Genomic DNA, 72,089 nt, shown 5'->3' on the forward strand with positions numbered 1-72,089 from the left:
GTACAAAGATAGCATTTGAAGCAGATGTGGATATTAGAGGGAAGACTTAGAATTGATGATAGTATCTTAACACTGCTTAATGAAACCCCTAATAGGAGCAAGCACTAACACAGTGTTGTGGTAATTAAATACTCATTTATTTTAAAATACAGATTTTAAATCCCAGGAAGGTGTTTTTTTTAAACTCCATTAGGGCAGATGAATCTCTTCCGGACATTGTCTTGGAGACATTGCTGGAGCTAGTGGTACTTGGCACTTTGATTTCATGCAACAAAGGAAATACATCTTGTTGTTTAGAGCTCTTAAAATGTACATTTAAATCTTTAATGCCAACTTTTATCGACTTACAGATAATTTCAATAGAAAGTGTTTCTGGTAGATAATAGCGCCACTGAAAACTGTTGTCAGGTTGTTAGGTCGTGTGAGTTATCCAGAGAACCGGTACTTCAAGTTGATGCCACAATCTGAAAAGAGACCGAGCTTATTCTTCTGTTGTACCTTAAGTACCAAATGTTCTGCAGATACGGGTTGTTGATACTGGAGATACTGGAAATAACAACAACATGGAGAATGGTGATGGTGCAACAAAAAGTCCGCTGTCACATGCAAAAGTATACATTTATTTTATTATATATTCATATATATATAATAAATATATAATATATATTTATTATAAATTATTTTAATTTATGTATTTTATTAATACATCAATTTATTTATTTATATATACATATATTTTGTGTTTGATTTGGGTTCAGAGAGGAGTTCTAGACAACAAAAAGCATTTGAAACAAAAGGAAGAGCTTGTTTAAGCTATCATGGCGATAGCATGTAACTGATCCTGAAGCCGCTCATCACATCAGCGGCCACCGTCATTAACTGTTCAGTCTGTCAAAGTAGTGTGTGTGTGTGTGTGTGTGTGTGTGTGTGTGTGTGTGTGTGTGTGTGTGTGTGTGTGTGTGTGTCTTAGCATATAATGTTGCAATATATTCATTTGATAGATTTCTGTCTCTTTTTTGTGGAACTGAATTTGGTATTTAGAATTGGGAAAATTCGGTGGTATTAGTAGGCCTACTACCAAAACTTTGTTAATTAGGCTGGCACATTTTTTGGAAAATGTATCTGCTTGGCCAGCTAGCACAAGGGTTTAAGCGAGAAAACATATATTTTCCATAAGAGAAGTAATCTTTTAAAAACTCTCAGCCTGTCACCTTCATAAATCCACCACTTTGCCCTGAAATAATGCACTTTCTCTGCATTGTCAGACGGGTAATTAGGCTAGCTGTGGTGTAATTACACATCACTGTAAACTTATAAAACTTTTTGCAGATTGGAAACACTGGGCTGTCTACACGATAAGCCTGTATTTTCCCTCTGGCACTTTACCATCCTCCTTCCCTCTCTTTTCCATGTCTGGTTTGCTGGGGCTGTCTGTGTGTCTGCTGCACTCCAGTCAGATCCCATGAGACAGCCTATATTACTCTGACCATGTGTGTGTGTGTGTGTGTGTGTCTGTCTGTGTGTGTTACTGGAACTGTGTGTTTTGCCATTTAACAGTCCAGCGATACTTAGAGGAGCACAAACAAGACACTTGGATGGCAAACTACACACACGGAGTGATTCACTGAGTTGTCTACCAAGTCTGGGAAGTATTTTCTGAAAGGATGATCCGCGTGAGTGCACATGCGCCGAGTGGATCCGTCATCTAAATGATACGTGTGGTGAAATGAATCAAACATAATGATTTAAGGACTGTTTTGTGCAATAAGATCCAGTATCCGGTCTGCAGTTAATGTGCAGTGGATCACCAGGACTCTGCTACTGCCCCCCTGATATTCCATCTGTAAAAGCGCAGAAGATGACAGCCATCAGTCACGCAGACTTTCTCATACGTCGTCCCGCTGCGAAGTGCACTGATGTCATTTCTGGCGTGAGCAGCCTCTATGTGGACATATCAAATTAGCCACGATGTCTGCATGAAAGCACTTATCTTCATGACTCATACCACACAGAGGTCAAATACCTCGCGTCACGCCTTCACAAAGCATCTATATCTTATCTAATTCAGATAATGGAAGCATACGTTTGCATTCAAACAATGTGACGTGTCAGACGGGGCAGCGGGCGAGTGACCTGTGTTTTCTCAGTTCTATCAGGGATACGAGTCTGATCTGATGTGTCAGTCCTGTTGTGCTTTGGAGCAAAAACATCAAATGGTTGATCACCTTGGACTGTGGCTTCAGCAAATTGCTCGATGTTTAAAATGAGAGGGATCCAGTGACCTTGGGAAGGTCACTGGATCCTTCAGAAGATATCAGGCTGGCGACGGCTCAATGAAGAGCTGATTCATTTAATTTACCAATTAGTACAAAGAGTGAATGACTACATCAGTACTTCATTGGTTCCACTCCCACCAATTATTGCATCACTTTCAAACAAGCAGTTTAAACCAGATTAGAGGAAATCTTAGCAAAGCAAAGAGGAGAGGCTGATGAGGTCTTCAGCCAGATGGCTCACTATTTTACAGTCCTTGGCTAAATATCTGAGATCCGCTGAAACAAGCAATTAACTACAAGGATTGTAATGGATACAAACTGTTTCCTCCGTGCACGGCAGTCTTTTTGTTCCCTAAAGCCACGCTTGAAGGTCCTTCCATTGACAGAGAGTTGGATGGTGGAAGTTCTTTCAGTAAATCCAGACAACTGTTCAACAGATATTGGTGATGTAGATATTATTTAATTCCATTTTTCATTATTATTAATGTTGAACATCATTGACATTTTTCAGTGATACAAAACACTGTAATCCTGACGTTAAAGGAGTTTAGACTTGTTTTCAGGTCAAACTTGTGACATCAGCTGGACATTTCATCCATTTAACTGTGGTTTCCACACTGCAATGTGTTGACTCAGTTATGCCATCTGAAGTCAATCTATTGTAGCCTGTGGTTATTATATAACTATGACAACAGTTACAACTGAAAAATGTTTTTTTGTGTAAATCTGGAAATAATCTGTTGGTTTGAGGGATTCTGACTTGTAAAATGAAGATAAAATGTTTAAAATTATGGACTATTTCTCAATTAAACTGTAGCAAATTAGTGATTTTGACCATGTTAACTCCTTTGCTCAAAAGTTTGTATTTTCTTGAGTTTAATCCTTCCATTGAAGCAGCGTTCAACGTTCAGGTGGATTGGATTGACTCATATTCATGTTCAAGTAAATCAACCTGCAGCAATGGTTTGCTTGTTATAAATATAGCCGTGTGTCAAGTTTCCAGCGGACATTGTTTATTAAGTAGAACTGTTACAATGGGAAACATGACAACAAAACTAAGTGAAAGTGTCTGACATCACTGTTATTGTTGTTAGTCTGAACAATGAGGAACTTTCTGGCTGGACGGAAAGTTTCTAAGGGAATGGAGCTCTAAACCTCCTTGTGGAAACTGGATCAGTCGTGTCCAAAGTACAATCACGTCGACCAAAAGTGAGCACTCCATAAAAAGATTAATACATCAAGCTTCGTTCACTGTGAGATACAGAAGCAACTTCATTGCAGATACAGAGTTTACTAAATAAAGAATGCAAGACTCCAATCTGCAAAAGTTCTGTCAAAAGAAGTCTGTCTAGCCGTGGTCTCCGAGGACCGGTAGTGTCTCTAAACAACTCCTCAAGAGGGAAACAAGGCCAAATGCCTGCGGTGGCTAAAATATAACAGCATTCCCACCATTTATTGATGAATCCCTGTTAGAGATTAGTGTCAGCGGAGACGTGTGGATGTAAAGAGACGACTAGGAGAGAGAATGATACCGCAGTGGATCCAAGCAGTGAAAGCAGCGGCAGTATTCGTGTCTGGGGGTTTGCTACTCTGGAGTTGGACTCCTGCACCCGAGTGACTCCACTTTGACCAAACAGAGGCTAACACAGAAAGACTTGCAACCATCACAGTCATACCTACGGGCAATTCAGAATCACAAATCAACTGCATCAAACGCATGTCTTTGGACTGTGGGAGGAAACCGGAACACCCACAACCTCCTTGCTGTGAGGCCACCGTGCTCACCACCGCACCACTCTGACACCCATTTTTCTGAAATTGTTAAACTGATTTGTAATGAAAACTCGCATTACATTACGAACAGTTATTAAATAGAAGTATCCTCACTAGTGGTCTCAGATCCTATTTGGAACCGACTGCTTATGAGATGATACTCACTTGTATTGAATATGCCGGCTGACAAGTGACATGGAGATGCTCTGCAGAAACGCAATGCAAAAATGTATTTTAGTAGCCGTGAAACATATGTATAACTCTGTCAGAAACTAATTTCTTTAAGAAAAACTGGTTTATATGGTAGTTAGTATGAGATTGAGATGTTTTTGATGTCATTAGAAGAGTAGTTGTACAATGGTGACTTTTGCATCTGTAAATTGTGATGTGGTATTGTCAGCATGACGTCGTGTACATGCCATGGACACTTCTTTTGTGTTTCACTGTGTAAATCTAAAGTGGCATCCTCCGGGGCTGAAAAATGAAGCCAACACTAGAAACTGCAGCTCCTCAAATAGCCACTTGATGCTGCCATCCCCGTTGACCCGCACGTTAAAACGCAGCAGAAATAAACATGTTTACATGTTTTGGATCAGTCGAGAGTGAGGCTGAGTCAGGTGCTGTCATGGTGGTGATGGCCAGAGCCACCCTGAACTGAGCTTCAAAGCCTCTCATTAGGGAAACCTATGGGTGACATTAATGAAGGCTAAGGTCTATTTTATATACAGTCTATGGTTAATCTTTAAGGGCACTATAAAGTGCTCTATCCATCACATTTCATTTGCTTATAACCAAGTTGAGGAGCACAGGCTGCTCAGTAGGGACCCACAGCTCACTTGTTGCCTCATGGCCTGTCAGCAGGTTGATCCGGCCCTGGTGGGAGAGTACTTCATTTAGACAGGTGGGTGATAAAAGCAGGTAGATGAAAAGCATGGAGTTTCCAAAAGCAACTCTCCTACACGATATAGATCCAGTTGTGTGCTTGAATGCGCATCAAGGTGGATCAAAGTGAATCCCTACATCAACACGAGGCAGCTGTTCACACCACTGGTTCAGAGGTGAGGGGGCTTTACATGATCCTCATGTGTAGAGAGTGGCCTGCGTGCCCTCTTCTCCAGAGATCGCTTACCTTACAACAATATCCACAATCCGCAGCTGGACCAAAACACCAAAAAAATCCCCGGCCGGTTCCTCAGATCTCCTGAGCAGAAGGCTCTGGGTGGTGTGATACCGCCGGAGGGGCTCGGACCTCATACAGTCAGGCTCTCTCCACATCTGTCCTGAGTTACGGTAAGCACTTTACTCCGTTAAAACCCATCTGTTTAGGGATTTGCTTTGTTGGTGCAGAAGCGGTTTGATCACGGCTATGTTACGTGGGAAGAAGACTTCAGATCATATTTGAGAGGATTCTGTGCTGCTGTGTCTTTAATTCCTGGAACATCATCGCTTTCTCCTAAATTTCTCTCCATTTCAGCTCGTCGCGCTGACCAGTTGCCGAGTTGACTGCCTAGAAAAATAAAGGCTTTCCGGAGGAAGAAAGTGAGTGGATTAGATAAGCAGAGTTGGGAAATGCTGTAATGAGCTCACTCGCAGGAGGTTATTCAAAATAGAATCACGTCTCAGCATGTGACACGTTTTGATTTCTAATGAGTTTTGAGACATTTTGCTACGGACAAAAGACAACAGTGTTATCGAGCAGTAAACATGGAACACATGTTCATGATCACTGTGCAACAATACTCGAAATGTTGACAATGTTTTCCTGCTGCTGAGTCACAATTTGATTGGAGGCGGCGGCGACGGATAGAGGAATGTAACACAGAATCAAGTCGATGTTTATGTTACACTGTGGTGCAATTGTTTGGGTTCAGGGCAGCTCCTGTGGTTCTGCCAGATACATTGAGAGGATGCAGTGACCACTGGATACTCTGGCGTTCCTAAAAATAATCCTAATTATAGGTCTGCAGATGGATTCTGATGGGAAATGGTCAATTTTGGTCCAGGAGGCCCACAAATGCGCAGTTATTACAGCTGAGCCAAGTTTAGCACATTCTTTCTGTATGAAAAATCATCCACCTTAAAATCAACTCCATGGACTCAAAGTAGCAGACGTTCATCCTTTGGCATTCTTTTGTTTGAGTGAGCCATCAAGCTGATGTTCAATCAAATCTGTCTGGCAGTGGTTTCATAACCCTCGCAGCTGGCAAGTTTTCTTTTTTGTTGTCAAGAAGAAAGGCTAAATCATTATCCGTTATTCGTTAGAAGAGAATTCAGAACAAATGCTGAGACAAGAGGCAAGAGCCAGCGCCTGGATGACCAGTGGCCGTAAATTAGACCAATCACAGAAAGAATGGTGTTTGCCAGGTGGCACCGAAGCCCCCCCGATGGTAATCTGTCTGGCCCATGCCAAGCTTTAAAAGGTGGCTGCACTCGCTATATTGGGATTGCAACAATTACAGCCTCCCAAAGCCCCATTACCTGCTGATCTATTTAAAGCCACTGTAGCGAGCCTCTTTCCACAGCTGCCTTTGATGTGAGCTTTACCCCACAGAGGTAACTTAAACAGTACCCCATATACACTGATTGGTCATAATGACGGGGACATACAGACTTCGAAGCCAGAGGTGTATTTACAATTGAGGACACTCACTTTAGATTCTAGAATGATCTTATTAAGTATTTTATTAACTCACCATCTTTAAATTGGACTGCTCATTACTGGTCCTAAAGACTGAAGTAAAATGTGTTTTTATTCCATTCCTGGCAGTAAAAAGAAGAATATTTACTGAGATTGTTGAGAAGAGAAATGTTCAACGTGGTATCACGAGAATCCTTGTAACCAGGCCACTAGAGGATAGTGGGTCAGTATCATGGTGTTCCCTGCCTAAGCCTCAACAACCACAAAGTAAATCAATCAATCGATCTAATTGGAAACCCAACATACTACATCCCGCCCACCAATAGCTGTAACCTGACTGCACCACTATCCTGTCAATCAAATGAACACGCCCCCAAAAACACAGCTTTTCGAGGCCTATTTTCTAAGTAATGCCGGGATTATTTTTAGATGGATCACCAGAAAACAAATAAGAAGGAGCGACTGTAGATCGCAAAACAGAGATGGAAAAAATGTATTGACTTGAGAAGTTGAATGTGAGTCTATGGAGCCGGAGGCTTTTTAGAGCCAACCTCTTGAGGCACTCGATGGTATTTCAGCTTAAGACACTTCCGCATTGGCTTCATTTCTCAGACCCGGAAGCTACGTCCACTTTTTAAATAGTCTATGGCTGAAAAATCATCTAAATTAACTCAATTACGTCAGTCTTCGTACTAATACTGACATAATCAGCCCCATAAGAATATGAAATGTTTATTTTACTTATTAAAGAGCTAAACCAACCTTTTGCTTTCTTTTATCGTGAGTGATTTAGGAACGATTATATTCTCGTGTTTTCATATCAAGCGGGAGCTAGGCTAGCAGCTGGTTAGCTTAGCTGGCACAGAAATGACTGGAAACAGAGGGAAATCTGTTAGCCTAGTTCTGTGAGACAGTAATAAAATCTACCTACAAGAACCTTTCAGTGTCATTAGTTGACATGTTATCACTTGTTTTTGGAGAGGTATATGCCACACTAGTTCATGACGAGCTGGAGACCTTTGGACCAAGCCAGACTAGTCATTTCCCCCGTTTGCAGTTTTTATGCTTCAATAGAAACAAATAGGTGTATTTCTCAGAACTATTATTTAAAATCTGAAAACAAGCTATGAAGATATCCTTAATATTTCACTTCATTTATGCTCAACGTTCAACACTCAACGTTTCAGCTACACACAAAACTGCTCTGTAAGAAATGTCTTCGTCGCCTTGTACTTCGTGCCACTATGAAGATTCATGAATTCATGTTTCTCTGCGTTGTCTCCCCAGCTGGTGCCACTGGATGACTGGAAGAGCAGTGAGATATCCACATAAGGCCCCCCCCCCCCCCCCCCCCCACACACACACACACCTCCAGAGTCAAGATGTTACACCAGGGTTCTGGGGAGCGGCAACTGCAGCAGCCCACAGCGGGCAACGCTGCTCACCGAGCTCAGAGACGCTCAACCTCAAAACCACAGCTGGCAAAGGGGGCGATGACATCAGCGTCTCTGCACCACATTTTCAGAGCTCTGCATATGAGCTGCATATGTACGGCACAATGGAAAACAGACACATATTGTGGGGTGTCGGGTGCAGTGCGGCCCGGGCGGAGTGCACACCACGAACACAGGGAGCAGCACAAGTGTTGACCTTCAGCGAGACTGAGCAGATGCCAGTGAGTCACAGGCCAGATTAAATGATATGCCTTTTCCAAACTACTGTAACATGGCAGTTACAACATCTTATATCACTTCTGTTGTTCTTGTCAGCTCCAACTCACTTTTCTCAGTTTCTCCTTGTTTTAACATGTCATGCAGTCAGAAGCCACGACTTCTGCTTTCTAAATACTTCACTGTGTTGGACAAATATGCACAAGGGAATTGGAATACTGTTGTCTCTTTGACTCTATCAAGTCATTATGGATTTTTTTCCTTATATGCAGGCTACAGGACATGCAGGGGCAACAACTGGAACAATGGCTGTGCTTTACAGGAAAGGAGATAATCATCGAGTAGGTAATCGAAAATGAAGCTGACCTCATGTAAAAATGAACGTTATTGTTGGGAACATACAGTATTAACAGCTGTAATCAGGCAACGTGGACATTCACGGGAACCATTTCAATGATCAAATGCTGAACCAGGCTGTCAGAAGACAACCAGCCTCCCTTATTTTCAGGGGAATTCAGTTATATGCAACATCTGTGTCAATATTATGCAGGTTTTAGGGTCCCCTGTTCTTTTAAGAAGTTTAGAAGGAGTTTCAGCTGAAGGCTTGGAGCCAGATGGGTGTAAAGTAGACTTTGGCAAAACTTTCAGAACCAAAAACAAAAAAGTTAGATTAACTGCTGTAAATAACATTTTTATAACAACTGTGGTGTCCATAAACACATAAAATTATTCTGGAAAAAAGAATCCTCTAGCAATTTTATTTAGATAAAGTTCACTTTGACAAAATACTTGTTTTTATTTATTTTATTTATTTATTTGGGGGGGGGGGGGGTAAAAACTGCCAAATCAATAATTATGTATCTTCTGATTAATGGATTCATTATTAGAGCTCTGCATAGATATAAAGTTTGGGAAGGTAATATTATTCGTATCTATCAAATATTTTCATATATATAAGCTGTGCATGCTATTTAGGCTTCCGTTGGGATGTGTGGTCGTGATCATCAGCTTACATTTTGTTTTGCAAGTAACCTTCATGGACTGACATTAATCACTGTGATGTTCACATGACAAAGTAATCGCTGTGCGCGCATTGTAGCCTATACGACTGATTTCAGAAGTATGCATGGATAGATGGATGGCTGTTTTGAAATGCTGCGTGTGAAGTGACCTTATTGCTGAGCAGAACCCAGCTGCCTCCCGGCTGGAGAAGGGGGATGTTTCCTCAGTGCTGTGCTGTGGTGTAGAGGGGCTGTTCCCTCAGCAGATCCCAGCTCAGTCCGTCCGGAGCAGCGGCAGGGATGAGCGCTGGGGACTGAAAGGCGGCAACGCAACGACGCATTTCACAGGTAAAAGTGGCTCCAGGTCAAAGCGTCTTTGTTGCCTTTCATTCGGGCATTTGTTGGGCATGTGTGTGTTTTTTTTTTTTTTTTAATTTCACGACACATGCAGCAGCTGTGGAGGCGAGCTGCTGCTGCTGCCGCCGCCGCCGCTGCTGCTGCTGCTGTGAGGGAGTAGACAAGCTGGGAGCCGCATCTGCTCAACATTTCCAGCGGTCCCTCAACTTGCAGCAAAGCCGAGCCAGCTACCTCCTGCCCCGTCTGTCTGTGCCTCGTCTGTCAGTACTGGAGCTTTTGAGTAAATACCTTGGCACTTCCAGGACGCGGCATCAGAAGGTGAATAAGTGGGAGGATGGCGGTCTTTATTTCTTTAACTTGAAGCGTGTGCGGCGGCGGCGGCTGCCACTGTTTGCGGACGCGCTCCTATCAGCTGAAGGTTAAAGATTGCTGATGGAGCTAGCCAGGCTAACGTTAGCCCCGCTATGTGCCGCTCTCTGTGCTGCTGAAGAGAGGCCAAACTCCGTCCAAATTACGCAGTTTTATATCTCCTCGCTGACGCGCACAGATTTATATCAAGAGGAACTCCAATTAAGGACGGAGTCGAAACACTGCAGCCATGACTTGTATTCTGGAGGCATTTTTTGTGACTCCAAACAACTATTACAAATACCCAATTTTAACTTGTAGAATTGCTTTTCATTAAATCTCCTCACTGGTATTCCATCCACTGTGCGCTGTGATGGGCGACAGTGAGCAGTTGGAGTTATAAAACACAGCTATCATTGAAACACAGTGTGTATAGTGGATTATCATACGCCGAATTCCAGCAAGGACTTCCACTGATCCGTGGAAGGTCTCCGGTCCTGTTGAAACAGGTACGCGTGTATTGCTTGCGTGACGAAACCTTAAATAGTCAGATGTTTGAACGGAATTTCGCGTGGATTCTCCCCGCATCTGTGAACGGTGCGCGTCGGGGCTAGGCTAGTATGCTACGACAGCAACCTGCAACGGAACCAGCGGGGCTAACATTATGCCAAGCCCGTCAATCATTGTCAGAACGACGTGGTGACAAAACTCCGGTCCGGTATTTGTGCAGCTCTCGGCTCCGGTCGGATGCTAAAGAGCACCAAATGGCGATGGAAATGAGCCGCAAATAGCCCCCTGGCAAACGGTCTGGCCAAGTTTAGGTTGCTTTGATGTGTGCATGTTGTCACTTTGTCACACCTGCAGCATGTTTGCATGATGATGGCTGCTGCTTGACCTCTCCTCTCCTTCCTGCATGCAGCCTCCTGCACGTACTGCCTTATAACCTTGCACAATACAGCCTGCTGTCCAATCAGCCATCCTGCTGGCAGTTTTCAGAAATTGGTAAATACTATGATTTATGTTACTGTACTGAAGGTTGGACTTAAATGTTTTTTACTGAGTAGTTACATTTAACAGCCTACAGGGCTGGACGGTGTAAAACAGTGGCCTCTCCTCTGCTCCTCTCTCATACCTTAAATTATGTCAGTGTTTGCAATGGCTCAGTGGCTTTAATTTTAGAAGGTCTTCCACATAAATTGTTACTGTGCCTTAGGGACCTCTAGAGGACAGATTGCCAAGATTGTACCTGACTAGTTTGAGTTCAAGATTTTGTTGTTGTTTAACTGTCAGTGGTGAGTGTGTTTGTCTAGTGATCACATTGATCCCTGCAGATCACTCATATTTGGGTTAGTCTGTTCTGCCCTCAGGTCTGATTATTTTAGGGAGTTTTGTTGACAGTATTTATGGAAGTACTGTTGCCCAGGAGTGATCTGTTCCTTCTTGCCAAGACCTTTCATAGCTCAGTGAGCTTACATCAAAAGCTGTTAGTAAATGTCAGCAAAGAGACATTTTCTAGACCCCGGTGTGCGCAGGATTTGTAGACAGCAGGAGCCGAGCAGTTTAAAAGCCAAAATACCGCAAAAATGTAGCCCACATCAGCACCAGCGAATGTGCATTTTCACAGAAAAGGGTAAGTGTGTGTGCGTGGGCGCATGTGTGTTATGTTGTAGGTCTTTCACACATCCTTGAGACTGGGATGGTGTGGGAACACAAGGCCGTGCTAGATGCCCTGAGGTGGGGGGTGGGGGGTGTGCTGGGACGGGGAGCGTATTAAGATGGGAAGCAGCTCATTAATTCCTACCAGCAGCGAGAGGAAAGGGTTGGTCAGCAAAACTGAAGGGGCCCTCAAACGGCTACAAAATGAGTCATACCAGTTCAACTTTCAGGAGTGGTCCATGCAGCCGTAGCGATAAGGTAACTTCCTTTCCAGTAATGGTGACTGCTTGCAGTGATTATTGCAGCTCCGTCGTCTCTGCCAGTCTTCAGCATCATTTCTAGGTCAAACACGTCAAGAAAAGGAGGTTTTCTCCTATTGGGTAGCTGAAGCTTTTGAAAGTCATCTGATGTTTGCCTGGCTACAGGGATCCCCTCTGAGGTCTTGCTTGATGTCACATGGTGATGTCAGAGCAGAGGTGACGCAGGCAGGAGGAAGGAGGCTGGTGGATGAAGTCAGCCAGAAACGTGTGAAAGCTACTGACATCTGCCAGTGTGCCTCTCAGAGCGACAATCTGAAGCATGAAATGAAATGGACTGCTCGCTCGGCGCATATATTGTTAAACCGCGGCTGGTGGACGTCCACATGTTTGGCTGGATCCGCATGCTCTGTGATTTCTCCGTGTCACTTCTATGCCAATGCGGCGTTAAAGCCCTTGAGATAACCCTGACCATTCATTTCCATTTGTTTACATAGCAGATTCCCACGCTCATCAGGCTGTCCATCATCACGACACTGGAGCTGCGTTGTGTGGGAGAGCCTTTTCATCCCACCTGTAATGTGCATCGCAGTCATCTGTCAACATAATTCTATCGGCCGTCTTTAAATCGGCTGCTGATGAGGCACGTGTTGGGTTCTGTGTCGGTAAAATATGTTCATGCTGGATTGTTTATACATTCCCCTCTACACTGTGTGCACAATTATTAGGCAAGTTGTATTTTTGAGGATTCATTTTATTATTTAACAACTACAGCGCTCTCGGTCAATCCAAAATGTTAATAAACCTCAAACCATTAATATTTAAGAAAGTAAAAGTGAGGTTTTGACTTTCTTAGGAGAATATCTACGTGTGCACAATTATTGGGCAACTATTAGTGTGCAGAATTATTATGCAACTAAATGAAAAATGAAAATGTTCCCATCTCACTTGTTTATTTTCATCTGTTAAAGTGAGAATAGTAAACAAACAACTCAAAATTTACAAATAAACATTTCTGACATTTCAAATAAGAAAAATCAGTGACCAATACAGCTACCCTTCTTTTCAATAACAGTAATAAGCCTTCCATTCATGGATTCTGTGTCAGTTTCTTGATCTGTTGACAATCAACTTTTTGTGCAGCAGCAACCACAGCCTCCCAGACACTGTTCAGAGAGGTGGATTGTTTTCCTTCAGCGTAAATCTCCCGTTTAAGAAGGGCCCACAAGTTCTCAATCGGGTTTAGGTCAGGTGAGGAAGGGGCCGTGTCATTATTCTGTCATCTTTAAGGCCTTTACTGGCTGGCCACGCAGTGGAGTACTTCGATGCATGCGATGGAGCGTTGTCCTGCATAAATATCACGGTCTTCTTGAAAGATGCAGACTTTTTCCTGGACCACTGCTCAAAGAAAGTGTCTTCTAAAAACTGGCAGCAGGTTTGGGAGTTGATTTTGAGTCCACCTTCAACCCGAAAAGGTCCAACTAGCTCATCTTTAATAATACCAGCCCATACCAGTACCCCACTTCCACCTTGCCGGCGTCTGAGTGGAAGTGGAGCTCTGTGCCCGTTACTGATCCGGCCACGGGCCCATCCAATCCAGCCACGGGCCCGTCCATCTGGTCCAAGAGTCACTCTCATCTCATCAGTCCATAAAACCTTTGAAAAAAATCTGTCTTCAGATATTTCTTGGCCCAGTCTTGACGTTTCAACTTATGTGTCTTGTTCAGTGGTTGGTCGGGTTTCAGCCTTCCTTACCTCAGCCATGTCTCTGAGCACTGAACACCTCGTACTTCCAGGTAGGTTGCAGTTCTGGAATACGACAGCACTGGAGGATAACGGCTTCCTGGTAGCTTCACGTTTGATTCTTCTCAAATCTTTGGCAGTTAATTTGCATCTTTTTTTTTCTCAACATGTTTCTTGCGACCCTGTTGACTATTTGCAACAAAATGTTTGATGGTTCTGTGATCACGCCCCAATATCTTCGCAATTTCAAGAGTGCTGCATCCCTCTGAAAGACTTTTTACAATTTTTGACTTTTCAGAGTCTGTTAAATCTCTTTTTTGGCCCATTTTTCCTGAGGAAAAGAAGCTGCCTAATAATTCGGCACAGCTTGATATAGGGTGTTGATCTCCTTAGGCCACACCCTGCCTCATTACACAAATACGCATCACCTGATATGCTTAAATCCAATAGGCATTCAAGTTTATACAGCTTGGAGTTGGAAAATATGCATACAAATTATGATATGGTCAAAATACTCACTTGCCTAATAATTGTGCACACAGTGTATAATACTGAGCAAGAGGCATGCAGAGTCCACATCTGATTAGCAGAAAGCCAGAGCGTGCTCACCCTTTGATCACTGTGTTCCTGGCTGATAAACCATGCCACTGTCATCTCCAGCAAGCCCCGGACCTTGACAGACACTAATTACCATGAAGCCAGTTTGGCAGGCTCAGAAACAGCATGCGTTGGGAATAGTTCAGTGCAGGTGAAGCCTACTGTGTAGGATTAGCATGTTTAATAACTTCCCCTTGTAGTTTTTATTTCTCCTATCACATGAAATGATCATTCTGAAATGCTGGCACGAGCCCCGGCCTGAATCTCCCTCCACATTATTGGATGCATTCACTCGAAGAAAAATCTCATGACGTCACAATCGCTACGTTGCAGCTGAACTGAGCTAAGCTTAGCTACACAATAGGGAATGAGTCCATTGACATAATTATCGTCACAGCGTCAGTGTCTTACTGGTTTGCCTTGTGCATTAATGAGCTTTTAGCTTTGCTGTCTTTGTGCACATGCCAGCTGTTATTTCAAATTGTCTTTGGATTGCTGCTTCAAACTCAGAGGACAGATGATAGGCAGGACTACTTATTGACAGTCTGAAATGAATCAGAACCAGACTGTGATTTGTTGGAATATGGTGGGATAAACGCCCCCACCCCCCCCCCCCCCCCACCACCACCACCACCGCCACCACCTACCTCCCCCCCCCCCCTCTCCATCCTATCCTGCCTTTGATTTTCCTGCCAGCGGAGTCTGACTGTAATAAGTTCTGGAGTGAAGCAATGCAGCAAGAATATCTGAGCAGCCCACATGCTATTGTCCGGGAGCTGCCATTCACAAAAGCAAAAACAACTGTTGCCATGGGATATGCTCAACAAAATAATATAAGTGGGTGTTTTTTTGGCTAAACCTTTCTGCATGAGCTAATTGACTGACAATGCGCCGGTCCTGCCTGTTGCTATTCTCTCTCTGCTACAGAGAGCACGCGGGTTGCAACGTGGTGATGAGCTCTGTGTTTTCAGACAGTCAAATCTGCTTTTTCCTTTTTTTTTAAACCAGGTGTTTGTTTACAACCTTAATCTTTCATCGTAGGTCATAATCGCCCTAAACTGTAGTGTCTGCTGAGCCCAGTGGGATTCTCCTGATGGATGGCGAGTGTCCAGAGGGCACAGAGCTCCCCAGATAATATGCCCACACTTCACGTTGCTGAGTTACAGCGCTACCTGAAGTGGAGAACATAGAGGGTCACTGTGGGTCAAATATGGCTCCGGGTGGTTCAGGCTGTTTGTTCCTCGGCGTGAGCCAAAAACAGGCCAGCAGCGTCTGTCCCCAGGGCTAACAGGAGCCCGCAGAGAGCCTGATTGGAAATATGTGCGACAACCGTCGGCTCTCCTCCGTCCCCACGACGATGCACTTCCTCAGGAAGAGAGACGGCCCCTCCGCTGGACACGGTGATGTCACATAGATAAACAATCTGCGGAGCAGTGCTGTTTGCTGAATGTGATGGGCTGTCATCCCGGAGAAACCCGTGTGCGTGCACAGTCCGAACAGATGCAGGCCAGAGACTTGCCAAGAACACACCCACTCGGGTCAGTTGTTCCCGATCCAAGGAGACGGGGAACAATGTGCTGGAGAGGTGCGGCTCTTGTGGAATATTTTAGGAAGCGGGCTTATCATCTTTTTGGTTCCAGGCTCTGGTGTTTGAGATTTCTTTTGTTGTGGTGCCTTTATGCTGGAGCCTGTTAAATCCAGATTTGTTTTTGTCTGTAGTGCTTCACTTTAAGGAGGGCTGTACTATTTTAACACATCTGTGTCTTCTTCGGGACAACTTTAATCACACAGAGCAGAAAGTCTTTCTGTTTTCCTAATTCATACTTGTTATAGAGAGTATTTTCACAGACTCTCCTGACAGCTCATCATCTATAAAGTTTATTTATATGGACTCAATTATTCAGCTAACCTTTACCATGTCCGGCCTGTAATCCAAGCACTGGGCTGCAGTTCTGTCCTCTGCGAGGCCTGATTTTGGTTTCTGCCCTGTATTGTCTGCCTCCCATGCTGTCCCTCTGCTCCTCTACCTCATCGCCATGCCCTCGTCTCAGCTGGGCCATGAATAAGGAGCTGACACCAAACTGTCAACCTGCAGGCCGTCATGCCCCTGCAGCCTGCCGCTGGTGTAGCCACCAGCGAGGCCACAGCTAAAACAAATGCTGTAATCTGTTTTTAATAAACAAACAGTGGCTTTGGCAGAAGTTCACCTGACCTCAAAAGCGCCATTCTTACATCTTTCACAGAGGATGTTACAGTAGTGGTGTACAGTGGCTGATGGAGAGAGTGTGGGGGCTGGTAGGAGGGTGGCAGACCTCATGTGGATCTGTTTATTTTTAGCTTACTTAGCAGCATATGCTATCCATAAACTATATCATTAATTTCTCCCTGAGTGAACCGTGTCATTAAAAATAAAACAGATCAGCCCTTTTTTTTTTTTTTTTTTTTTTCTTTCGGTTTGCCAAATCCAAGAGGCTGCAATGCCAATGTCTGTTTTCACACAAGAAGGCATTGTAGCGAAACACAATGTTGTTGTGTTTTGGGGGATGAAAGCCGCCCATTGTTGCATACCGCTGCTCGAATCCAAGGTTTTATTTGATATAAAATGGGTAATTCCATTGCGTAACAGCATTAGCTGTATTTAAACAGAGCTCGTCATGGGAAGGAAGGAGCGGGGGCGGGGGCGGGAGGTGTGAGGGTTAAGGGGGCTGAATGAGGGCAGGTCACTTTACAGGAGGAAATCCTCACTTTTACTGATGATGGAGATAATCCTTGTTTAGTGATGACACCAAGAGCAATTGCCTTAGATGAAAGATTTAGCAAGATTAGTGAGCATATGGATGTTGAGAAAAGACAGGTTAATATTCAAATATCACAACAAAAATGTATTATCATATTAATGAACGTAGTCCTTGATTTAAGGCTCACTTGACTAAGCCTTTGCCTGGTTGGAGGGATCGTGCAGGAAGGAAGTGGTAGTGATACCAATCTGACTCTGATCTCAGAGGCTGATATGAGCTGCTCTGAGGCTGCAGGCAGACCTAGTGGTGGATCTTAACTTAAAGTACAGAAGAAAAAGGTTTGGAGAAGATTTTGCGTTAATCAGGAGAGAATAATCTCTGGTGACAGACGGGACACAAATTTTACCATGTTCCATTGCATTTTGCTGGCATTTACAGTATTTCAGAGACTCTGTGACTTATTGAATGTCGCCACTGGCCTGTTGCCCAGCACAAGTTCAAGTGAAGTTCAGGGAATAACGCTCAATGAAAAATTGTCCATGTTCAAGGTCTGCATGCTCATCTGGAAACAAATGAAGCAAAGAAACGACTCTTTTTTCTTTTTTTTTTCACTGACATTGCTCACAAGAAGTTCCCCAGCAAACTGCTTCTTCTTCAGCAGATTACTCAACACACAAATGGAAAGAGTTAAACTCAACAAAAGTATTAACTGGGTAAGTGCCAAGAGTCGATCCTCCAAAACTAACAGGTTTAAGGTTTTAAATGAAAAAGATAATCGTATTAGAGAGCCAGACATACAAAGAGAGCAGCATTTCACGGTCTTGGATCCTGTTAATCACCGAGTAGGCTATCCTAGGGTTCAGGTACAAGGAGGAGGGGAGGGAGGAGGGAGGAGGCTTGTGATGCTGCCCTCTGAGTCAGGGCTCCCTTTATAGATGGAAATGTTTTTTCATCTCTATGGGACTATCATGGCTAAACAAATGCTAAGAAGCAAAACAAATGCTAATCTGTTCGCAGCTGAATACATTTCGGCGAGGCTGCGTCGGCCTTCTGTTTTTCAGAAGCGAAAACAAGCAATTTGGCTCTGCCATTTAACAATCATCGCGTGATTGGCTTCTAAACCGTCTGAACAGCGTTCGATTCTGGCACCGAGGCTCGCAGTGCTGTTCCTGTATGCCATTTCTTATTAAGGACAGCCAGGTTGTTGGCAGTCTGTTCCAGTAGAGAGTATTGAATGAGTGGGCTGCAGCAGCATCTGTCCTGTTGACAAGGCAGCAAGCATGACTTCATCAAGGGCATTACATCACGATGCACACTGGGTGTCATCAATTCAATTCCTCATCAGTCCTTCATACTAATACTCGAAATGCTTTTTGGGCAGAAAGCAATTCTTCAAATATGTATACATACATATGTAATATATGAAGATGTAATAACTGTCTCCAGCCTGGATGTCCCTGTAATGATTCTGTTACTAAAACAACTCACTGCCATTTTTTGAAGGTTGCAGAGCGTGGCATGTTCAATGAAGAGATCATGCAGGCTATAATGAACGTTCCATTGTTGTGTTTCATTCTGTTGAATCAAATTTGGTAAAGTTGTTAGATCTGGTTCAACAGCAATGGTGATAAGAGGCTGTTATTTACTCACTAATTCAGTAAAAATGTCAGGTTTTGCTGTCATTTTTCAAATTGGACTACAGTGCCCGTATGACGGCTATTTGCGCTCCGGTGAAAATCTGGTTTAAGTGCAGGTCCAAGCCTATTTGAAATTTAGTACAACGCAAGGGGCTTTTCTCTGTTTGCATCAGTTAGCTCTTTTTGTGGTTGAAAAAGAACCTGACTGCGTTGAAATGGGTGACACAACAAGGAGCGTGTTGGTAAAGAGGCGCTCGAGCAATTTTGATGTCGTATTTGCGGTGAACTTGCGCCTCCGCCAGCTCAAACCAGGTCGAAGTGCTGCGCAGTTAGTGTGGGCTATTTCCGTGACTTCAGTGGGCAAAGCGCATGTGAGCAGACCAAAGTCCAACAGACAGGTGTGGTGGATGTCCTACATATTTAATCCCACGTTTTTGAATGCAACCTTTGGATTCAGTTAATATTATAAGAAATATAGCTGACTCCAAAGCTATTGAACTGAATGTGAATCAGGCAGTTGACGTGCATCATGACAGAAGCCAATCTCAGCCATGTAATCTATAGCCATGATTGATTTGCTGCTGTCTCTTTGAAATGTTCAGATTCAAATCTTTTGTTATAATTTTTGGAGTATACTCTCTTATTCCATAGGTTGGTTTCCTTTTGTCCAGAGCGGCGGTTCTTATGTTCTTTTGACTCACAAACGACAGCAAACATGTTGATATTTTTAAAATTGAACACGAATTCCAGTTCATTGCTCAAAACTCCTTGTCGCAACGATTGGAGCTGGCCGTGACATATTTTCTAATTATCTCTTCCCACTACTTAATCACTGCGCCGCAGATGCGTTTGTGTTCACCAAATTACCAAAAAAGGTGGCCTCACCTACACGTGCTCCGGACGCATAGAATTTAGGTCTGCGTTTGTGCTGCAGCTAGATTAACAAAAATACAGCCAAGAGTCATTGTATTAAAAACTTCAACCAAATGTCTCTGATACAAGTCCCACATAGTTCAGTTCGTTCCTCACAGTTGTGGTGCTGTTGCTGATTGCATTTGGGGATGTTTTTGTGTGTTTGTGGTATTCAAGCTTGTTTTAAACAATTCAAAATAAGATAATAAAGACAGATAGGCCCAGAACTATTATTTTTGTTATTGACTAGTTATTAGTCAATTACTTATTGAGCCAATCATCTTCTCTTTTAAGGGAAGTTGACTTAAAGCAGGCGAGGTGTCATTTTCAGATCTATTACTAAGATTATTAAGCAAAAAAACCCCGCTGGTTTCATGAATTTTAGAAAAAAATACATCTCCACAGTGATTGCGACTTTTGTGTTTCAACATGTTAAGTCTACTAATATGGATCAATTTCCATTTTCATTGATTGTTTATTGTATAAAATGTTGAAAACAAATACACATCACTGTTCTGTGGAGATGACCTCTTCGTATTGCTTGTTGTTTTTGACTCAGTCTAAAATCCTAATATATTTAATTTATTATGATACAAGGTCAAGAAAATGACCCCAAAAAAAGAAAACACTGAAATAGATGAATGATTTTCTTATATCGACTTTACATTCTCCGACTTTTGCAAGGAGTTTTGAAATATCCAAACCCTAATCCAACTCAGAAATGTATTTAGGGCACACGTCTGAGAAAATGTCCTCATCTTCTCTGACTATAAGCAGAAAATACATCTGAGATGTGGAGGTGAGCAGAGAGGAATTCAATCCCCCCGCTGCCTCACTGATGCAAAACATGAGCGGTGGAGGGCTGCTAACAGCTACCTTACAGCCACTGTATACAGGTCTACGGGGAGCCCACTGTAAACAGTGACATTTTGTGTTTTCACTGCAGCTCCAGCAGCTCTCTGAAACTCCCGTCGCCGCTGATGATAATGCTGTTGTGGGTTGTTTTTGAGGGTGCTTGTTTACCTTCGAGTCGCCCTCAGTGCTGGAACGTGGACTGGTGTGGTGCCAGTGATGTCTGAGGGAAATGGAAAGAGGGTTGTTGCTAGGAGGACTGGAGAAGAGAGGAGGGAGGGAAAGGCTGCTGGGAAAGCGGGTGATCTCGGTTTTGTCGTGGCGGCTCAGAATGTGGGTTCTTTTTTTGTTTGTTTTGTGCTCTCAAATGTCCACAAAGGTTGGGACTCCTGTCAAAAACTGGACACGGGCAGCAGGGATAATGTTTTTACCGTCACCTTATTTTCTCCGTCTCTCTTCTTGTATCTTCATGTCATCCCCGTCTCTCTCTTCTTTCCCAGTGATGGCCTCAGCTGCGCAGCTGTGCCGGTGATCCTGCCGCTGCACGTAGAGACGAAGCAGAGACGCCTTGACAACCGACCTACCTTCCTCTCTCTCTCTCTCGTAAAAGAAAAAAGCAGGGAGAGGAAAAAAAGAAAACACACCAGCATAAACAAATGCGACCATGTACAGCGTTGAGGACCTCCTCATCTCTCATGGATACAAGCTTCCCAAGCATACCAACTCCTCCACCCCTACCCCAGCCCCCGCATCCTCGTCCCGCCAGCCTCCCTCATCCTCACCGCCGTCCTACAGCAAACACCATGAAATCCTGGAGAACAGGCCGGGCCCCAGGGCAGTGAATGGCTATGAAAGAGGGCCCGTGATGGCCTACGGGAACGGCGGTGGGAGCCGACAGCCCCAAGCATATGGTGGCGGCTGTCCCAACAACAACAACGAACCCAGGGACCGGAGCCAGCCGAGACGAGAGGGCGAGAACCGCAGTCAAATCGACACCCACTCCTTGGGAGAGTCGCTGACCTCAGACAGTGGGTAAGACATGTACCTCGACACCAGTGATGGGCTCCTGTCTGACCGGCCCTTTTGCGTTATTCTGTCCTGATAATGTTTGCCCTTTATTGATTCATGACAGCAGTCCACGTCGTGGCGCTCGAATGGACTACGCTAATGAAATGAAAAAGTGATTCATCAGGAAGTTTTGCGTGGGGATTTTGCATCACATCTTAAATGTAACTGCCTTACACTGCCGCTGAGTCCCTCCCGCCATCTCTCTCTCTCTCTCTCTCTCTCTCTCTCTCTCTCTCTCTCTCTCTCTCTCTCTCGCCTCTGTTATTCCCCTTGTGTGCAACTTCCTCTCATTTCTTCTCTATCCCCCTCTCCTCTGCTTCCCAATCAAGTCCGGGGCAGGGGAGGAGGGATAATGTGTACTGGAGTTTTAATCTGCCACACGGGACCTTGAAGTTGTAATTAAAACAGCTTTTGGGCGAACCTGTGTGCCCCATTTGAGCATGCCCAGTCTGAAACACACAGGTTGCCAGGTTTGTCAGGATACCCCTTTTCCCCATTCCACCCTCATTCATAACCAATACGCCTAACTGGCTTCCACCGTGTCACAATAATTATATCTGCTTACATAATGCATTCCCCATCAATAATACAGTATTCATATAGGGTTTATTTAAATATGTATATGAGGGTAGGCTATATTTAGCTTCGTCTCGAGTTATGCAATTGAAACCCTCTCGGGTAAGGACGGTTAGAACGTGTGATATTTCCAGAGATATCGCCTGGCTGCAGCCAGTCTGTTGTTTCCTGAAAACAGGATTGTTTAGTTTGCCTATTTGCACCAGTTCTGGGGGTTAGTGTGCTGTAACTGAGACAAAGTCAATACAGCTGTTCCCTTGTCCACACAATTAGGCAGGCTTGTCAGATTTTTTTCCTCTTTTTCCTTACATTTTGTTTTGATGACTTCCCCCCCACCCCACCCTCACCAATCCCTTTTAGCCACCATCCAGTGACAGAGCATCTCAAAATAGTCATATGACCTTGAATAATGTCAGTGAATGTGTTAGTGTTTTTTTTATTTTTTTATTCTTTGATACGAGTAATCCGCATTTTCATGTCGCTGCTCCGCCAGTGCTATCAGAGCATTCTATTGGGAATGTGGGAATTGCTAAGACATATGTTCTGCGATTTCAGTCTGTTGTTTGTTCATCCCTCTTTTTTCCCCTCATCCAAATCCGTTTTGCCTGGCAGCTTTAGTTTAGATAAGGAACAGGCCTATCTTGGCACTCCCACTAGGCAGTGCTACTTAGACCCAATTAGACTAATGATGGTAACTCATCTTACATGAGATGCCCTCAAATTTAGCAGACTGCCATGGCTTTCCCCATCCCCCCCTCCTCCAGCAAACATCCCTGGCCAGTGATGATCATGGATGGAAATGTCAAGGACACTCAGTGGCCTCGGCCTCGAGCGGGAGTACACATGTGCTTGCGTCTTGTTTACGTTGTCAGTCAGTCTGTCATTCCACAAATAGCCTGAAATGATCAGACTGTGTGTAGAGGCCCACTGTGTCTTGTTGTAGTCCATCAGGCCATCAAACATCTTCCCAGAGATGTAGCCAAAGCTTTTCTTCCACTGACATGAGACTCATTCTCTCAGATTAAGAGCCAAAGAACAGAGAAAAAGAAAGATTGTCAGTGAAACGTCCCCTAAATTTTGATCTGTTTTGGAGGACATCCGGGAGTAACAGCCACTCTCTGTCATTGTGTAATGTGTTCATTATGCCCCATAGAAAATCACAATTACAGAACACTGCACTGCTACTTATGGTCATCTGTCTCCATCTAGTGGAAGACACTTTCTTGTTTTAATTTCATCTATCCATATTGCCGACTGTTCGTGATCAGTTGGCCTCTCATCCTTTTCATGGTACCCATTTAATGGCCCTTGAATAACAGTATTTGAATGTTCTGGTTCTTGGTTGCTTTAATATTTCAGAGTGTCTATAACTCTGTTCAGATTTAGTCACAGTGTGTATTTTACCCCATTGCATTGGCTCATCGTTAAATCAACTCTAACCTTCGATCAAATATGGGGATAGTGGGAGACACTGTAGGGCAGTCTTTCCTGATTGGTATTCACATTGGGGAAATAAAAAAACACAAGTATCTGAAAAAATGAAAAAGACAACATTAAGAGAGTTGCTGACCTCAGACAGTGGGTGAGACCTCGCTTACCTCTTTGTCAGATTGTCTGGGTTAGAGAGTTAAACAAATGGTAAATGGTCTGCACTTATATCGCATTTTATCACCGTGGCGGTCTCAAAGTGATTTACAGATGGCCTCCCTTTCACCCACTCACACACACATTCACACACCAATGAGGGCAGAGCCGCCATGCAAGGTGCTCACCTTCCATCGGGACCAACTTAGGGTTTAGTGTCTTCCCCAAGGACACGGTGACATGTGGACAGGAGGACCCGGGGGTCGAACTGCCATCCTTATAATTAGTAGGCAATCCGCTCTATGCTTGTTGCTCAGATGGCAGAGCGTTTGAAAGGTGGTGTTGTAAAGGTGTATGGAGAGGAGGTTTCAGACACTATTCAATAGCTCAACAAGCATTTCAGAAGAAGCATGCTGACGCCTTCGTTTGTATGTTTTCCCACAGGTTTTGTGATGGCACCAGAGGTCCTCAGTCTCAGTCCAAGGATGTTGCCTACTGGAGGAGGAGAGGCCAGGATTTCAGTGTGCTACTGGACTATGCTGATTTCAGAGAGCCCCATGGAGGGGAACCGGGGGGTTACTGCAGGCCAGAAGGGCCTCAACAAGCAAGAGGACAAGAGCTGTCTGCAGAGGAGCGTCAGAGGGCAGCTAAGGAGAGGCAGCGCTGGGCAGCTCAGGCCCAAGCTCAGGCCCAAGCTCAGGCCCAGGTCCAGGCTCATGCTCGCTCTAGGGAGAGGGAGGCTGCTCTCCATCAGTGGAGAATGGTGACCGAGAGGAAGTGCCAGAGCCTGGGGACAGATGAGTGGCGTCCAGCTGTGAGCTTTGGTCGCCAGATGTCACAGAGCGAGGGTGAGCGTTGGGCTCAGGAGCAGCAGCGGCTCCATGCCAGGACACCAGAAGGCATGGTAGTCCACCCGAGGACTAAAGCCAAATCCCAGTCACTGCCCAGGATGCTGCAGCCCGAGAGCCTGCCATATGTGGACATAGCTTCGTCCGGTCAGGAACTGTACAGACGGGTCAATGGCCACCCACTGTCACACCACGACCTTTACAGGGTGCCCCGCTGGCCAGAGAATGGCAGGCCGGCTAGTGCCAACCAACTATCCATGACACCAAAGCCCCGCTTCACCCGACCCCCCAGACCTCCCTCTTATGAGATGCACCAGCAGATCAGGGGAAGCTGTGAGGTGTTGTCTGGCAGAGACTCAGTCATTCCCCAGGCCAGGGACAGAACACCACTGCCCATATCAAGAGCAGGTGACCCACAACTGGACTATTTTGCACAGGACTCTGGACCTCCAGGGTACATCCCTCCCCCATCATATAAAAGAGCTCCTATAATGGGAGGGATGCGCCGAGGATACGGTGAAATTGCTGTTGACTACAGGTAGATTAGTTGTTTTTTACTCAAATTGAATAATTCAGGAATTTTTTTTCACCAACAGATTCTTTTGCCAATCTTTAAAATATATGACTGAGTTTCTAATGTTTTTTTTTATAATGATCTTTTTCGCTCAGAAAGTTGGAAAAGTTTCTGATACATGCAAAACATATATAAGAAATTACTCATAAAGTATTTCTAAGAAAGTATGTGAACCTTCTGAAATATTTGAAACCACCTACTATAGTTTTTTTTAAACTTTGTATTATTGTAACGCCCAAGCCAGACTGTGATAGAGCTCCTCTAATGGGTTACACGTTATGCAGTAACAATGAAATGGCTCCAGTTTTCTCAAGACCATCTGCTGTTTTTTATTCTCTGGTAATATTTGCTAATATTTAAAAATACATCTATCCAGTGCAATGAGTGTCTCCGAGTTGAGCTATATAATTAGTTTGGCTTACATGTTTTTAAGCTTACAGTCTTTTCTATGTTTAAATCAGTGATGTTTAAGTGTACTTTTGTGGTTTTAGGTACAGAGGGGATGTGTACCAGCAGATACAAGTGGCTCCAGATGGATCTCATTGGTTCACCAGACATCCAGCAGGTTCCTGGCCTGATTCACAGAGAGAGAGGAGCATGTCCAGCCAGAAGCAGCTTTACCCTGTGTATACCACCCAGGAGCGCCCTGGTGGAGGGGTCCAATACATCCCCTTTGATGATCCCCGTATCCGCCATATATCCTCAGCTCTGGGTGGCAACTCTCTGACGGACGCTGACAAGATCCGCCACATCTGTAACGAGCTTCCCAGCGTCACCGTGTCGGAGCCTTCATCCGACGACAGTGCCTTTTTGCCCCCGCCATTGGGGCCTTTCATCTCTGCTAAATTGGCAGATGATGCTAACCAGACGTCTTCTAGCGACAATGACAATAACAGGTGGCACAGCGATTTGCACAAAGAGACTGTCGATAACTTCCCAGCACCTGACCAAAACTGCAACAACAGATATCCCAAAAATCCACGTCCTCCTCCATCGCCGTCTTCAGCCTTCCAGGCCTCATTAACAAGAACGTCCTCTCGTCAGGGGTCCAGCTCAGACCAGGTCTTTGCAGAAACCATCACCCAAGTGAAGAAAATTGCCCCAGATTCAGGGCCAGAGAACAACAGGAACACCAAGAGAAGAGTGAGTGAGACCATCTTCTGCCTTGTGTCTGTCCCTGTTCACACACCAACTAACATTAACAAAGACTTAGCAGCTGATCAGAACAACAACGAGACAATACCAAGCCTGACCGTCACCAACACTGACACTTTCGCCGTAGGACTCAGAGAGAGCCCGAACATTCGGAGCAGGTCTGTGAATGAAATGCCCATTAAACCCCACTATTCTCACCTTCACACCAGCAGCACATCCTCAATGAGGAATTACAAGAGGGCTCCTTTAAGGAAGGAGATAATAGATGCCTGGGCGCTCCAAGCCAGTGAAGACAAAGAGCTGTGCTATGCTGGATCCTGGCCTGGAAACCAGTACCGTAATCAGGAAACTCAGACGGGCTCACCTTTGACCGTGGTAAAAAGCCCAGAACCCCAGAGCCCCCCTGGAGGACCGAAGCCGGTTCAGTTTGCCTCGGATAACCAAGATAGTGGTCTGGCTACGGACACTAGCTCTTCTTATGGCTACCCCATGGCAGGCCAGAAAAACCTTCATCCCTCCAGCAACAGCGCCTTCTCCCGTCCCAGCCTCAGCCCAACACAACCGCAGTCCCTTCAGTCTTCACAAAATAATCCATCCTCTCCATCTAAGGCGCACGATCAGGGTGACCAGCAGCCATCCTCTCCCAGGAAGAACAACTGCAGTCCCCCAGAGAGCGTCGACCAAGTGGTCTTTGGTCAGTTCCTCTTAAAGCCCGTGAACCGACGACCCTGTGATGCCATTGGTGAACTGGAGAGCATTAATAAGGAGATGGAAGACACGATCAGCAAGAGACCCAATGTGGGTCAGTGCATTGATGATCTTGACGCGGCGAATAGGAGACTCGTTCGGTCTAAATCAGGAGCACATTTCACTGCTGGTCCAGAACCAGGGAGGGAAGCAATCAGTCTTCCGCCATTGCACATACAGACGCCCAACAATATCAAAGTGAGATCAAAGTCTTTGGCTTCTACTGCTGATCTAGATTCAATGGACATAAGTAGCGCTTTCTCCAGGCCACAGGCCAACAACATACCACCAGCTAATGAGCTTTCCATACTCCCCAACCCAGGTCTGCTGTCCTCAGTACACCCACACAATGAGTCAAATCGGCTCTATAGACAGGACATCCCAGTCCCTCAAGAGTCCTTACTAAGGGATGTGGGGCTAACTGTCTACACGGAAACACCGGGTGGTCCCGGGGAGCCAATGCAGCGCTCACTCTCAGTCCCATCTCCGCTCGACCATCTTAGTCAGTCAGTGCAGCTCTGCTGGGAGAACAGGACAGCAATTGTTACAAACAGTGAGCACAATTCAAATAAAGAGCTGGAAGCTGAGGAGAATATGGAGAGAAAGGCTAAATCCGACGCTGTTCCGCCATTCAGGGGGGAGGTGAACTTAAGCATCTGTAGGACTCGGAGTGAAAGTAGCAGATCACCCCAAAAAAACATTTCGCCACATTTCACCAGGCAGACTAAGGAGGTTTCTTTTGTGTTTGAGGATGATTATGCCGTCGAGAGCTACGCCATCTCTGAACCTCTGAGCTATAAGAATGAGTCAACAATGGCAGACAAGCACCTAGAGAACTTACTAATTCAGGAGAAAGCCAACGCTTTACCTTCTGAGGACCTCACTAACCTGTACGAGGTCAAATGTGCAAAAGGAATCCCTGAAAATGAGTCCATCGAGCAGAGGGCCGCACGGATCCTGGGTATAGCCGTTCCAGTGGAGGCCTTGGGTGTGGCTGACAACCAGTCAGAGGACAACCAGGACGATACAGAGACCACTATAGCTGAGAAACAGCAATGTCTGAGTGAGGAGATGCAGCAGGTAATAGAAGAGTGTGAGCAAGTCGAAGAGGAGTCCCTGAGTGTCCAGGGAGCAGATACAGAAGAGGTGAAGGAGACAGGATCAGTTGTAGACCAAGAAGAACAAGATGAAGATGACAGACAAAAGCACAGTAATGACGACAGTGATGGCGAAAGCAACCAGGATACAGACACTCAGTCGGTATTAGACCTACCCGAGTTCCCACCATGTAAGCTTCCCCTGTCTCTGCCCGTCACCCCTGACGAGAAGTTCACACTGAGCATGTGCAGTGGGGAGAAGAAGGGGCGAGGCCGAGCGGGCAAACTAATTGAATCCCTGCAAGATAAGCTAAACTCTCCTACATCGTCGTCCACGACATCTCTGGACAGGTCAACGACAGACAGAATGGCCCGTCTGAAAGAACTGGACTCTGTGTCTCGAATAAGACGCCTCAGCCTCAAAGGTCCCGAGCCTGAAGAAGCTGATTCTCAAGAGAGAGAAGAAGACAGACAAGAATGTGAAGTCCAGGAAGAGACAGTGGAGGACATTGTCGAGCAATGTCAAGAGAAAGAGGAGAAGGAAGTGGATGAAGATGTAAGTAAAGAGGAGGAAAACTCAGATGGACATGAGAATGCACATGAAACACATGACATGTTGGGAGATCTGGAAGATGACTGTAAACCAAATGAGGAGAATGAAGATGTACGCAAGGAGGAGCAAAGACCGGAACAGGAGGAGGTAGAAGAGGTTCGTTATGAGATTGCACTAAAAGCAGACAATGAAGCGAGTCAAGACAAAGATGTTGAATTAAAGACGGAAGAGCCAGAAGGAGAGGTGGAGTTGAAAATTGTGGAGGAAGACACAGAAAAGCACTTGGATGACGAGAAGACAACAGTGGTCCGCAGAGCTGAGACGAGTCAAGATGCTGCGGGAGGAAAGTTGCCCAAACCAAAGCAGCGCACCCGGCTCCAGAAGCCTCCTCTGCTCCCGAAACCTCGCAGTGTCCCTAAGAGAGAAATAACGCTGCCACTCAGCTTCAGCTCCGGGACCTGTGGTCCCTCAAATGTAGAGGATGAGGAAATGCTCTCTGTCTCAGGTGGGTGCAAAGAAATTTGGAGATCTATCATCATACAAGATATGTGTTTTAACTATTTACATTTAGGCATGCTGTTGATAAAAATGTTTAGTCAGTTAGGCCTATTGGCTTTCTTTCTAAGAGTGAGAGGAGAAGATCCACATCAGCCTCGTGTCCGTGTCATCCTCCGACATGGTTAGCTTAGCTTAGCATCAAGACGGCAGCCAGGAGTGCGTGTCTTTTTTTTTTTTTTTTACATTTTGATGTTTTGATTAAACTAGAAACTTTTGTCTTCGGACAGTCAGGCAGCTGTTTCCAGTCCCCTCCTAAGCTAAGCTAACTACCTGGCTTTACACATGGTAAGTTAAAGTCAAGGCAAAAAAACAGTGAATGTATTTACAAAAATTCTACAGTTTTGAAATGACTGTAACATGTTGTGTCCCATATACTTGTTACACGGACACAAATAGTTGACCAGTGTCTTGAGGACAAAAGCTTCTGTTCCATGCATTCGCCAGTCGCAGTCATTAAGTACAGGTTTTGAGTTTAGTCTCTGTGCAAGGACTCACTTCATCGTGTTGCTCCCCCTCAATCCACACCGTGCTGTGTTTACATTTCTGTATAATACGAACAATATACAGTGTATTAATTAGTGTGTTTATCGGCGGACTGTATTTTAGAGCTTTCTGTTTTAGATTCCAGTCTTTACGGTGAGCGAGGTTAACTACATCCTGACTCCAGCTCCATCATTCAGGAATAAAGCAAACAAGTACATTTCCCAAAAGGTCGAACTGTTCCTTCAAGGTTGTCTTTGGCTAGACCTAATAATATCCTGTTCGAGTTTTTTTTATAATTGAGTTGTCTCATCTTTTCTTTCCTCTCTTTTCTCATCAGACTCTTACGACCCCAGTCGAGTGGAGAGGGTATAACCTCTGACCACCGCCTTCACCACTGTGGAAATCTGTCTTTCTCAAGTTAACAGCTTTTTCCAGCAACAAAGGCTTTCATCTCACCTCATGGCTCAGTCAGCTGTGACCCCTCCAGTATTGTTACACAAGACTTCTCACAGAACTGACTGTCCCGGTGCTGCGAGAGCATTTTTACAGCCAAATAAAGGCACCGCCAGGTGCCGGTTCTCCAGGCCTTTTTCAACCCCGCCATCCTCGCCCTTCCATTCTCTCCACCTCTCAACAAGTTTATTTGCTCAAGCAAGCGGACTTCCTCTTTTTGAAGTTGTCTTACTTTGCTTTTGGAAAAATGCATGTCATTATTCCCGTCTGCACTCGGGCTCCGTGGCGAGCTTCTGTGTTGAAATATGAATGTAAAAGTGCTTCTGCTCAACAAACAAACAAAAGAAATGTAACAGAAAAAACATAAGGCAACAGTATTGCATTACAATCAGTATTAACCTACACCAAATGTAAATAAGAAAGAGTTATAAGATTTTATTAAGAATATAAAAAGTCAGTTTAAGACATTTAATTGCTGAAGAAATGTATATTTTCTTATGTATGTCAAGAAAAGACTAGATTTTTGGAAGTGTATTCTTTGGGTGTATTACTAATAATGAAACCCCCTGCTCTTTATTCTTATACTTGTATGATAGAGAATGTACTCAGAGAGCCTGGATTGCAAAGAGAAACACTGTGGTCCTTGAATAGTTTCACTCAAGCAATATAGTTGTCATATACAGGGTGTTTGTGACATGGTTTCAGTGGTAAGTCTCTATTTCAAGGAGCTGATCTCATTTGCTTTAAAGCGCTACCTTTTGGTACAAGTGTTAGATTTGCACTGCTGAGATTATTGGCTTTATGTCACCAGCGAGCACCTGATAATCTCTTCAAATACTCAGAGATTACACTTGGAGGGATTCACTTTTCACACCCTCCCTGCTCAGTCTCAGCATCAGCAGTCACAACGTGTTCCAGAAATGTCTTTTGTTAATCCTCATACTGTTCCAAAAGAAAATCAACGTGTATTTTGTGGCATTAAGAGAAGTCTGTATTTAACTGTGGAGTTCTTCCTTTGTTCACATCGTAGTTTATGTGTGATTTCAGAAGTGCTTTTTGCAGGAAACGATGTAGCTCTACTGATCGCAGTGTGCCTTGTACACACTGTTTCTGTGGAAAACATTCATTTGTGTGAAACACATCCAGTGTTGTTGGTTTACGACTCCTAATTTAAACTGGACATCAGCAAATCCATTTCACTTCATTGAAATCAGAAAACATATGAAGTTGTTTTGGCAATAAAAATAATATTAAGCTCAAGATGCTTAATATTGATGCTGTACAGAGCGTTGCTGTTGGAGTACTTATCACAGTATCTGAACATGTACAATAATTTAATGCTGACATATCAGTGCTTTATAAGTTGTGGGCATAACTGGCAATTAGTTTACACTCACTTCACTTATGGGGTAGCAATATGAGAAATTTAAAAACATACCAAACCAAACTTTATGCTATGCATTGGACATCAACATTCTCTGGGCTTAGTGGAAAAATTCAAAGCTAAAACTGCAACTTCTGGTTTGCTTGTTTGACCCTCTCACTCTTCAATCCAAGCTGCATTTGGTGTCGAACCTGTTGTATCTGGTTGTAGACTTGCATGGAAGTGGCTCATCAGTGGAACCTCAACGTGAGGTTTTGTCTTTGTCCTGTTACCGACCCAGTACCCGTACCTCTGTGCTCCAGGTAATGTGTTATCTGGTCATTCTTGTAGGTCTTTTTGTACTGCAAGTTCTTTGTAACATAATCTAGACTATTGGTGCACATCTTGCTTTGATATTTTCTATTTTCATACAGAAGTATGTACAGCTTCTTTTGTATGCGAGACATCTTTTTTTCCCCCCTCTTTTTTTGTGCATGGAATGCGTAAGAAGTCACAGAGAAGGTGTATTTGCATATAATGGCATTTGGTACAATATAGTCTATCCAATAAACAACTGTTATATTTCATATAATGTATATTTTATTTTCAAAAGTTAAGCTACATATTTAAAACAGAACAAGGTATTTTTAGATTATTGTGAAAAGGGAACTGTTTTGAAGCACAGTATTTGTCTATATTTGGTGTGATCATTTAGAATGATCAGAAATAGAGACAAGTTTGTGCTATTGTACAGTACTGCAGTCTATTCATAAATAAAAGTCTTTGCATGAAAGACTTTGGCTCCATGTGTTAATATTATACATTATTATATGTAATTGTATTATACATTATGCAAAGACTGAGTCTGTACACAGAAGACCGCACATGGGGACTTAATTGCTGCTGTACTGTATACTGTATGTCCACAGACCTGAGTACTCGTGTTGGAATAACACCGGGCCTCAATTTGATTCTGTTATGGTGATCTGATTAAACACAACTTTATGTGTATATGCACTATGTGAGCACAATATAAACGGAAATAATCAATATTAGCCTGAAAGTTTATTATTGACCTTGGCAACACAATTTTTTTCGAGGCTTTAAAGTGATGTATTCATTATTTATAGAACAATGTATCAAGTGATAATGTCTAAATAATCTGACCATGTGAAAGAGTTTGCTTTTCGGAGCTCTGTAGTGGGTTTCAGCTCATTGTTTAGCAGTCCAGCTGCAACTGTACTGTTGTGATTGACTCTCACAGCTCTCATAGAAAAACACTGTGCACATCCTGGTCAGCACTGAAGAGCAGGCGGACACCTGTAGGTGAATATAGGGGAGCATTTAGAAGCTAAACAGAGAAAATAGGACAGTGAATATTGGTCTACATACATCGGATGGATAGAATTACACCTCAAAACGATTAATAATGTTACTCCGTAACTACTGGATATGTTGGAAGAGCGTGAAAGTTCACTGCATCATCTTAAAAGGTTTTGACTCGGAGGCCCACAACGAAACAATGCCACAAGATCAGGTAATAGTACAGGTTTTAGTGCATGACACTTCGGTGGTGCAAATTCCAGCACAAACGTGTGACATGACATGCAGTGAATCTAAAACCTGACAGTAGACTGGTGCTATGATTCCTTCTCAAACGTTAAACATCGTCTCAATAAATAGTTTAAAGTGGCCACATTATGTTTTAAAATCAATTATTACGTGATCACAGATAATTGAAGTTGAAAGGTGTAAAAGTTTGATGCTGCCTGTCATTAAGCCTACAGTTTTTTGTGGTTTGAATTAAATAGCAGGATGAATGAATCCATATACATGATGAAATTATGAGTCATGAGACCTTCAAAGAAAGATGACAGCGTTTTCTCCTTCTCCTGGCTGCATTGCAGCACGTTAAGAGCATCAACCTGAATCCTGGCTTTAAATACTTTGATTCTGACACTTTACAAGTAGGTGGAGCTTCGATTCAACTCAATTTACATCAAAGCACAGCTATGTCTGCACAACTATATATTATAAAGTAGTCCATGTGGATGTATTTAATAAAGATTTTGTGAATCGGATTAGAATCAGTTTGTGTTGGACTCTGCCATCTGTCAGTCTAAATTTACAGTCTGTCTTTCTGCCGGCGCATTATTTTTGAGGTGTAGTAATGAGTTCTGAGCAGCTCTGAAACATGAATATATTTGAATTGTATAAAAGGTACAAGTTGTCTATCTGGACCTAGTTTAGGTGTTTATTGTTCTAAATGTTCAGACTCCATCATTAGGTATCTGTAATTAAAACTCTCTTATACAGTATGTTTTACACCGGCTAAAGAAAAAGCACTTGAAATGACACATTGAAACTGGCGAAATGCTGGTGGAAACAATACATCCAAACAATACACACGTTGCTGATGAACTGACTTCATCCTCACTGACGTTTTCTTAAAACAAATTTACTTTACTTTAAGTAATCATGTGTGGTCTCCACATTTTGTCCTTCCTCTGAGCCGGGTCCTGACAATTTTAACATTGAACAACACAACCTTCATGAAGGGAGGATGTGGTGCAGGAATTTTAAAGATATGTATTTATTGGACAGAGACAGTGAAGAGAGCAAAAGAATGACATGCAGCGAACAGTCCTTCAGACCCGGACTCTAACCTACAACATGCAGCTCAGAGTACATGACCGAAATGGTATGCAACCTAATCATTTGTTGAGAAGATTGGGATGCCCCAGCAGGTGGTGTTTCTAAGCATATATCCAAACAAGAACTTGGATATGCTTCACTAAAGGATTGTTAGTCCTCAGAGGAGTCAGACAAAGCTTAATTTTGCAAAAAAGTTTCAAAATAATGGTGGCCTTTTCCTCTTTTGACTCTATTAGTTATAAAAAGTAGTTATAAAGTAAATTGTATTTTAACTGTTATTTTAGTGTCAAATTCTATAATATTGTCCTAAATTATGGTCTGTTTGTTTTCTTACCTCAAATCTTGAACCTTTGAAGAATTTGAATCATCATGTTAATTCAGGGGCATATTTAAGGACCATTTCACTGTTTCACTTCCGTTACTGGGATTTGATATGCATTTCAGTAAGTAAGTCAAGTTTATTTGTATTTGCACTTAATGTGCTTTTAAAACTGACTTATACAAATTACGTTTACTTAAGAAGTAAGTAAGTAAGTAAGAAGTGAAATTATTACAAAAGATAATTATTAATGAGAAAAAGATATATCCAGATGGTTCATATTTAGGGCTCAGCAGATAAAATACAACAGTTGGCTGTAGATACAGCACACAGTAGGAATTAGTTAAAATAAGAGTGAAACTGACAACTAAGTTCATCCTCATCATTCTGACTCAGTCGTGATAAAGAGCATCAGTGAAACCAAAGTGTGTGAAATGTCCCTTTTCTATCCGCCCTCCCTCTATCAGCACGTGGGAGTGGGTGTTGGGGTTTTCTGAAATCAACGTCATATATTCATGCTCAGACACGTGAAGGAGTGAGGCCGCTATCTGCTGGAGACAGTTGGTATTTTTTTTTAATCTTTTCTAAATGCATCACAATGAGTTGGACATAAAGTAAAGAGAACCCTGTAATTTCAGCTCCATTAACCCAGTAGCATTTCTTCTCTTCTTTTTCTCTTCTCTTCTTTTTTGCCTGATTTGCCAGCAAGTAACCAGTTCAAGCAACTCATTTAACATCGATCTCGATGACGAAGAAAACTTTGAATTCGTCGTGATGGCGGTATACTGATGGACACAAGATATTAACCTTGAGAGCAGTTGGTTCTTTTGGGTTTACCGTCTTGAAAACAGGTTTTGCTCTTAAACTCAGTGCGTTTGCACTTTCAAGAACGATGACAAACACTTCCGTTGTGAGAAGGTCTGATCTGCCCAGATGTCTCGCAAAAGTGTGATTTTAGTCAGGAAGAAAACTAACTTTGCGATGGCCGGGAATCGAACCCGGGTCAACTGCTTGGAAGGCAGCTATGCTCACCACTATACCACCATCGCAACGGAAGAACTGTACACCGAACCGGAAGGCGGTCTCACGAACAGGAAAAGTAAAGAACAGGGGGAGGAGGGAGAGAGGGAGGAGAGGAGGGGAGGAAAGGAGGGAGAGGAGGAGAGGAGGGAGAGAAGGGAGAGGAGGGGGGGAGGGAGAGAAGGGAGAGGGGGGAGGAGGGGGGGGAGGGAGAGAGGGAGGAGAGGAGGGGAGGAGGGGGGGGGAGGGAGAGGAGGAGAGGAGGGGAGCATCGGTAAGAAGCCCTGAGCTCTGGACTCTCACTATCCATCTTAGTTTTAGAACTTCAAAGCCAAAGACATGCAGACATCTCAGTCGTGCCTGTTATAATTTTTAGGTGCACTAGGATCACATTTCTGATGGCCTGGTAGACATTAGCCACCTTCATTCAACTTTGTTGCAGTAGATTTCTGGTTTCAGTCAGTGGTTTTGGAGGGTGAGACAAAGCCCAACAACATCATATTTAGATGGTGCCCACGTCAAGCAACAGCTCAGGTGTAGTGGAACATGTTCCATCAGTATTGTAACAGACTGTCTCATGTTTATCGTTTCGCATATGTCCCTTCAGGGTTGCCGTAGAGGTAAAGCGACTCCCGCCTCTGGTTGAAAGAAGGAGAACACAAAATAAAGTGAGAAGCCGTGAGCTGAATGAGATGTCTGGGCAGTGTTAAATGCACTGGAGAAATCAAAGAAAGTGATTCTCACAGAGTCACCAGTTCCATCCAGGTGAGACTGAGCTCGTTGCAGCAGGTAGATGATGGCGTCGTCCACTCCCACATGAGGCTGGTACGCAAATTGCAGAGGGTCCAGAGAAGATTTCACCAGCGGTCTTAGGTGAGCCAAGACCATGGCGTCGATGGAGGGGGAGCCCTTTGGAGTTGAGGGCTCTGTGTCTATGCAGCTCACCAGGGGGGACAGATGGGGGAGGGGGGAAGGCAGCAGAGATGTTTGGGAGGTGTGGAGGAGACAGATGAGGGCGTTGAACTAAACCTGTTGAAGAAACAGTTTAGCTGATTGTTCCTCTCCAGGTTCCCCCCGGTTGTTCCTCTCCAGGGAGCCCCCTGGTTGTTCCTCTCCAGGTTCCCCCCGGTTGTTCCTCTCCAGGGAGCCCCCTGGTTGTTCCTCTCCAGGTTCCCCCTGGTTGTTCCTCTCCAGGTTCCCCCCGATTGTTCCTCTCCAGGTTCCCCCCGGTTGTTCCTCTCCAGGGAGCCCCCTGGTTGTTCCTCTCCAGGTTCCCCCTGATTGTTCCTCTCCAGGTTCCCCCCGGTTGTTCCTCTCCAGGGAGCCCCCCGGTTGTTCCTCTCCAGGTTCCCTCTGGTTGTCTCTCCCCTCGAACCCAGTAATCTCCTTCATACCGGTCCACACCTCCCTCATGTTGTTCTGCTGGAGTTTGGCCTCCAGCTTCCTCCTGTAGGAGTCCTTGCACTCCCTGAGCTTCTCCTTCAGGTGGCGCTGCACTCTCCTGAGCTCCTCCCTGTCCCCAGACCTGAAGGCTGCTTTCTTCTGATTAAGAAGCACCTTCAGGTCACTGGTGATCCGCAGAGTATGGCGTGCCGAGTGGCCGCTAAACAAGTCCTGACACATTCCTACCCATTCCGAACATTAAGTCCCACCCTCAGTTCCGAACAGGGGCAAAAGAGCCAATCAGGACTCACCGCCTCGGCGCACTGTTGTTTGATTGGTTGTTGACCGTAGGTTATGCAAATCCCTCCGCGACAGGTGGAGTTTCGCCTCGGGACAAGATTGTATTGTCGCCATCATCGTCGTTGATTTACCTGGATGTAAATATCAGCCGCTGGACAAAGGTTTTGTGTCGCTAACTATATTATTATCACTCGGGATAAAAGTAAGTTTCAATCAAAGAATGAATGTAAAAAATGCTAACTTATATTTCCGTCCATTCATAATGCTCGTTAGTGGTGTATGAACGTAATTAAGTAGTTATTGTGTTAACAGTTGCCGGTAAAAATTATCCAAGAAAAGTATAATCGGAAGACATTAATGTTTAAATATGGTACATTGATTCTGTGATCACTTCATTTACAGTAGACGGGGAAACGAGGCTAAATGTGTGAAGTTTGAGCTAGCTGTTTGAGCCCGTTGTTGTCGAAGAAGCGCAAATTTGAATGAACGAAAAAAGCCTCTAAAATTGTTTCTTTTAGTTTTATTAATACATTCACGGCTACTCCGACATTTGGTGTTTACTCCGCATCAGTTTAGTATTAAACTTAAACGTTTTTGCAGTCGTGGGGTGAGGTGACGTTAGCCGTTTGTTTGTTTGGCTGAATTAAAAGTTTTTTCTGATATCTGTGATTTTTTTTTAAATAACTATTTTGCGGAGGTCAACCTAAACTATGTTTTGTTTTATTGTTGCACGGGCTTTGGTCCGAGGTGATTCAGTGTTTAAGGCGCGTACATCAGCGTGACGTGACGTCAAGACGTGGACCACCTTGCATTACGTGACATATGGAAAATTACTGATCAATGTCAGCAGCTTACTGTATTGTGTCCTGTTACAGAGGACTGTTCATTTCCAAAACATAACTCTGAAGTAAAAAACGTTGTGTTGCCTGATTTGAGCAGTTGTTGATGAAGTAGTTTCACTTGTTTTCTAATTGTAAAGTTGTTAAATAAATAATTCCACCTAATTTCTAATTGCAAATTTGTCATTTCTAACTTTTATTCCATATTTTGTGTAACATTTGGCCCTGATATCTGCAGAATGCCAAAGACAGGTCAACCAGACTCCTACTGGGCAGGTGTCATGCTCCTGTACGCCCAGGGGAAGTTTACATTCTCCACAGGCAAGAGACCAGGGTCGAGGAGATGGAGGGCTGTCGTTGAACGCATTGACTCCTGTCCTTTGACTCCTGTGTTCAATCAGTCTGTCAGAAACTTTGACATCTTTGGCAAACAGATTGATTGTAAATGTGGATATCATGAGGTAAGTGGTGATATTTAATTGATTCAAAGTGATTCAATTGATTCACAGTCAAAGTGAAAAGTGTGTAAAGAGAAAGTTATTTGGTTTAATGCTGCATAGTGTAACAAAATGTTAAGAATATACGTATTTTCCTGGTTTTTTAAAATTTAGATTAATTTGCATTAGATTAAAGTGGGGCACTATTGTATTTCATTTTAAAACGGTTTCCGGGTGTGTTTATTATTTTCAAAGGTCATTTCGTATGATCAAAACGTTCAGAGACTGCTCCTGGTGTGCGCAGATGGTGCGACAAAGCATGCAGCACAGAGAAGCTCTAACTTTTGTAAGTACTCCCAGTTTTGTCACTTGATCGATGGCGATGAAGCAATGAGCCTGCAGAGGTGTTTTGAGTGACATTCACAATCCTGAGGGGCAGAAAATCCCTGTCCGAACCCGGAATGGTCCGGGCGGGCAACTGAGCGGCTTTTCCTTGACGTCAGCGGGTGTTGTGCCGTGGATTCACCCACTTGCGTCTTCTTCTCTTCCCCGATAATTTGACATCAAATTTGATCTGCGGTCTCTGCTCAAGTATCAGATGTGTAAAGAATCACAGATGCACTTGAACCACTGCTCAAAAAAGGAAATGCATACTGGTGCTTATTTTAATGAAGTGAGGAAATGGAGTAGTTGCGAGGGTTAGAGATTCTCTGCGCTCCATGTACGTCATGGTGCTGCACTGAATGATTTGGATCCACCCTCGTAATTGTGGATATGTATATTTTACCGTTTCGCCCAGCATACATAAGTGTGTATGCTAAATGAAGACGACGCAGTTGCTGTGTTCCAAATGACACATTTTCCCTTAGAACACTAACAAATAGTGCTCTTACATGCAGGCATTTCTACAAGGAAGTGTTGTTTCAAATCACACACTGCCGTTCTGTACTGACCGGAAATGACCTCGGCATGTGAACACATCACCCACCGAAATATCTGCAGCTTTAATTATTTTACCCAGAAATCAACATGTTGTTTTTTTTTGCCCTCTGTTTAACACACTCAGTAAACACACTGATTCTTCTGTCCAGCAGCAGCAGTGAAAAATAAACACTTTTGTGTGGTGTTCAGGAACAGCAGCAACTTCTTCAGAGCTTTCATTGGAAAATTCTGTACTTCAGTGACCCCGCCCCCTTTCTCGAAGCCGCCATGACTGGTTAGGGTGAAAAATGTCCAGCGTTTCACTCTTCTTTTCTGGACCGTTTTGAGTGCATCATCCTGGTACTTGTAGTTCACTGCAAGTTTCTGCACTTGACTGTGAATGCACATATGCACTCAAAATAGTGATTGTTAGTACACAAGTACACTATTTGGAACAGAGCAAGTGAGTGAATGACGATAAAGTAACACAGGAGTGTAAAAACTCAGACTGAAATAAAAGACTATAAAACAGAAATTAAATCCGAAACCATGACAATAATGGAAGTTTTTGACCAGGACAGTTTCACTTTGTGAGTTTTGCTAGTTTTTGAAGAAAGATAATATAAAACGTCTAAAGTCTTGTTTGCTGTATATATAGAGGGTGAAAAATAGCCTCTTTTTAATGTCAAATAAAAGCTGACACCCCCTTATTTATTAAACGTTAAAAGCTTATTGACACAGTCCGCCTCAAGGGAAAGACAAATAGGAGAGGACAACACATGACTTTTAAACACAGATTTATTTAACAGGTTGTTTTTTTTTTTAACAAGGACAATATCAATTATGTAAATGAGTCATGTTTCACGTGTCTGACGGAGTGCAAAGTGAGGGGTAGTGAGCAACGCAAACCACAAACACCTGATCATTCTGAATTATTTTAGGAACCCCCAAAACAGATATACGGACAGAGCTTTGACCACCGATTTGGCAGAGATTGTATGCAGAGGATATGCAGCTGGATAATCGCGTGACACATTACGGTTGGCAAGTTCAAGCACTATTAAAAACTCTTTACAACTATGTATACATATATTTAGAAATACAGCAGAAACAAAGCATCTACCAAATAAAAACTAAAAACATACAATAATAAATACACATCTCTCAAAGAGTCCTCCTCCATTCCTCAATGGTCTGGCCAGAGGTTGGACAGTGCCATTTTCCCCTTACCTGTGTATGGCCAGTAAGTTTGGTCTTTGACTGACCACATGTTTTACAGGTATAGTGGTATGTCTCTCGACTGTGTCTCTTCCTTGGAGGCTCTCCTCTTGCTACTCGCTCCTGATCTTCAAGAGCTGCCCTTCGTTGTCTCCACTCGCGGTGGCGATTGTGTGGAGCTGGTCCTGGTGCTACAGCTGGCCATGGTACTACAGCTGGCCATAGTGCTACAGCTGGCCCTGGTGCTACAGCTGGTCCTGGTGCTCCAGCTGGCCATGGTGCTACAGCTGGTCCTGGTGCTACAGCTGGCCACGGTGCTACAGCTGGTCCTGGTGCTACAGCTGGCCATGGTGCTACAGCTGGTCCTGGTGCTACAGCTGGCCATAGTGCTACAGCTGGCCATGGTGCTACAGCTGGTCCTGGTGCTACAGCTGGTCCTGGTGCTACAGCTGGCCATAGTGCTACAGCTGGCCATGGTGCTACAGCTGGTCCTGGTGCTACAGCTGGCCATGGTGCTAGAATGGGACCTGATACTTGAGCTGGTGCTGGCTGGAAAGGGGACCAGCCCTGAAAAGGAGGAGGAGCTGGCCCTGGTCCTGGTGCTGGAGCTGGTCCGTGTGGCCCTGACGCTGGAGCTGGCCCTGGTCCCGGTGCTGGAGCTGGCCTTGTGGACGAGCTCTGAGAAGGATGTAGAGAAGCTGGTGATGGCTGGAAAGGGGACCAGCCCTGAGCATGAGGTGTTGGAGCTGGTGAAGCAGGGCGAGCAACCCACCCAGGACCGTGCTGTGCCCCAGGACTGTCTTGTGCTACCTGGGTGGAGCTGGCGCCTGGTGCAGCTCCTCCAGAATCTGTCTGTGCAGGAGCTGACACTGGTCTGGGTCTGTTGCGTCTGCGAATTACTGCCTCACCCTCACGGTTTTCAGGTTCCTTAAATTCTATTGTTGCGTGTCCATATTGCACGGGCTCAGATGGGAGGTCCCTGGCCTCCAGGAGGGATTCCTCAGCCAAATTGACCTGCTGGGGAAGCTGTTCTTGAAGCAAGGTATCACGATCGCCAAGTTCACTGTGCTCTAGTGGACCCAGCAGGTCTCCTCTGTCAGACTGCGCCAGCAAGTACTCCACAGCAATACGTTCACCTGCAATAAAGGGTCAGCAGATAAACATTTAAGAAAGAACCTCAGAGACAGGAATTTATCACTGAATGTAATAGCTGACAGTGTGGTCATTGAAGGAATGTTGTCCAGGGCCTGTTTATTTCTTGACAATCTTACCAGTGGGTTTCCCAGGGGGCACGAATTCTGGCAGAAGTGTACATCCAAGCACTCTGTCGCCGAGGACATTCAGATTTGACATCAATCGTACATCGTATATTTTAGTTTTTGATGTAGCACTCGTATCGAGAGCTTGACGAGCACGATTGATGTTCCATCTGGACGCACCCTCAAGCATGTACATCTGCGTTTGGAGAGCGTTGCATCTCCAACCTTGCAAGACAAAAAGATAGATAACAGAAAAATTTGATTTTTGTTTTAATTTTGAGACAACTGATGTAAAAAGTCATGTTAAAGAAATGTCTCAAAGATGTAGTTGTATCTTGCCTGGGATGAAACTGCACTGGTGACGATGAAAGCTCTCCAGAGAAGAAGAGCCTCTGCCACATCGCAGAACATCGAGAGCTTTGTCTCCCTTCTGTAAGCTGGATCCAACGTTTGTGTACAGCTGGACACCAGGGGGATCTTGGATGCACGGGAGGTGTTTTTGTTGCACCTCCCAGACACGCTCCATGCTCTCATGGTTTACCAGATGTAAACCTGTGGTGTCGGTCAAGTCCCACATGGAGTCCAGCAGTTGTTGGATCAGGTTACGAGTCTCTTCAACCCCTCGAGTTGTCCTGCGGCAGTGCTTGGCCAACTCACTGGAGCTGATGTTGGCTGTAACCTGACTGTCTGTGGGAACATGCCCCTGATTGTTTTTGGTGAGCTCCGCCCTCTTAGCCTCTTTGAGGTGCCCAATGTCATCCTTGTCCCATTCAAAAATGCAGCTGGATAACTTGGAGCAAAAGGTGCCGTAGAGTGGATGGTGCCCGGTTGTGAGACCACGGCTGAATCTTCTCATAAAATGGAAGACATCCAGTCTCACTGTTGATGTCCAGGGTCGAAACCAAGTGAGAACTGGGCTCACACCTGTACACATAAGCAACACACTGTAAATATATGCATGTCTCTTTATTTCCACATTAATAAGCACCTGCATGACATATCCAAGGTTAACTTCATGGAACGTGCAGAAACTGGTAGCTAAAAGGAGCCATCTGGGCCAAAATTGAATACTTCACTTGCACCAACATACATACTGTCTTGCATATAAACACATTCAGGCATCCCTACAGTTGCATTCTGTTCTCAGCAGGCAGTCAGAACTCGGCATGACACCGGCACATCAACTTTAAACAACAGAAAGGAAATGCTCTTGTGTTTAGCTTAAATGCAGCAGCTTAATAAATGTGATACTGCACCTAAAAACAATCCAGTTCAGTGTCTTGTCTTATTTGATCAAACACAACCTTTGAGCAAGGATTTTTCTCTCACTGCATCACTCGCTTGTGGAGGGAGAGCAGCAGAGCTTGTTTTGCTGCAACTAATGTATTGTATTACATTTGATAAGATCAATTGTGGAGCCCTAATATACATGTGTGACAGTATATATATATTTATATATATATACAAGTCAAGTATTAATTATTCAGAGGTGGAAACCCACTGTACATTAAATTAAGTGTCTTTTTTCCAAATTTCACTGCTTTAAAAACTGCTGATCTTCCGTCCAAATTGTTTTTAAAATATACCAAATTTTAAAGGAGAAACATCACAACACAGTTTGAAGGTCACACACCTGTCCCACTGCAGCAGTCCCTGTCCACATAAATGGCATCTGGCTCCGGCTCCCCAGCATCCTGGTATCTTTTGACGATGCCTTGACACAATTCATCAAGGCCAGCCCCTTCACCACTGGTCAGCACACAGTTCAGAACTTGACCAAATTCATTACCAATATTGGTCATCCATGTGGCCGTGTCCTCGATGCCCCCAGCACGTTTTTTTGTGACCTACAGAAAGGTAAACATATAAATCAGAGAAACAATCAGGTAAAATAAAGAAACGTGACTAAATATCAACTTAACTTCGCTTAACATGTACCTTCTTAGTGGAATCCATCTTCAGGATTCTTCCAAATGTGGAGGTGATGACACCCTTCATCTCATCCAGATGACCCAGGATCTCATTTGCATGTACAGTTTCAAACCACTGGGCCAGGGGAAGGGGGCTAAGGGGTGGTGGCTGTTGATAAACAGCTTCAACCTGGGTGAGGACACATGTCTTCTTGTGGAGTTCACAATCAGACATATAGTCGACTGTTCTTCTCACCCACTCTTCACTGTGGATTTCCTGCAAGGCTTGTTGGAGGTAGCTCGAGCTGTTCCCTACTGTTCTCGACTTCAAGAGTGTGACACATCTTCGGTCAAGTGCCAGCTGAGCAGTAAGGACAGCTGGAAATGTGTTCCTGTGAGAGGGATCCAGCTGATTCATATTGTCTATACTCCACGGGCATACAGGGATCGTACACCTACTGCAACGGGGATAGTCACCTCCAACTAAATAATATTTGGAGTCAATGTCAATGACTTCCCTCACTTTTGGGTAAATCCCTGAGTGATGCATTTTGTTGTTGCACTGAGCACACTTTAAGGGAATTCCCCACATCCGCATTGGAGCCCAGAGAAACATGCGCTGCCTGTAATAGTTCTGAGGATCAGGAGGTGACGTGGATTTACTTGGGCTCGGTGGGTAAAACCAATTCTGGGTGAGATCCTGCTTCAGCTGTCCAGTGCTCTCATACAGACACTGTGCAATCCACTCCTGGTCTGCTGGCTTGATGACTCTGGTGAACTGCTTTGGCAGAAAACTCACCCAATCCACTTGTGAGGGCCGCAAAGTAACTGTGGAACTTTGCTGTGTCTGTGATGTGTCCGGCGTCGCTGATGCTGAAGGAGTCCCTGAAGTGGTCTGTCCAGCGGGCTCGTTGGTTGCTGAGGTGCCCTGTGGAGCGGGCGGTGGCATCTGGCCTCCAGCACTGAAACCGCCCGGCTGACTCTCACGGCGTTGCGAGGCTCTTGCCGTGGACTCTGGCTGCTCATTTGACTGGGAGAAAAGAGTTCACATTTTTACTGAGCCTGACAACACATCTAATCAATTTTGTAATCATGCTGTGAAATAATTTAAGCACAACCAATAAGAAAACAATGCATTTTCTAGTGGAAATATTTCAGTTAATATAGTTACTAAAACCCGAGCACAGGTTGAATCAATTAAATATCACCACTTACCTCATGATATCCACATTTACAATCAATCTGTTTGCCAAAGATGTCAAAGTTTCTGACAGACTGATTGAACACAGGAGTCAAAGGACAGGAGTCAATGCGTTCAACGACAGCCCTCCATCTCCTCGACCCTGGTCTCTTGCCTGTGGAGAATGTAAACTTCCCCTGGGCGTACAGGAGCATGACACCTGCCCAGTAGGAGTCTGGTTGACCTGTCTTTGGCATTCTGCAGATATCAGGGCCAAATGTTACACAAAATATGGAATAAAAGTTAGAAATGACAAATTTGCAATTAGAAATTAGGTGGAATTATTTATTTAACAACTTTACAATTAGAAAACAAGTGAAACTACTTCATCAACAACTGCTCAAATCAGGCAACACAACGTTTTTTACTTCAGAGTTATGTTTTGGAAATGAACAGTCCTCTGTAACAGGACACAATACAGTAAGCTGCTGACATTGATCAGTAATTTTCCATATGTCACGTAATGCAAGGTGGTCCACGTCTTGACGTCACGTCACGCTGATGTACGCGCCTTAAACACTGAATCACCTCGGACCAAAGCCCGTGCAACAATAAAACAAAACATAGTTTAGGTTGACCTCCGCAAAATAGTTATTTAAAAAAAAATCAGATATCAGAAAAAACTTTTAATTCAGCCAAACAAACAAACGGCTAACGTCACCTCACCCCACGACTGCAAAAACGTTTAAGTTTAATACTAAACTGATGCGGAGTAAACACCAAATGTCGGAGTAGCCGTGAATGTATTAATAAAACTAAAAGAAACAATTTTAGAGGCTTTTTTCGTTCATTCAAATTTGCGCTTCTTCGACAACAACGGGCTCAAACAGCTAGCTCAAACTTCACACATTTAGCCTCGTTTCCCCGTCTACTGTAAATGAAGTGATCACAGAATCAATGTACCATATTTAAACATTAATGTCTTCCGATTATACTTTTCTTGGATAATTTTTACCGGCAACTGTTAACACAATAACTACTTAATTACGTTCATACACCACTAACGAGCATTATGAATGGACGGAAATATAAGTTAGCATTTTTTACATTCATTCTTTGATTGAAACTTACTTTTATCCCGAGTGATAATAATATAGTTAGCGACACAAAACCTTTGTCCAGCGGCTGATATTTACATCCAGGTAAATCAACGACGATGATGGCGACAATACAATCTTGTCCCGAGGCGAAACTCCACCTGTCGCGGAGGGATTTGCATAACCTACGGTCAACAACCAATCAAACAACAGTGCGCCGAGGCGGTGAGTCCTGATTGGCTCTTTTGCCCCTGTTCGGAACTGGGGGTGGGACTTAATGTTCGGAATGGGTAGGAATGTGTCAGGACTTGTTTAGCGGCCACTCGGCACGCCATACTCTGCGGATCACCAGTGACCTGAAGGTGCTTCTTAATCAGAAGAAAGCAGCCTTCAGGTCTGGGGACAGGGAGGAGCTCAGGAGAGTGCAGCGCCACCTGAAGGAGAAGCTCAGGGAGTGCAAGGACTCCTACAGGAGGAAGCTGGACATGTTGGGACTTGTTTAGCGCCCACTCGGCACCCCATACCCTGCACCAGAGTTTACTTCAACTTAAAAACTATGAATTAGAAAATTCTGATTTTGTCCTGCTAAGCCCATCACAATGTTGAAGCTGAGTGCCAGTTGGCACCATAACAGTATACTTGCTTATGTTCTCTTCTTAATTGTTGCTGCTTTGCCAAAGACTGTTAATCCTTGGTTTAGGAAATCAGATTAAGACCAACAATACTGACATTAGAGAAGCAATTCACAGGATCATCAGAACGTTTTTCACGGACATTAAAGCCTTGCTATCGTTGTCGGCAGGATTTGAACCTACGTGGGGAAACCCCAATGGATTTCAAATCCATGCCTTAACCACTCAGCACTTAAAATGGCACTTATTGATCGCACTCTGTAGTTTGGCTTTCTTTGAAGAAATTGTATTTTCTTGATTCCTGTTGTTAGGTTAGGTTAGGTAGTTACTTTATTAATCCCCGAGGGGATTCTGGGTTTTGTACCCTCATGGTTGAAATGCACGTATTGTAAGTCGCTTTAGATAAAAGCGTCAGCTAAATGAAATGTAATGTTGTCTCTGAATATTTTTGCTACCAGGTTGCTTGTTTCCATCAGCACCAGACTGAAGGGGAGAAGAAGAAGGTGGTACACATAAGAGAGAAGATGAGATCTACGGTTTTAACGATGAGAGTCTTCAGCTTTTCTATCTCTCTAGTTGTGTCTTGTCAGGCTGTTTTCAGAGACCCACAACAAGACCAACGCATAATGACACCAGTCCCAGAGCAGATTGTGATCCGAAAGTGCTTGACGTTCTATAAGAAGAGCTTCCATTTGGCAGCAGGATTTGATCCAAAAGGAGGAGTCCCCAATGGATCTCCAGTCCTTCACCTTAACCAGTCGGCCACAAAAACTACTGGGGCATTTTGTTTCTATGCCTTGGTGTGGAATACACACACTTCACATCTAGTTAGACTTATTTTAATTGTAAAAGTTTGTTTATTATGATGGAAATTGACTGAGGAACCATTTCGGACCACCTTGGTCTCTTACAACTAAACCAAGCAACTCAATTGTTATGGTGACGACCGAGACACCGACTACAGAGCATAGAATTATCAGAACATTTTTCAAAGACATCACAGTCATTCTCTCATTGTCTGCAGGATTTGAACCTAGATGGGGAAATCCTAATGGATTTCAAGTCCATCTCCTTAAACAATTGGCCACGCCAACTTCTGATGCCTAACTGTTGTGTTGGTGTGAAATGCAGACATTTACCATCCTGTTAGCCTTTTCTCAAACAAACAGTTACACTTTTCTTTAATTAACTACAGATGAGACTTATCAAACGGTAAAGAAAAAGTTGTTGGTGTATGTACATTCAAATATATTAACATCACAGTGATCATGTTAGACTTATCTTATACGAAAATACACATTTCTCTTTAATTAACTACAGATGTAGACTTATCTAATTATAAATACAAAGTTGTTTGGGCGTGTAATGTACATATTTCACTGCGGAGCACTTGTAATCAACTGGTCTAGCCTAGGAACAAGGTTTTCCTTTAGCCATTAAATAGTGACCCAAATTTGTAAGCCACTTAAATGTACTTCACAGAAAATACTGCATTTTAGCACAATGCTTTAGTGCACAGGTGAAAACAAGAAATTAAAAAGAAGAAAAAAAATGCATCAATGTCTAAAAAGTCAATGAAAATGCAGAGTTAAAATTTTATAAAAAGGCAGATTTAGCTTGAACTAATTACAAGGAAGACTCATCTTAAAATGAAAAAAGACATGCAATCACATTGGTGGGACAGATCACCCAGACTACCTAAATAAATAGGTCAATTGTTTTGCTTTACCAAGCAAGGAACATCTAAGCAGTCTCTGTGTCCTTTTCTTACTGTTATTGTTTCTGATTTTCCACGGCCCTGGTGCAAACTTTGTTATACAGAACAAGTATATCTTTGGAGTGCAAAGTACTTTCACCTCTCTAATGCTCTCAGTTTACTACCAAGAATCTGAAACTCTGGAGATCCCGTGGATTGAACCCACGGCCTCTTACGTGCAAAGGATGCCTCCATCACTGAGCTGGATCCCCTCTGACAATTCAGGAAAGGCAGCAGATCAGTTTCAACCTACCCTACCCTACCCTACCCTACCCTACCCTACGCTAACCTTAATGCTGAACCCAATCCTGACCACTAACCCTACCCTACCCCACTCTAACCCTGATACCTGACACCTAACCCCGACCCCTAACCCCTAACCCGAGCAAATAAATGTGAACATCTGGATTTTATTTTGCAATTTTGTTTCATCACTCGTGACTGTACAAACCTGTAAGCATTAGTTTAACGATTAGCAGGTTCAACCTGGAACAAGCAGTGATATGCGGGCAAGGAATTTACCACAAACTTTGCAGCCGCGTCAACCCCGACCCGGTGGCTCCCACATGCATAATGCGAGGGCCCGCATATCACTGCTTGCAGTTTTTATTCTTGTTCCTTATTCTTCTTAAAAAATAAATGCGTTTCTGGCGTCTTAACACTATTCTGAGCCATATTTGATGTCGATGAGAATAACCAGCTTGAACAAGCATGTGAAAGTATACAAAATTAAATTTCCTGTTGCCAGAAGGTGGCGCTATGACTATGACCGAATATTACCATACAGATGTGAGGTTTCTTCCTGTTAAGAGGGAGTTTTTTCTTCCCTTTGTTGGAGGTTTTTCGCCCTTAAAGAGGAGTTTTTTTCCCCCTCCTAGCTTATGTGGGAATTGTTGAATTGTTGAATTGCTGAGTTTCTCTGTATAATATTGTAAAGTCTTGCTGTGAGGACTTTAATGTGTTAAGTGCCATGAAATAACCTATGTTGTGATTTGGTGCTATGTAAATAAAGTTGAATCGAATTGAATAGATGTCTTCATAGCAGGACTTTTATCAAACCTGTAGAGTTTGAGGAATATAGAACAAAATTACAGCAACTTTAATGACATGGCTAAACCCTCAAAATGACCGCCATGCCATCTGCACACCATTCCACGAAAACAAATTATCAAAAAAAAAAAAAAAATCCCAAAGGTTTTAAGACTAGACAGATCAAATTTCAAGTTGGTCTGATTCAAACTGTAGGAGGAGTTTGTTAAAGTACAACGTGTGAATCGCCAAAATGTCAATTAAATTAAAAATGTCAGTCTGGAGATTTCACAATAAGGGGCGCTAGCAAACCATTTTTAGACGCCTTTGACCAAAACCTAAGAAATACTTAAATTTCTACTTGGGCTAAATTTTGTTTATTTTAAAGCTGCCAAATAGGCATTTGATTTGCCAGAGTGAAAATATTAATAATTCCTTGCATTACAATAGGGCTTTCGCACCATTCGGTGCTCGGGCCCTAAATATGGATACATATAATTCTACACATCATATAATAGTTCTTATTTCTATTTCCTAAATTGACTTAATGCCTGGTAGCTTATATGTTGTGTCCAAGCGGCAACCAACTGTGATGTCAGCCATTGATTTGTGAGCTGTTGTTCTGAAGTGTCTAAATCAAAATTTGGCTTTGGTCGCCTTGCTATTTTGGAGCCAGAAGTGACCACATCTGGATGAGCTGGAGAGGAGTGAGCGTGGGATCTGACTCGATCTGATTGGGAATCCGAGGACATTCTATTCGCCCACTTGTAGCAAAAACCTGATTGCACCGCAAGCCTGTCAAACAATGCTGCGATCTCATGTAAATAATAATGGGATAATTTTCAAATGGAACCAGTATGAAGAAGTGACTTCAGCCAGTGACACCATTATGACTCTGAAAAACATGTACTTACTTTGTATTTCACGAGAGAAGTGGAATGGGAGTGTATGGAGCAAGAGCCTCTGTGAAGCCAACCCCTTTAGTCTATGGCCCAATCCCACTGTCCACCTAAACCCTAAACCCTCACTGACTTAGCTGCCGTAGTAATAGAGTGTGCAAACCCTATATACATATATATATATATATATATTATGGATATATATAATATATGGATATATATAATGGATATATAAAATATATATAATATATATATATTATATATATATATATATATATTATGTATGTATATGTGTGTGTGTTTAATGTTTCTACATTTTAACAAATTACCAAAACTCTAAGTAAAGACATTGACATGAGGTAATCCAATGCAGACGTTTGACTTAGAATAAATCCAACTTTACGAACTCACCTGTAAGTCTGTGAGGGTGGACATTGGGATTGGCCCTATGGTTGTTTTTCAAACTGAATATTTGTGCTGACTTCCTCCAACAGATGGCGGCATTGGCCTATGATTTTTACTGAGCCAATGACAACTCAGCCAGAGGCTTTTCTATCCAAAAAGTTTAATGGTATATTGATCTATTGTTTTAACAATTACTGATTACAATGTATTACCACAAAGGTACTAAATTATTGATATTTTAAATACTCAAGCATATGTTGAAAACAACATCAGTCCTCTCTGTGGCTCTGTGTGTAAGTTGTCAAGTATAAAACTGATAATGCGCGAAACAAATTTGACATCAAATGCTCATGTGGCAGCAGGTGGAGCAACTCATCCAACCTGCTACATCCTGTGTAGCAAATGGTGGATGTGATTTTATGTAATTCCATCCACATGTTATTACTCTGGTGTGAGAAGCATGTTAAAGGGAAAACCAATGCAGAATGCCCATGTACATATGTGTTAGATTGTGTGTGTGTGTGTGTGTGTGTGTGTGTGTGTGTGTGTGTGTGTGTGTGTGTGTGTGTGTGTGTGTGTTCCAACGATTTATAATCTCACCCAGTACTAACATTGGAATCCAGCTGGTCACAATGAGGTCTTTGTGTTGAGTACTGAGGCAGCAGGTGAAAACTCAGCTTCAGACCTCAGAGAAAGCATGTGATGGAGAAGTAGTAGTAGAGTGTGCAAACCCTGTTTTATCTGCATGCATTTACGTACCATGAGGACGACCTGTAACACACATGCTTGAGTGACGGTGTATTTGACCGGAAGCTTGTTTGCGCTGGTGTGTGCACGCCAACCAAGCTTATCTATGTTTAAACCTTTGAGGATTGAGTGATATTTAAATTGTTCTTCTCCTTAAATGGACCATAAATCTGTAGTAGCAATGCAAAAACATCCATATAAGTTATTGAGTTTGATAACTCTTTAAGAAATATGATTTTTCATCTTTCAAGAAGAACATTACATTAAACAACTCCCTTTAAAATAAAATTTCTCAATTATCATTTGACAAAAAATACACAGCAATAGAGGCCATATGAAGCAGGTCTGGTAGCAGTTTCAATTCAAGCCTGAGTTGCTCCATCATCACATACAAATATGGATTCTGAGCCAGGCCAGGCCTCCTCTGCCAAGCCGACAAAGCTGCGTCTGTGCTACCCTGAATCTGGCCAGTGGGGCAGATTGGCCGCATGAGAGCAAGACATTGAGCCGCTGACATTTCAACTGGCGTTTACATGACACTCGGCCATGAAGACACTTTTCCTTCAATGAAACTAGCAGCTGCACTCGCACTGGCAAGGATGCTGACGACGATTCTGTGTGTGCATTTAAGTGGGTCATTTTCCTGCTTGTGGCCTCGATCAAAAGACCGGCATGTGTACATTATCTGTGGTTCTTTGCAAACCTCACCAACTTTGTTTATTTGCTCTTACCCAAATTGGTTTGCTCTGTTGACTGTGACTATAAAATGTGTTTGAGGGATAATTGCTTGTGTACACTTAATTTTGTGTGCTTTTAAAAGAAAGAGCGTGCAGTCATAAAAGCATATGCATGGGTTTGCACCGCTATATTCTGTAACTGTGCATGTGCAGCATCACCGTGCATACATTTTCCTCTTTTGGTGGACTTGGCTATCGTCACCTCCAGCTGTTTGCTTGTTTGTGTTACCCTCCACCGAGCTTAATGGCTAAGAAGGACATGACACATATTCTCTGAGGTGAGTCTTTCCACACTTGTTGGAGCTGTCGAGTTCTTCTGGCTGTGGGCAGGGATCAGTGCCCAGCAGGGATGTTGGGGAGCTGGACGCAGCCTGGTGGGTAGACTGGTAAAATTCAGCCAAGCAGTTCTTCCCAAAAATCTGTGTATGTTTGCCTCCATCCCACAAGCACAGACAGACTTACAAGGTGAGTTCTGCCACTGCACTTTATGAAAATTAATTCAAATTCCAGATTAGTTTTATAGCTCAGGAGAACAAACTGATGCTCTCGCCAAGATCCCACTCTGATTGATGAGTCAGATTATTAGGGGGACGTGAAAGCAAAACACAGTGAACCAAAACAACCTAGATTTCATGGTCCTACCGCAGAAATGCTGCTTATTTTCAGATGAAGCAACCCCGGTGCTGCCCTGGAGTGGCCCCTTCAAAGAGAACTTCACTGCTTTTTCACATCAAGAAACAAGACAAATTGAAGAAAACCAACTTTGTCACTGAAATATTTGTGTGTCACTTTGAAAGACACAGACACAGCGCAGAAACAAATACCTTGCTTGTGGTTTTTAGTGACTTTCCAGTAGATTTTATGTTGTCCCTGGCAATAGCTGAAGTATGTTTTTTAACATAGAGACTAGCCAGTGACAGCAGGGTGACTGTCATATTGGCAAACCAGAAAATCTGGAACCCTTTTAAAGCCAATAAACAACAGAAAAATTAATTCTGTGCCATTTTCAGAAAACATTAGTTCCACAAATTACATGCAATCTCTTAAAGAATGCATCACAGTGATTACGGGTGGTCCTTCATACGTGGCATTTTTCACTTTTCTTTGTGAATATTACACTTTTCCAGATAAATCACATTCAATCATTTGTGACATTTTATCACGATGACCTAAAAAGCTTTCATAAACACAGCGTCAGGTGCGTTTAGCAGAGACTTGAATTTGCACAGTGTTGTCAGGTATACCTTTCTCCATTCACCACAAGGACCCCATCTGATGGAGTCTGACAGTAATAGAGGCTGGAGCTGTTTTATTGTGGTGGAGGTATGGTTCTTGAAATCACAGACCCCTCTCATGAAGTCGCTAGTATGGATTCCATTTGTATCACATTACTAACCCCTCACCGCTCCGTGTATGTTTCTCACTCTTAATATTACAGAAGCCAGTTAACTCTCCTCAGCAAAAAGCAACCAGATCACCAACCCCTCCTCAGACCCCTCATAGGAACCCCCTCTCAGATGGATATCAAACATAAATGCTAACACAAAGCAGGACTGCTATCACGGCTGGCTGCTGTAGAGGCCCGGTGACTTGAATCCTGACATGAGGCAGATAACCGGTGGAGTTTAGAGCTTCATTCAGCATCCAGGATCGGAGAAGAGTTGAACGATAGTGTCATGGAGGGTCTGATAAAAAGGAGATCTGTTAAAAGCGGCTGGGGGCACACAGGCTAGCGTGTCTATGTGATATTTGCTGGCCCAAAAGAAACATCACATTAAATAATTGATTGCTAGAGTAAAAACAAATGTCCTGGGACAAAAGGGACAAAAGGCAACTTTACCATGACAGAACCACAAAGCCTACTTACTATGCTATTTATTCTTGACTATATGAACCAGAGTTAAAGTCTGTGTAAATACAGGTGAACTGATAAATCTGCTGGTGAAGTGGGGGATAGAGGTCCGATTTAACCAATCATACCTAAGTTATAATACTGTCTGTTTGAATCCAATCTTAAATCAAAATTGGCACACATCTTCTGTCAAACACCGTCCAACAAATGTTAAAATGAGCACAAAATTTTAATATACAATACAGAAACATTTTATGTTGTCCTTGAGGAGATTTATCTTCTATAAAAGTTTGGGGATTGGAGGAGCAGGGAGGAGCTCATAAGCATAATACCTGGGGTGTTTTTAACTGATTCATTAGTGTGTACTCCTGATGATAAGAACTTTTAATACAACCAAAAATATCTCTGTTCTTGTTTGGACTGCACATTATGTTGCTCTGCCAATGACTTTATGAGTTCAGTTTCAAAGTCTATAGAGAAAATAATCCCTCAAATCCCTTTAACAGGATTGGAAATGGTGCACTAGAAGTATGCCTGCAATGCAAATCGTCTCTACAGAAGGATCAAGTGGTATTTAACAACTGCATTAAAAAAATAAATCTGACAGTTTTAATCAGGATCAATGCATGTATAACTGGATTTCAGTATTCTAAGTAGTCTTGTGAAAAAGTTCATCCAGTGAAAATATATATATATATATATATTTTTTTTTTTACATATTTGAACAAGCAAAACATGTATCCTCTTAGACCCAATAAAGTGATACATTGAATTGTCATTTTTCATAATTTCAATAGCCTAAATAAGAAACTGATCTGTGAGAAGGAAAAAGAAAGAACACCCCAACATTTATCATACCTTCAAATCCAGAAAATTAGAAGCAAGGGTTACAGATTAGATGTGAAATAAACTGTTTAGGAAGTGGAACCTGTCTTATTTAAACCTCTGACATCCAGGGTCTGGCGTTCTCTTTGCTACTGAAGTGTGTGATGTCATCATGCTCAGAAGCAAAGAACTCTGTGAGACCTTTGGGAAAAAGATCGGCTATGCCAATGAATGGCCAGAAATAAAAAAAAATAAAAATAATTTAAAAGGAATCAGATCAATCAGAAAGGGTTTGCACAAATTTGACGTGCATGAGCGGAAAAAGTCTTTGCGGTCCAAACAGAATATTAATGCAAAATAGTTACATATAATACAAGGCCTTTTGTAATAATGTGCTCTAGACATACGACGCAAAGACAGAGTTGTAAGACCACGGTAACAGTAGACAAAAAACAACTTTTCAGGAGAAGTACCTCATACCAACTGTGGGGGAAGTGTTCTGGTTTGGGATTGTTTCACTGCCTTAGGACTGGGCAGCTCAGTACACCATCAAATCCACCACGGTTCAGAATGAAGAAATGGAGTGATATGGAATGGCCTATAAAATCAGATTTGAATAGTATTGACATGTTGACAGCATTTACACAATGTGAAATATCTGATTAAGAAAACATTTTACAGTTGTCTTTAAAAAAATGCATTGTATTTTTTACCATAATATATAATTTAATGAGCGCATATTCTTTATTCATATTTTTAATTTACTAAATGAAGTTGCACCATTAAGACGTACGATGTCTTAGCTCGAAACGACTTAAGTAATGTTTAAACGAGTTTCTAGGGAACATCTACCATCCAATCAAAAGCAAGTCACTTTGGCTATATGCCAGTTTTGGATACCTTCAAAAAAGGGGCCAATGATAATTTTAAAAAAAGTTAGACATTTATAATACATCCAAAGAGACGTGTGTTTCAGAGTTAGTATGATAGCAGTTTATCTGGCTATGCTAAGCTGGCTGAGGTTAGTGGTCAATGGTCAATTGAACATTTAGTAGCATAATTTAGCAACTTTTTTGAGACGTGTTTCTGGCATCAAGTTTAAAATAAGCATCTATTATTCATAAAACATACAAACAATTTCTCAGTTTCAAGATTCAATATGTTGTCTTTAGTCTATCTGCAATTAAATATTGGTTTGTGGGATTTACAAATTGCATTGTTTTTATTTACACCTGACAACCTTGACTCTTTCGGAAATGGGGTTTTATTCACAGTCACTTACATCATTATTAACAGAATATTATCAACTGTTGGGTAAAACACATTATACCAACAATTTCACCTTTAAAGCTAAGGTTTGTCAGTTGGTCCAGTTACATACATAAGCGGTTGTAATAACTCTCGCAAGAAATAGTGCAATTCATTTAGTAATTAATGAATCTCTACTAGTAAAAACTATAACTAGGCTTAGTCTGACCTCATGAACAGCTGGCGTACCCAGCTGCCGATCTCTGACATGAATCGTTACTTGACCGTAAGCAATATCTTTTTCATCCTCACCACCTTCTTGTTTGGAGATGAATGATCATTCAGATCTACACTGACCCTTGACCTCACAGAAAGGTGGTGTCTTTTCATTCCTTTCAAACACAGTGCATTCACATGAAACAGGGAAGCCAACACTTATGGAGCACACATTGTTCTCCGGGCGACCCGCTGCTGTCAATCCAATCCAGTCCTCCTCCTCCTTCCAATCCTGCCTCTCTGTCTGCCCTCCTGCCATCCTCTGTTCCCTGTGTGAGGGCTGGACAAGCCACTGGTTCTCCACTCGAAAGGCCACCACCCTGGTAGTCCACACAAGCCAAGCATGACTTCAAAGGTTGGCGCTTGTGGACATTTCCCTGGGTGTGTTTTTGGGACAATTAATTTCATTTTTAGATGGATGGACGGACAGACTTTCTTGATCCCACAAGGGGAAATTTTCCCACTACAGCAGCATGCTAAGATACATAAAAAAAAAATAAATCTAAAAAACTAAACCAAAACTAAACTATAACCAGACAATGCAGTTTCCCCCAGCTCGAGAGCATTTTGGCATCTTTGAGCTCATTCTTTTGGTTTTCTGGCTTTAAAGGAGACCTATTACAATAACTTCCACAATTTTATCCAGCTCAAAATCAGTTAAATAATATCCTTAAATATCTTATACTGACGCCGTATGCTGCATACGGCCTCAGTTCATCCTGTCAGACACGAACTGTTACAGCTCCTTTCTCTTTAAGGCCCACCTTCCCTAAAACTCCACGTTCTTCTGATTGGCCAACATCCAGGAAGCCTGCCAAGCAGCAACACCCAGCGCTTTGTGGCCGCTGCCTCACCCTCTTGCTAATGTGGAAAAGAAAACTATATACCTACCGAGATAATTTCTCATTCTTTATTGAAAATGTCAACTTCACAAATCCATCCGAACATGTTCGAACCCGAAACCCGATCTGAGAGTGGACTGCACGAACATCCACAGCAGCAAAGGTTGCAGCAGGGCGTTTGGTAAAAATAGCACTCATTAATTGCTTATTGTGTGACTAGTGATTTATGGCTATCAATCACAAGCTGTAAATCTTTTTTTTTTTTTTCTCTCTGTGCCTCTCAATAGGTGGAATGTACTGGGCCATATAGTATGACAGCCCTTTGGCTTGGGATATCTTTGCTTGAGCATGACTCCTTTTGATATTCTATAAAGACTGAGTTGGTGGGTGCGTCCTGGTACTTAATGGTGCTCTTTGCCTGGATGACCATATCTGTGATGAGCTGACATCAGCTCGTTGTGAACCAGGTGTTCAGAGAAGTCTGAAACCTGCGGCTTTTCTTTTACCTGCAATTACTCAATTAGTTGAAGCCACATTTAATAGTAATAAATGACATTGTAATATATGTATAACAAATATATACTTTACAATGCTTTCTACTAAAACAGTTGGTGGCAATATGCTTTGTGTGTTAGAGAACTCTTGTCTCACCTGTTTAATTCTGATAGACTTCACACATTGTTCTACAAACTGATCAATGACGGTAAAGTGGAATATGTCGCAGGCGTGGCTGTGGACATTTTGAGACTTCTTCCCCCATAACTCGGGTTGGACATCTGTTTGTAGCTTGCATTGAGACCAAGTTGACACCTGTATTTAACACGAAAGATTTTTGGTGGAGTACTCCTTTAAAATGTCACCCAGGAGCTTAAACACACCTGACGTTGTCCTGCAGGCTAAATCACACTTCCCTTTGCTTCCTTGTGTTTAAAGGGCAAAGTCAATCATTTATTGGCTCAGTAGAAAAATGCGTGAGGCCGTGAGAGGTGAGGCTGACCAGTGGTGCAGACGGTACAGTGCGGTTCTGGCTTTGCTTGATGGTGTTGCTTTAGTTTTTTTTCTATGTGCACACACACACACACACACACACACACACACACACACACACACACACACACACACACACACACACACACGCATGTTGTGTCTTTTTTGTATTTGCATGTGAGTGATCCTAATCGCCTCTCCTGCTCTCGTCTGTCCGGTGTGTTTGCTTTGCGCTGACATATGGTGCCGTGGCCATTTATCTGCACCTTTACTAGACACACAGGCTGTTAGGAATGTGTGTGGGAGAGGACAGCGCTGAGCTAACAGACTCTTCTTCCAGCGTCATCTCTGTTTACCTGCTATTGTTCACAGCTTCTGTATGGAGATGAAGAGAAAGGAATGATTTATGTGTGTAGTGACAACAACAAGTGTTTGGGCTGCAGTGGCGCCAATGCGCTTCTTTATCCTGCGGAATCGGCTGAAGCCCAGAGGCACTGCCTCCACAACGGTGTGTTTGTGGAAACTTTTACACAATTCAGATCAATGGAAGCTGTTTATAAGGTGATTTTTTTTTTTTTTTTTTTACTCACTTAGATCCTCATATTTGAGAAAACAGATTTTACTAATCAAATAAGTTATTTTCTACATCTAGAGAGCCAGAAATTACGTGAGAAGAGACAGGCATCGCTTAATGAAGTCAAGTTGCCCACTGCCCGACTCCTTTTACCCCCCTTCTCATCTCCTATGCTGCATCTGATATTGTTGATGTTGTTTTTCTTTCTTTCTTCCTGAAAAATGAATAGTGGCTCTGTCACGTCAGGGAGTGCGGGGTTCTGGGTTGTCTCCTTCCTGCTGCCTGTCTTATCTTGTGCACAGATCCTGGCCTGGCCTGCTGTGGTGTCAGGCGTCTGCTTGCTCCCCCTCTGTGGAGATAGACAGAGTGGGGGTTGGTCTGTCGTGCCCCCCCCCCCTTTTTTTTTTTTCATATTCAGCTCCCTGTGAGTTTAGAGCAAAGGCAGGAAGTTCCTACCAGCTCCTTCCTCTCAGACCACACTGAGACACTGGAGCCACTGCGTGATGATGATGGTTGTAAATGGAAAGGGGTAAGATACAAGACGGGGACGGATGGGTGAGGGGTGCAGTGTATGGGAGGTTTAGTCGAAGCCCGCCATGAGGTCCTCATTTGTTCCTGGGGCCATTACTGTGACAGACTGTTTACAATCACTGACAGATTAGGTTTACTTAAGGATTTATGTTATTCCTTTAGCTGAAACGTATAAACACGGCAAACGCTTTTCCACCACCCCGCTGTTATAAATTATTACTGCCTGCTTGGGCCACACGGCTTACTTTAAGCACACCGAAAATGTGTGATTTACTAAACTATTTGTAGGAAAAATATGTTCTAATTCTTTCCCGAAGCGGTGGAATGAACAGCGGGTCGAGCTCTCAACCGTGCTGCTACCAGAGCTGGCTTTGGCTTCACCCACTTTTTTCACTTAACAGAACTCAACACCCTATTAACAAACAGACAGGCGAGGTCAACGGCCACTGGGTGGTGCAATATGGAAGAGAGGTTGTTCACATCATTCAATAACTGAACCAAGCTTTGATTTAATGTTTTCTATGCACCTGTAAAATCCCATTTCTCATATTTATCAAATATGAAGACATAAATGAATGCCGCAATGTGTCATGTATTAACTTATCAATGCTTCAAAGTTAAAATCACTCTTAGAGATATAAATAAATGTCTCAATCTCTGGTAATAATTATATTATAGCAACAAAATATTTTATGTTTTCTGTTGACCTCCCTTTTCTAAAGTGTCTCTTTGCTTGATAGACAATACAAGTAGTAAAGTAATTTAAAAAAGCCAAAGAAAGATGCACTTTCCAAGCCTCGTACAAACCTTTACTACTAAACTCCCAACACTGGCATATTTTGAACAGAGGGTACAGATTTACATTGTAACACAATATTATTAAAATCTCTATATTGATATTTCCTAAGCCTTTGCATTTGTTTCTGTCTTTACACCTATCCCTTGTAGTGCCGTCCCTGTCCTGTGTCTCTGCCCCGGTCAAACCACAACTCCTCAGATCTTTCTTAATTACATGTCTGAGCCTCCGTCACAGAAGAACTACACAGCATGCAGACCGCCGAAGCTTTTCAACAATCGCAACAGAAAATGGCATCATCCTCTTCCTCCTCTGCTTCTGCAGCAACGATAATAACTAAGAGAAGAGAGGGGAAAAAAGGATTGTTTTTCCAGGCTTTTTTTTTGGTCCTGCTGAATAATAACTTTCCAAGAGGAAATGATAAACATATGAAGCAATTACAGTATATGAGAAATGCAACTCAAATCAGAATCCTAGCTTTCAAGTTTATGACTTAGGATCAGTGCTGTCACTTTCAATTTGGAGCTGGGTGAGTAATTGAAGTAAATGTTGTGAGCTGGACAGCAATAGGAGACAGTCATATCATCAATGTTCTGGATGTATTCATCCCCATGTTTTGGAGCTCCATTTTGTACTTTTTTCACTAGCTGCAGCCATAAACACACAAAATGAAGGCATAAATTCGTTAGAGAGCTGTCCTCGAATCCATGTTTTTTAAATGGGAAGGAACTTTGGCTGACCTCTCGCCCACCTGCATGTGGACCTTTTTAATTAATACATTCCGTTTTTTCCATAGGTCTGTTTGTTCTGAAAAAAAAAAAGGGAGAGAGAAGAAACACGGCATCCTGGGCGGGTTGGTATCCGGAGTAAGGTTTGGCATGCAGCTCAGGGAGAGACCACAGATATTCCCTGGTCCTCCATCTCCTCTTCGCTCTCTCCTCACCAGCGTATCCCTCCTCCTTCAGGCTCACACTCAGTCTTAGATTGGCTTTAGCTAACAGTGCACCACATTCACCACTGTCTTTTCTGTGCCCGGGGTCATGACCTCTCTTAACAATGCTGCGCTCTGCCTTTTCTTAAGGCGCGAGGAGGGTCATAACGCTCTAACAGCGAGGGCTGTCTTCTATTCACACTCTATGGGGACATACATGCTCACACACATGAAAACACACAGAGCTGTTTGTCTCATTTATACGTGCAAACAACTGGGGTCTATGTGAGGCTGTTCATGCTGCTTGTATCCCAGTGAGATAGATTTATAGTGTGTGCCTTCCCAAGAAAAAACAGAAACGTCAGACATTCTCTCCATCAGATCCAGAAATATTTCAACATTATTCATTTTATTTTGAGTGTTAAATCTTGTTTTTTGAATGACTACGTGAGTTTGATTTGTATTTGAAATTGTTCCCTTAACATATTATTTCACTTTTTTTCCTTTACTAAAAACAATAAGACTGCAGGTACTCTAGCAGCACTTTGTGACTGTGGTGCTTTGAGCTAACTGCTATCATCAGCATGCAAACCCTCCCAGGGGAAATGGCAGCTGTAATGTTTCAAAATTGTAATTTAAAATCCAGAATGAATGTGTTTACTAAATTACATCAGAAGTTGCGGTGATACATTTTTAAATGTACCAGGCTTGTTTAAAGCAAAACTATATGTATAAGTTTTGAAAAAAATAAATTTCACATGTATCATACAAATAAAAATATTAATTTGCATTAATGCTGTGTAACCAGTTCTTGATTATTCTCTAATTGTGCAACTGTTACACTGTTTTAGTTTGAATATTGTGCCATAATTGGTGGTGTTTTTACCAAGCGGCAACCAACCGTGATGTCACCCACTGGTTTGTGTACTGACGTACTGAAGCCTACATTTAACATTTAACAGTTAACATTTTGACTGTCCCCATACCATTTAATAGGCCTAATATCTAATTAATGATGGGATTATTTTCAGATGGACCCCCAGAAAATGTATTTCCAGGTCTCCCTTGAAAAAGAGATTTTTAATCTCAATGGGACTCTCCTGGTTAAATAAAGGTTAAATAAAAAAATAAGAAGGAGTGACTTTAGCGAATGACAACATGAATTAGTGAAAAAAATGGCATAATTTGTATTTCATGAGAGAAAATGTGAGTCTATGGAGCCAGAGCCTTTTGGAGCCCACCCCTAGCGGTCCTTGGTGGTATTACACGTCAAGTCAATTTCGCATCGGCCTAGTTTTTTCAGCCACGCCAGTTATGTCCATTTTTAAGTACGGTCTATGGTTTTAACACATTAGTTTGGATCCACTCTAAACTCACACCGAAACACAAAAAAAACTATTGAGTGCGGTAGACGAGCGAATTCAGTTTTTTTTTTTGTTTTTTTTTTATCAAAGAAGTCTGGTGATTTGAAGAGAGCTGTCTTTTGATTTGTAAATGACTTCAGTATTGATATTGAAAACAAAATGAGCTGCAAAAGTGATGTCCTACTCCATCATAAAGGTAGCTGTGAAAACTGTATCAGTTGGATTTGACACACCTACTATGTAATGTAAAATGTAAATGAAAATGTCACATGACACCGGCATATATCGAACATGAATGCTGGCCAGCAGCACCATTGTACTCAGGCATGGTATGGATGTGGAAGCGCCCACTTGTCAAATAAATCTTACTGAATTATCTTTGACCATCTTTTCTGTAATTTTCAAAATGTATTCTCAGCAAACTCACCCTTCTTCAGTAAAGGTGAAATAGTCATGGAAAGAATCATGGAGTTTTTGAGTGAGAGTATTAAAAATGGACATATTTTGCAGTATTTTCTGTGCTGCGTTGACCACCGCTGGCACGTGTTATCCTGCCCAGTTCAAACTATCTCGGGGGGTTTGTTTTCGTCATTGGTATACTTGTTCAACACATCCTGGGCACCGGAGCCAACACAGTGTACACTATATTTTGCACAACCTTTACAGTTGGACAGGATGTGGGGGTCAGGTCAGAGACAGACACAGTGGTCCTCATTGAGGTGATAAAAATCAGCTGAGAAGGACCAGGACGAGAGGAAAACACAGGATTAATGTTGCATTTGATCCGCATGAATAGAGGCGGAAATCACTGCCGTGTGTATACCATTATTCAACCACTGTGAGTTCCAATAGCACAGCAGAGGTTTCTTTCATAAAGGCTGGTTTATACATCTCACAGAGGAAGCAGAAAGAGTGGCAGGGGACAAAAAAAAAGGGGTCAGATTCATGAAGCAGAGTCTTGGGGATACACAGAAACAAGTCAAGCTGCAACTTGTGAGGAAATGGGGGGGAAGGGGGGTTACTAAAAACATGGCAGTCAGGAACTCACTCACATCCCGAAGGCTGGACCATTGTGTTGTATCTTTGGACATCTCAATGTCCGGTGATCTTCTGTGGAATCAGGGCTTCAGTCGGGGTGTTGATGAAAGTAAGTGGAGCTTATTTTAGAAACTGAACGGGGGTCCAACCAAAACACGGCCAGAGACAAGAGAGCCATCCCATCCCAGAGTCCCCTCGCTTCCTGTTTCCTTTCAACCAAGGGGCATTAAAGCTCAGGACTGTGTGTGATTTGGGTGTGTGTGTGATTTGAGGAGGATGTTTGGCCCGGTAATGGATTTTATTAACACCAAGGAGGAAACAAGTTTGGGCTCTTGGGAAACATGTTTAAACCCAAAGAGTGGGTTGCTATTTGAAGATAAAGACTCTTTGTTTGTAAGGCATCATGGACGGTGCTGATTCAGCAAGGTGGCGGCAAGGATATTTAAAGTGTTGAGGTTAGACTATTGCACAAGAACTGACCTTTTAAAGGATGGGATAAGTATAGGATGAAGCTAAATAGTAATGGTGGGCTTGTTACTTTAAAAAACACACATGCATATTAGAGAGACTCTGGTTCAGCCCTCAGGCCCTGAACAGACAATGTAAGTCTTTTACAGTAAAAGTCTTGGGAGGTGTGTCTTTACTAACATACAACCTTTTGTCTCCGTATGCTAGGTTTAGATTTCACAATATTTTTTGTCAGATTTTAGATCAGGTGATCACAGAGTCATACATTCTTGCCATGACTTGCCCAAGAGATTTGACAGTTTATAAGTTTGTCCCTGACCAATCGAATGTTGCCCTCTTCCACAACCTGCATGATGTCATCAGCAAGGAGGTGCTTTGAACCGACTTCTAGAGGCAAGAATGGAAATAAAAATAGTCTGTCTTATGTTTATAGAAACCTTAAAAAATGTCCTTGAGTCACACAAAGAGGACGATAGGGCATCACAGTGTTGTGCGCCAGGACGCTCTGTGCTCTCATTGGTCAACATCATGCATCACGTTGTGGAAGCTGTCGTTTGATGAGGTAAGGTACAAAAATAAAATAAAGTATTTGTCTCGAAATCACAAGGCGTCCATGAGGCTGCACTTCCCTCTGTATTCTACACTACATGGAGTAAAAAGATCAACTGTTGTTGCCAATGCCTATTTTCAGTCCCTATGTCTTGCGGGTTGAGTTATCTGTGTGTGTAGTTTGAACACGACACTATGCATTTTTCACACAACCGGGCACACACAGACGTTTGAGATCAAGTAAAGGGACTTTATCTTGAATTTGCTGTTGTCTATGTACAATGTTCTGGCATTTCCATCTTGGTAAATAATTTACTGAAGGGAGAGGTTTTGATTTCCCCCAAACAAATTACATATTATAGAATAAGCACTTATGAAGATGCCCTTTTTCTTCAACGTTATTTGTTTTGCATTTCATCCCTTTATTTGACAGTGATGATTGACAGGGGAAGAGAGTAGGGGAGTGACATGCAATGTCATAGACCTCAGGTCTAGATCTTTAGTCTCTTCACATCTAATGATATCTAATATTGCCAGAATTGTTTCCAATAGTGGTTTGAGGTTGTAACTGGTCATAGTGGCTGTTTTGTTGTTTTACTCTTTAATTAAGAGACATTAAGCATGTCTGCAAAGCTCAGGAAAACAAATGCAACCCCAACAACAAATGGGCTCTACGGTATCATCTGTGCAGCCTTGGATCTGCAGCTCCCAGGTTGGTTCTCCGGTTGACGAGGAATAAAACACAGTGGTAGTTCCCTGGTTTGACACCTCCACTGACAGCTGATAAATTCCTGCTCTCATAATTGGTTGACCTGTTTGCACATGAAACAGTTGAAAAGAGTAGATTTATGCTGGTTAGGACACTGAGACTGCTGTTTGGTTCCAGTGAGAAACAGTGTGTATCTGTGTCGGAGTACAAGTGCAGATCAGGGTTGATTTTATGCTCGTTGAGGAGAATCACATGTGTGGCTGCTCGCTGATACACCCTCAGTCCTCAGCTGCTGCAGATGTGCTGATATTCAAGGTTCTGACAATATCAAACCAAAAGAGTGGAGTTGCGTTACACTGCACAGAAAGCTGTTCAAGTGTCAGGGATTCAGCAAGAAATTGAAGGAGATTCTGTACTTAGAGGGTCCACAAACTGTTTAAATTGGCTCACCATTACAAATAACTTTTTCTCCGTGGCTTCTTTGTCTTAAAAGGGTCCTTGGGTATCAAACAATATTTTATTTATTTCATTTTCAACTCTTATTTTAAATTTGAGCTCCAGGATTTTGCTTCATTAGCCTGACACAACAGGAACTGAGGCGTTAATCACAGAACGATGACCTCCGCACTGATATATTTGGGAAGACAGTGGCTGTTATTGTAAGACATGAGAGAGGAAAGAACATATTGGACAGGAAAAGGTGCACCAGGGGATACAGCAGCGTTTGGGAGGAAGAGGATCAGATGCCAAATGGCAAAACTAAGAAACATGAATTATCGTTAAAGGACCACAAGGTGTTATGTAAAAAAAAAAATGAAAATAACATCCTGGCTTTGTGTGATGGATATTGATGTGGGCGAGCAACTGCCTGCTATAGACAGGATGTCGTGCCAAGGTTTGCAGAATATCTGGAAAAAACAACCAGGAACTTTTACTATTAATTTGCAATTGAATGCAATGTGAAAACTGAGTTAAATTTAAATAATGACAGGAGAAAAAGTTTCAATGAAAGCACCGGAAAAGTTGCACAATAGTCACACAGAATATACAAGTTCAAGCACCAAACATTTTCTAGAATATCTGCTCTTGCAATAAAATATCTGCGTATTAGTTGACATTTAATGGTTCTGATTAAGATCTGATAGCGCTTGGGTAGTTAAAGAAAAGTTCCTGGTAAATATTAAAGAAATTGCTGATTAAAATTTAACTATAATCATTAATAACAGTTAAAATGATTTTACTCAGTTTCACAAACTTTATTCCCGAATTCATTTATTTTCTAGATTAAATGACATAAAAAAATGAGTTCCAGGTAGACTAATTTAAATAACAGCTGTTTTGATATTACTCACTATGGGAACATACTAATCTGCACGTATGATCCTAAAATGATAATATTGTTCAAAAGGTTTGTGAAAAAAATGCTTTTTATCAAGAACTCCATGGATTTACTTTAACCAGACAAGTTTATACTGTCTACTGACAGTTCTCATTAAATGAACACATACAAAATGTGCTGAAGCACAATTACAGTACAATACTTCCTACTCCATAACATTTATCTGACAGCTTTTGTTACTTTTCACATGAAGATTTGACAGAATGCAAACTCCAGTGAATTGTTGAAGATTAAAGATTTTACCACTGACATCTTACAAACAGCAGTGTGTAGCCAGGGTCACATTGCAGATGTCTATTAATTATTTATTAGCTCCACAAAAGTGATTTTTTTTTTTTTTTTTTTTTTTTTTTTTTTTACCTATACACTTCTCAACCTCTCACATGGTTTCATTTCAATTAATGTTCAAATGATCTGAAAACTCAGCAAAAAAACAAGGACTTAGAGAAAAAGCAGAAAAAACATCCATGCATACTTTAATGAACAGATTTTTGTTCTACCTTTTCTCTCAGTAATCATCTGGCGACCCCTCAGATTTATCTTGTGACCCTTTGGAGGGGCCCGACCCCGAGGTTGGTAGCCACTGGATTAAACTAGCTAACTGTCTATAAAGTAGTTGTTGATCCTATAGCTCCACCTCGAGCAGCTACAAAGGTAAAATACTGCTCAGACATTGATGCATCAGAATACTCTAATCATGTCATATAATTTATAATAAAATATCAATCAGAGGTAAAAAAAAAAAAAAGTACTTTTACTTTATTACTTTAAGTACATTTCGCTGCTTAGACTTCTTTTCGACTTAAATATTTTTTTTTAATGCAGGACTTTTGCTTAAGTACTTTTTAATTTCTGTATTGATATTTTTACTTACTTGGATCTGAGTATTTCTTCCACCACTGATACTGTGGCCTTCTATCCCCTTAAACTTGGGGGTCCTCATGACCTTTGACCTTTTCTCCACCTCCCCTCCCTGCTCCCACCACCTCCTGTCTGCTGTTGGACTCTGGGGGCCTCGGTGATCATGCTGCTGAGCGTGTCTGTCCATTGCCTCTAGAGGGGCGTCCCGGCTTCAATATGGGCTTGTACAGCTGACACTCCATCTCTCTTATTATCCACCTCACACACACACACACACACACACACACACACACACACACACACACACACACACACACACACACACACACCACACACACACACACACACACACACACACACACACACACACACACACACACACACACACCTCCCTGTGAAAGTCATGTTCCTGAGTGATGGAGTCAGCTGGGCTCGTCTCATAGGGGGAAAAGCGCCTTCCCAGGCGAGCTGGTGGGGGTCCCCCCATTTCACTCTGAGCCCTCCCAGTCTTTTAATAAGGCCTTTCTCTCGGTGTCAAAAGGAGAAGGGAGAGGGGCCCCTAAAGGGAGGTCAGGGTCACAAACAAAAGAAAGTACACTGAACATTTGGACACTTTTAAAGTCTTTTGGGGTGTAAAGTTTAGCAATGATGAGTCATGTGTAATTGAAGCTGACTTGATCCTTAAAGTGTTACATATTAAAATGGGAAAATGCATTGCTGTCCGTCTTCACACACACCGCTCTCTCAGGCCTCCAGCTCCGAGGGGTTGTTGAATTTGCACTGTTTTATTAGTTGAGAGGCATCCGTCACATTTGGGGAGCAATGACCTTTCCAAATTCCTACCTGTGATTAAATAGCAAAAAGAGTCGTTTAGGGTGTGAGCAGTTTCAGCACAAAGGTCAAGTTATTAACATGTAGAGAAAAAGTCGATGACAACTGTCTCTTTGAAGCGGGGCAGGACATGTCGGGGAGGCGTCGTGATGTGGTTAATGGCAGCCATTAGTTTAGCTGGCTCTCTGAGAGCAGCGTATTAAAAGTGATATGTGCTAATTCCTTAGACTCAGGGCCACTTTAATTAAGAATACTGTTGAGGGAGGAAGTCAAACTGAGATGGAAAAAAGGATTATAATACTAAAAAGAAGGTTAAAAAAATGTCAGTGTAGGCAAATGTCAAGGATTAAGGTAAAAAAAACAAAAAACTGAGCATTTTGGGGACATAACTTTCCCACACGAGCATGAACACACACCCAAAATGCACACACACATTTCTTTTCTCAGTCTGTTGTAGGAGTTATTATTAAACATTTTTCACAACCGCCACGTCGCCACACAAAGGCCGGTTTGTCCCAGTCGTGTTTGCTCAGTTTATTAAAATAGCCGCCGCACTAAAGTGATCAAACCCCTCCGTTCGCCCTCTAAATCTAAGTAGTCACTCTAAAAATATTTAATATGCACCATCAGCGCAAAACCAACAAGCCGCCTCTCAGCCTCCCTCACTGCCTGCACTTTAAAACAACACACACAGACGCTGAGGAATGCGACCATATCTCCCCGATAAATCCCGGCTTTTGATTTTCCTGCGATGCCTCTCGTGGAAAAATGCCTTCTCTTCATGGAATGTCTCTCAGCGTTTGCATCTCTCATATGTGACCGATATTACGTAAAAAAACAAAAACAACAACCTGAATGCAGACATTGTTTAGCAGAGGGAGAGCGAAAGAGGGAGAAGAGGGCCAATAATGTTGGTGTTGTGATGGCCCAGGTCTCGCTTTTGCCATGTGAGGCTTTATCTTCTTCCCTCATCAGGCGGAGTCTGCTTTGGGTTATTATTGCTGACCTATGGGTCCTTTAGCCAGCGGAGGCAAAGCTTTTAACCCTTCTAAAATTTCCAGATTGTGTACATCGAGCTTTAACTGTGTACACATACTAGTTTATCCTGGGTTTAAGTTATGATCATTACTAGCAAGGGACCCGACAAGTTTTTGACACTGCAACTTTTCTTGTAAACGCTTTCCGTTAGAGTAAATACTCCTACTGCGGAGGGATTTACATTACACAGTGATTAATCCCACGGTTTCCATACGAGCAAAATAAAAGCCCACCTCTCGAACCCTGTGTGGGGAAATAAGCAAAAACATCCGCGTTCTGCTCGACCCGAAAACAAACCCAACATTCATAATATCCACAAAATAAATGACCCACTCCCTCTGAACTCTAGGGGAGCCATGTACAGTGAAACATAATCTGAATTCAAAGTGTCGGACGCACAGGCCTCGGCTCTGTCCCCTCAGCGGTGCCCTCCCACCCGACTCCAGAAAATGACACACGCTCAGAAGCAACACTGTCATCCCCTTGTCCCGCTCTCACCCCCCAACCCTTAAGACCCGCCCTCCCCCAGCACCGCCACCCAACCCCGCCTGTCCTTTCATCTGAAGAAAGTGCCCATTGTGTGGGTAGTTTGTTGTAAAAGAGGGGTGTAGCTGTGCCCTGTTGGCGGCTGCTGAGTTTCCGTCTTGGAAGGGAAGACATCACTGACTTTAGTCCAGGACTCCCAAGGATGTTATTGAAGTAATCTCGGAGCGGCCTCGGCTGTAGAGTGGAGTGGACAACAAGCCTTTTTAAGATATTGCTTGTATGAACATGAGCAAACATGTCTTTTCCAAGTTTGGTAAGTGCTTGTGTCTGCACTAATAGAACTGCTTGCAGTGTAAAACCCGCAGTCTTGCACTCCAACATGGCTTTCATACACTCAGCGAGCACTTCAGGAGCACCATATTCATACTAGGTCGGGCCTCTCTTTGCTTTCATCAGTTCTTGGTGTCATTGTTTCCACAAGTTGCAACGTTCCTTTGACACTCTGCTCAATGTTGACATGATGGCAACATCTGAGACTATCTTTGCTTTGTGACATGTTGCATCATTATACTTGAAAGAGCCAATAGTAGACTGTAAATTGTGGTCATAAAGGGATGCACATGGTCAGCAATAAAAGTACTGATTGGTACCAAGACGACATTTTCCGCACAGTGACACCACAAGTCGGCTGGACTGTTAACACAGGGAAGGTTGGGTCTATGGACACATGCTGTTGATGCCAAATTGGTAGCTACCATCTGGAGTCTGATTTATTAAGAAGTTTTCCCATCTTAAACTGCTCACTTCTGGTGCGGCCTCAGATTTCTGTTCTTGGCTGACAGGAGTGAAAGCTGACATGGTCCTTTTGTTTGATGTGTTGTTCATTCCTGAGATATTGACCGGTGTCTGCAGGATGTTATGCAGGTGTTACTAATAAAGTTTTCTGTGAGCCAGCGATCAAAACGAGAGCATTACAATGTGCTTTATTGCAAAAAGAAGTGAAGCACCCTGATACATCTCCCATGTCCTAAAGACAGAAAACAACACACATATTTCTGTAAATATAATTCCAGGAGAATCAACACAGTCAGTAAAATGTCATGATTTCAATAGTTTAATAGTAACAAAGTGTTCAAGCAAAGAAAAGCATAAATTACTTCAATTTAACTCAATGCCTTGATCTCCTGTTGCCTAAATGGTACTAAAAACTCAAAGGGTTTATATATTTAGAGGTCTGACTTGCATGAATAAAAGTCAGCACAACTCTCAAACTTCCTGACACTATTCTTAGATAAAACACATACGTCTGTATTTATTTACACCTAGGGATTCGACTCATAAAACCGTTTTACAAGAATATCAAGAGCACTTCTTTACAAGAGTTGATTCTTCACAGCGAGAGCCTCACTTATTTTTCCCCTTTTTCCTTTGCCTCTGGAAAATCCTCTTCAGCAGGACACACAAAGCCTGTCTTCACAAGGAAGGGGGAAGGAAGCTGCGGGAGGGTGGAATACCGAGGCGCTCCACGTCACACATTCAGAATGGAAAGTCATTATAATGGCCACTGAGGTGCTGGCATAATATTTACAGTGTGTGTGAACACACCAATGCCCAAGAGCTTACTGTACTGTAGGAAACACTGCCTGCAGCATCTTAGCCCACAACAGGATGGATCAGGTCCCATCAGGGTCCAACTGAGCCATGTGTTCTCAGCTGATGTTGTCAGGGTGTCGACTTGCCAGGTTTCCATGATCCCAACACCGTCCCTCTTTTAAGTAGTGCTCTCTGCTTTATTTTCTATTCATGACTTCTGAGTAGAGTTCTTTCCTTGTCCCACATCATCCAATCTGGGATCCCATCTTTTCCTCTTTCCTCGCTCTGCGTTTTCTTCCTGGTGGTCTGGGCTGGGAGACGACCACTGCAGGAGCGAGATGAGTTCCTCTCTTTGAAGTTGAGCGCTTCTGAAAGGAGCCCCGCCTCAGCCTGAATGACAGCGCCCGCCCGCCTGGCAGACATCAAATAGACAGGTCACCCAGTTCTGACGGTGACGTTTCAGGAACTTTCCCCTGTGGCCCCTGTCTCTTTTTCTGTACCTCTCAACCACCCATCCACATCAAACCTCAACTACTTCTGAGCTTGTAATTAAAACCAGACAGGCTGCAACAGAGGTGAGTTGTTTGGGCTACAGACGTGCTGCTGGGGTCAAAGGCCATGTCGGGTTTGAACT

General features: G+C 42.9%; 1 protein-coding gene and 1 non-coding gene across 5 annotated transcripts; one reads left to right on the forward strand and one right to left on the reverse strand.

Moving 5' to 3' along the window:
- Window positions 1-8,291: 8,291 nt before the first annotated feature.
- jcada (junctional cadherin 5 associated a) lies at window positions 8,292-32,605 on the forward strand. 4 transcript variants are annotated; one of them, XM_069151308.1, is made up of 6 exons: window positions 8,292-8,362; window positions 8,630-8,698; window positions 20,956-21,487; window positions 24,128-25,069; window positions 25,597-29,162; window positions 30,036-32,605. In XM_069151308.1, exons 3-6 carry the CDS (start codon window positions 21,120-21,122, stop codon window positions 30,068-30,070), a joined length of 4,911 nt encoding a protein of 1,636 aa, XP_069007409.1. In that variant the 5' UTR covers window positions 8,292-8,362; window positions 8,630-8,698; window positions 20,956-21,119; the 3' UTR covers window positions 30,071-32,605. The 4 variants fall into 4 exon arrangements, with proteins under 4 accessions (XP_069007409.1, XP_069007406.1, XP_069007407.1 ...); XM_069151305.1 differs by lacking the exons at window positions 8,292-8,362; window positions 8,630-8,698 and adding an exon at window positions 9,537-9,706; XM_069151306.1 differs by lacking the exons at window positions 8,292-8,362; window positions 8,630-8,698 and adding an exon at window positions 9,926-10,033.
- Window positions 32,606-35,465: 2,860 nt separating this feature from the next.
- trnag-ucc (transfer RNA glycine (anticodon UCC)) lies at window positions 35,466-35,537 on the reverse strand. Its single transcript has one exon. It is a non-coding gene; the product is annotated as a tRNA-Gly (tRNA).
- Between the last annotated feature and the right edge of the window lie 36,552 nt (window positions 35,538-72,089).

Source organism: Embiotoca jacksoni, unplaced genomic scaffold (assembly GCF_022577435.1).
Source record: "Embiotoca jacksoni isolate LCO1_2020_lvr unplaced genomic scaffold, fEmbJac1.0.p SCAF_17, whole genome shotgun sequence".
Classification (NCBI taxonomy): domain Eukaryota; kingdom Metazoa; phylum Chordata; class Actinopteri; family Embiotocidae; genus Embiotoca; species Embiotoca jacksoni.

Coding starts and splice junctions, on each gene's coding strand:
- jcada (XM_069151308.1), top strand. CDS start 21,120: ATGTACAGCGTTGAGGACCTCCTCATCTCTCATGGATACAAGCTTCCC. Junction 25,070..25,596: donor GAAATTGCTGTTGACTACAG/GTAGATTAGTTG, acceptor TTGTGGTTTTAG/GTACAGAGGGGATGTGTACC. Junction 29,163..30,035: donor GGAAATGCTCTCTGTCTCAG/GTGGGTGCAAAG, acceptor TTTTCTCATCAG/ACTCTTACGACCCCAGTCGA.